The 72,089-nt window shown below is 36.3% G+C and overlaps 1 protein-coding gene across 1 annotated transcript; it reads left to right on the top strand.

Annotated features, from left to right (window-relative positions):
• Positions 1–1,339: 1,339 nt before the first annotated feature.
• Positions 1,340–38,031, top strand: CCDC172 (coiled-coil domain containing 172). The gene is made up of 6 exons (XM_068961187.1): positions 1,340–1,418; positions 1,590–1,675; positions 32,358–32,474; positions 33,715–33,880; positions 37,114–37,215; positions 37,925–38,031. Exons 1-6 carry the CDS (start codon positions 1,340–1,342, stop codon positions 38,029–38,031), a joined length of 657 nt encoding a protein of 218 aa, XP_068817288.1.
• Positions 38,032–72,089: the final 34,058 nt, after the last annotated feature.

Raw genomic sequence — 72,089 nt, forward strand, 5'->3', positions numbered from 1 at the left:
GATATATTTATGGGAAATTATTTTCTACTTCATTACACTTTTTAGTATGTATTTTTTATAATAAAGTTTAAAAATTAAGTTTTTGCATACAAGTCTTGAAAAAAGGTTAACATTTATAACCGATTATGCTATAGCATTATTGAAATTTTAATTAAGTTTATTATACAAATGATGTGACAGAATTTACATTTACCGTTTTTTACTTAATATTAAATACATTTCTTTAAAGTTTAGCCGCTTTGAATTTAACATTTAGACAGAAAGTCAAATGTTTATTATAATCTTAATATTTTGACCTACTGAAACTAAAAATATTTTATTTTTTAATATAAAAATCCCATACCAAAGTCCCAAAGGTGCCTTTCATGTTTAAGCTTTAATTAGCAACCACTTTGGTCTCTGACACATTTCGCAGATATTGAAGTGTTAATATTACCGCAGCTTGATTACAAAAGGCAGTGATTAATTTAAAAGCAGACAAAAAAGATATGCCCTGATTACAAAGGAATGATTAAGGCGAATGTCAGACACTGCACATTTATAGCAGTCTTTCCCATCGTCAAATGATAAGACTTTGCAAAAGTTTATATTTAGAATCACAGGTACTTTGTTCTTTATTATAAGACTGGGTTTGTGCCTTGGAGACAGATCACTCCAACTCCCAGGACGACCTAAAGACTGTTGGGGGCCACGTTGCCAGAACAGAACCAAGCAAAACAACTGAATGACGCGTAGTGGGCCCAAAGAGACACCGTAAGCTCAGTTCCCAGAGAACCCCGCGAGGGGAGGCCTGCCAGGTCTCCAGCCCACCGTATTGTTGCAAGTACGTTATTTTGCTGAGAGATTGCTTTGAGGACTTTCTATTTGAGACTGGGCGTTGGGGGGCGGGGGAATGAGAGGAAAAGCCCGAGCCCAGAAAGGGCTGCTGTTCCAACTGCTCCACAGCTCAGGCCTCGGTGACTCCATTTTTTTTTTCCCCTCACCCCCCACAAGAACGAAAAAGAACCCCTCACAGGGGCCAAGGCCTTGTCTGAGGGGAGCTGCGCTCAGCCAGGGGAACAAGGCAGTTTGAGACAGGTCACAGGAAAAACGAAGGCGCACAGAAGGGAAAAAAAGCAAGTCTGTCCAACTTAACGGAGGCCCGGAGTGTGGTTGAGGCCTCGGAGCCTTGGGCCTCACCTCATCCCGTAGGGGCCCCGTTCTTGCGAGGGGACAGGCCTCTGGAGGCCGAACCAGAAATGACCCTGGAATCAGGCTTCTTTCTGCTTTCCAGGATCCTCAGACTCGGTTATAAAATATTTTAAGGACGAAGACGGGAGCGGCAGGAGCGCGGCCTGAGATGAGTCTGGAGTCTTTGTTCCAGCACATCATATTCTCCGAGCACCAGGCAGAGGAGAGTCGCCGCTTGATGCGGGAAGGTCAGGGACTCTGCTGTTTGAGTTGGGGGCTTGGAGCCGGAGGGAAGGCTGGGGGCAGTGGGCAGAGCAGTGAGGGGTGGGGGAAAGACAGCCGAAAGATGTCTTATCACAGGCCCCATAAGAGGGACTCCAGAGAGATGGACGTGTTTAAGCATTTAATTTTTATTACAGTAAGGTCGGAAATAAACAGATGTCGTGAGAAAATTAAGAAAGCAGCAGAGCAGCTGAATGAAGAGAAAATCCAGTTGGAATCTAAGGTATTGACATGCAGAGCTTGCTTATTATCACTTGAAAAGGTGTTTTTTATTTGACTTTTTGAGGATTTGATACTATTTAACTAGTTGTCCTTCCATGTAGTGGTTATGATAAAGAATCCTCCTGCCAGTGCAGGAGACCCATGAGATGCAGGTTGGATCCCTTGGTGGGGAAGATCCCTTCCAGGAGGAAATGGCAACCTACTCCAGTATTCTTGCCTGGAGAATCCCATGGACAGAGGAGCCCGGTGGTCTACAGTCCATGGGATCACAAAGAGTCAGGCATGTATGAGCATGCACAAAGACACACAGACTCACACACAAACACACACGCACCCACCCACTATCATGAAGCATGCTACTATGTTAGTGAGTGTTGTTCCATGCTGTCTGGTAATATTTAAAGTTCTGAATCCGGAGACACCTTCCACCCTAACATGAATTTGTCCTATAGAAACCAATTTAAGTCATGAAGAATTCATTGTCCGTGTTGTGGAATGGTTAACGTTTCAAAAGAGCATAATGTCATTGGAAAAAGAATGATTCAATTAAGTAGTTGGTGTGGGAAATAAGTTTAGAAGAATAAATAATTTAAGAAGTGTGCTGTGTTGATGAAACAATTGAATGTAACTTTCAAAGGAGTCTCTACCATTTTTTATTATGACTTTCTTTTTTTCACATTTTATTTTAATTGGAAGATAATTGCTTTACAATATTGTATTGGCCTCTGCCATACATTAATATGATTCAGCCACGGGTACAAATATGTCCCCTCCCTCTGGAACCCTCCTTGCATCTTACCGTTTATTTTTCAGTTTTCTGCTAGATTTTGGACATGTCTTTCATCCAGAGGAATCATTTTTTTTCCCACTAGCATTTCAGTCTTTTCTGCAGCATTTGTAAAGTTCTGTTATTTTACACAGAAACAGAGGAATATGATGATATCTTGAAGGTGGATTTTGAAATGTGGATAGAATTTTGGAGAGACAGAGTGAAATATAATAGTAAGAGAAAAGTATTTGGAGCAGGGGGAGAATATGAACAAAAGGGAGGCATAAGCAAGGCATTTGTGGAGAGAAATCTCTCAAAGCAGGGGTTGATGCCTGGGAATAGGAAGAAACCATTGTAGGATTTTGATTAGGGAATGGTGTGATAAGAGTGGGTTTTGGAAGATCTCTCTGAGCTCTGGGAGGAGGGGAACTAAGCCCATCATCCAAATAGGTCACCCATAGCCTTGCTATGAGTGGAGGGTAGACAGCCATACAAAATTATTTATCCAGCTCCTAAAGATAAATTTTGTGAGCAGTGTGCAATGGGAAATCTGTTTGAGGAAGTCTGTTTGCTAAAATAAGTCAAATAGGCTTAACACTGTGAGAAATTTCCAATTCTCTTTTTGGATAAAATAATCATAGATTCTTTCTCCACCTCTCAAGCTTCTTCAGTTATTCCTTTCAATTCTTGTTCAAACACCACCTGAGAGCCCTCCCTTGTACATCTTGGAAAGATTTTTTTTATCATAGCATTTCGGATATCACCTTACCATTAAACAACAGAGCATACTTGTGTTTGTATCCCTCATTCTTTTGTGGGCAATGTGTTGGATTTTTTTTCTTAACCACCTTTTATTCCCACAGCCTGTATTCCATAACACACAGTATTCTTTAGTGTTTTGAATGAATGGGTACTAAAAGGGAGATAATAGGGAGAGTTCAGTTCAGTCGCTCAGTCATGTCTGACTCTTTGCGACCCCATAGACTGCAGCACGCCAGGTTTCCCCATCCATCACCAACTCTCGGAGCTTGCTCAAACTCATGTCCATCGAGTCGGTGGTGCCATCCAACCATCTCATACTCTGTCATCCCTTTCTCCTCCTGCCTTCGATCTTTCCCAGCATCAGGGTCTTTTCCAGTGAGTCAGTTCTTCGTATCAAATGGCCAAAGTATTGAAGTTTCAGCTTCAGCATCAGTCCTTCTAATGAATATTCAGGATGTACTGTCTTTTAAAATATAATTTGGAAATATGGTTCAGTGAGACCTTAGGTCCTGTTTTGCCTGTGAATAGTAGATAAACTAACTGCTAAAAATAATTCTGAAAGCTGATACACAGGCAAAGTTTTAAGAATGTCATGATGAAGCTTAATTTCCTCTTTAAAAAGAATTAAGATACTTTCAGAATTGTTAACTAGAAGCTAATACAGGTAATAGGCAAAACATATGCAATTAAGTAATGCATAGCTAACACTAATTGTGCACTTACTGTATGTTGGGCACTGTTCTAGATGCTTCCCTTGTATTAACTCTTTTAATCCTGCCGGGAATCCTGTGATGAGGCACCATCATTAATTCCCTTTTTGGGGGGAGGAAAAAGAGAGGTTAAATGACTTGTTCATGGTATATAATTTAAAAACAAATGACAATAATGAAAGTAGTAATTGAGTAATGACAGTGTATTTTATTAAAACATTTTTTAAAGCTCATCTTAGACTTTTTTCTTCATGGAATTCACATATAATAGTGTCTGAAGCTTTTGCATCTAGTCTAAGGCAGTATTTTTAAAAGTATAGTAGTGTAAGTTTTTGTGCAAATGTATATTTCCTTTCTTGGCGAAAATATTGACCTGGCAGATAACAAATGTTGAGAAAAAAAGGGTTTATTCTTGAATATCTTTAGAAAATAGTAGATTTACTCTTTGTAATATTTTCTCAGTTAAAAGCCTATTTTGCTGAAAATGGAAATGTAGTTTGTTGATATTTATGCATACATAAAAAGCTGATTCAAATTGTTCTATTTGAGAGAAGAAAGAGCAAATCCCTAGCATTGCTTGGAAACATTTGCTGAAATTACTAATTAATATAGGCTCATGAATGCGCATTGCTTTTTAATCAGCTCATATATGTGGGGAGTAATACAATTACTTTTACTAATACAATTAACATATGTGGTTCACAGTTCATACAGTACTAATTTATAACTGAAATAATTTGATTTATTATATAGTCAACATGGGGGGTGTGTGTGTATAAAGATCTTTAAAGTAGAACCACAATTACAATGTAAATGACTAATGGGAAGAACTGAAGAAGTAATCATAAATTGATTTCTTGTTTCTTTTATTCTCAGAGTTAATTATATGTCTGCCAATAACAATGAAAATATATTTACTTGCATATTTGACTTGGCATTTATTGACCAATTCATCAAGTAGAAGCAGCATAAGGAGAAACTAGAACATAATTTGAATAGGCCAGTGCTTGAGCTATTTGCACAGTGATACATTCAGAAAGTATTTTGGGCATTTATTTTGGAAGTTGCTCGTGGTCAAAAAATGAATTCAGGAAGTATAGTATTTATATTTTTCTGTTCTGTAAAACCCAAGTAGCATGTAATTAGAACTTGAATGATAGCATTTGCCTTTCAGGGCTCAATGAATACTTTAAAATATATGGTTGCAAAAGTCTCAGATTATGTAGTATGAGTACTTTGTGAATTGGAGAACTATGATATGCCTGTTTAGGTTTGGTAATGTGAAAACAGAAAGACAAGAACATGCTGTGGATATGTGTTAATGCTTACCAGTACATATAGCTTCTAATCATCAAGGAAAGGTTTTATAATATTGATGACAGGAAAAATCAAAGTTAGGGACTTGCAGGACATTTGTTGTTTTTTTTAAAGCATCTGAAAGAGTTTTTTTTCTATTAAAAATAGTAATATATGGTTAAAATTGGGACATTTTAATGTTTAGAAACATATTACAAAAAACCTAACATAAATCTATCCTCCCTCAAGAAGAAGTAAATGGAGGAAAATCTGAGGCAGTTTTACTTTTTGCTTCTTCCAGTTTTAACCTATTGCATAAACATAACACTGATGAAATAATATTTCATGAATTTTTAAAGGAAAGTGGTATTGAAAGAAACAAGTAGCTTAAGGTGGCTTCATTTACTTCTTTACTTCAGAATATATGCTTTCATTTTTTTAAATTGATAAAAATTATGAACCTTCCTAGAACAGCAGGCAGAGTCTTAATCTGTTAGGACTGATGCTGAAGCTGAAACTTCAATACTTTGGCCACCTGATGTGAAGAACTGACTCATTGGAAAAAACCCTGATGCTGGGAAAGATTGAAGGCAGAAGAAGAAGGGGATGACAGAGGATGAGATGGTTGGATGGCATCACTGACTCGATGGACATGAGTTTGAGCAAACTCTGGGAGTTGGTAATAGACAAGGAAGCCTGGCATGCTGCAGTCCATGGGATCACAAAAAGTCCAACACAACTGAGTGACTGAACTGAACTCTGTTACCTAATTAGGAAAAGAACAAATCACAAATTATTATTATTTATAATATTGAAGCTGTGTAATTAAGATTTTTCCCCTTTTAAGAAGTTTAATCAAAGAAAAATTTGTCTACTACTTATGTTTCATTTCATTGTTGACGAAAAGTTGCTTAAAACATAGATAAAAGAAAGGCATTTCTTCTTTTCCAATTAACATTTGTTAAATAACAATACGTGTGAATTATTTAATCTTAATTTTGAAAAATAAAGTTCAATTTCTCTTTATCATAATTTAATATATACCTGAAGCTCTGTTAGTCGTGACCAAGACACTTTTGAGGGTTCAGTTGAGTTCAGTCACTCAGTCGTGTATGACTCTTTGCGACCTCAGCATGCCAGGCCTCCGTGTCCATCACCAACTCCCGGAGTTTACCCAAACCCATGTCCGTCGAGTTGGTGATGCCATCCAGCCATCTCATCCTCTGTTGTCCCCTTTTCCTCCTGTCCTCAATCTTTCCCAGCATCAGGGTCTTTCCCGATGAGTCAACTCTTCGCATGAGGTGGCCAAAGTATTGGAGCTTCAGCTTCAGCATCAGTCCTTCCAATGAACACCCAGGACTGATCTCCTTTAGGATGGACTGATTGGATCTCCTTGCAGTCCAAGGGACTCACAAGAGTCTTCTCCAACACCACAGTTCAAAAGCATCAATTCTTCGGTGCTTTTGAGGGTAGTTATACTTAATTGTTTTTAATCTCTGACCTTTCCACGTGGAATTATGAAGTTATCTTGTCTTAAACATGTATAGCTGATTTTTAAAAGTTGTCATAGAAGTTTAGGTGTATTTCCCCTTTTTTATTCGCCTTAGTTGTACAAGTCCATGTCCTCCTTGGAGGAGGGTATGGCAACTCACTCCAGTATTCTTGCCTGGAGAATCCCATGGACAGAGGAGCCTGGTGGGCTACAGTCCATGGGGGTCACTGAATCTGGAGTCTCTTGTATGAAAAATAATTTTTCTTTCACATCCAACGTACCTCATAATTGATGGTTTGATCGATGTCCTCTTCACGCCCCAGTGCTGCTTCCAGGACATGATTTCTCTACTTGCTTATGGTGGTTTATCCTGTATTCTAGACTCCGCCAACTTTCCTCCCTGCTCTTTTCTGTCATTTTACTCACTCACTGGGTAATCTCCCTTGTTCTTTAGAATTTGGCACCTGGCTCTCAGGCTTCCACTCTATCTCAACTCTTGCCAGCATCTTGTATGATGTCATTGTCTATATGTACTATTCAGCTACCTTCCTGACCTGTTGGTTCTTTGGTCTCCACATGTTCAATGCCCTTATTCTCCATTCTACCTCAGCTACCTATTTCCAGAATTACATTCTGGGTGAGTCAATTATTTACTACTATGCCAACACTCAGGAAATTCCAGGAGAGATTTGATCTAATATCTGAGACTGCCACACTGCCTGGAAAACTGCTGCATTTCTCTTTCTCACTCTATGCAGTGACTGTTGTAAACCTTTTACTCTCATGTATTTTGTCCTTCTTCTGAACTACGTAACTGTCATGATAACTTTGCTTTGTGATAAAAAAAAAAGCAACCTATAAAACTTACATAAGCATAATACCATTTAAAAACACACAGAACAAATAACGCATCTTGTAAGGGGTTTATATGTGTATAGTGAAATTATAGTGGCATACATAGGAATGATAATAACACATCAACTTAGTGATTATCTCTGATGAGAGTGGAAGATAAATGTAATCAGAGAAGGATATACAGGGTATTTCAGCTGTATCTATAATGTTTTATTTCTTAAACTGGGGCACATAGCTATGAGATTACTTTAAAAAATAAAGATATATCTTAAAAGTTACAGAGCTGTGGCTTTTAGTCCATTCAAAAGGTTTTGCAACCATCATTATCTGAGCCCAGAATATTTTCATCACTTCAAAAAGAAAACTCTGTACCCACATTAGTCACTCCTTCCCATATTAGTCACTCCTCCATCTCCCTCAAACCGTATGAGCTCTCGGTCACCACTAGTCTACTTTCTGTGTCTGGAGATTTCATGTAAGTGTAATCATACAATAATGGCCTTTTATGGCTGTCTTCTTTCACTTAGTATGTTTTCAGGATGCATTCATGTTATAGCATGTGTCTGTACTTGATTCCTTTTCATGGCTGAATAATATTCCATTGTATGGATACACTTTGTTTATCCATTCATCAGTTGATGGACATTGGGTTATTTCCACATTTTAGCTATTGTGTATAATGGTGCTGTGAACATTTGGGTACAAGTTTTTGTATGAACATTGTATTTCAGTTCTCTTGGGTATTCCACCTAGGAGTAGAATTTCTTGGTCATATGGTTAATTATAGGTTTAACTTATGGAGGAAATACCAAGTTTTCTGTAGTGGCAGTTTTACATTGCCACCAGGAATATATGAAGGTTCTAGTTTTTCTGTATACCGACCATCACTTGCTTTCTTGGGATTTTTGGTTTGTTTGATGGCCATCTTAGGGGCTGGGAGATGGTGGTTCATTGTGGTTTGTATTTCCAGTTTCCTAATGAGATTAATATTGAACATTTTTTTGGGTGCTTATTGGCCATTTTGCAAATCTATTTTCCAGATGGCCTACTTAATTAATGGTCATATAATTGGTTGCAGTTCTTTAATGGGAGAGTCTTGTCTCTGAGAAGTAGTAATCTTTCTGTATATTAATATAACTGAAATGATTTTATTTCTAAATGAAGTAAAATATTATTACATATAACATTTGTTGGACTCCTTTTTCTCAGCTTTGTTTTCATGATCTTAAGAAAATCTGAGTAATATTTCATGGTAATAGCAGTATAGAGCAAACCATATAACAGTATGCCAGATAGCCTTTCTATTTGCAAATGCGTATAAATCACAAAGGTTGCACATTTCCTGGCTTGGATCCATGAAATGGAGAATCTGCTGCATTGCTTCTAATTGTTAAATCTACTAGTGTGCTTCTATTCCTTTTTTAAAAAGAGCTGCTGCTGCTGCCGCCGCTGGTAAGGTCACTTCAGTCACATCCGACTCTGTGCGACCCCATAGACGGCAGCCCACCAGGCTCCCCCATCCCTGGGATTCTCCAGGCAAGAACACTGGAGTGGGTTGCCATTTCCTTCTCCAATGCATGAAAGTGAAAAGGGAAAGGGAAGTCGCCCAGTCGTGTCCAACTCTTGGCGACCCCATGGTCTGCAGCCTACCAAGCTCCTCCGTCCATGGAATTTTTCCAGGCAAGAGTACTGGAGTTGGTTGCCATCATCTTCTCCCATTAAAAAGAGCTACTGTAAATAAATTGTTTACCCTGAAATGTTAGAAGTGTTTTAAACAGGAAAGAAAAGAAATACTTCCTTTCCAGGAACTGAGACAATGATCTTCTAATTAAAGACAGTAAGTTTGTGGCTCAGTGTGTAGAAAGCATGAGATTAATAAGTTTGCTAGCCTCCTAGGAATATACAGCACAAAAGAATACCTTTTAAAAAGTTTACCTTTTGATTTGTGATTTCCTGGAAAATCAATTAGCTATGCTCTTCACTTCTGTTATTCATTCACTCAACAGATATTCATTGAACAACTCTTAAATGATACCAAGAGTAATTGGCAAATAAATTATGTAACAAGCTTCTACCTTAATTAGAGGGTTGACATTAAACAACTTCAACTATAGAAACCTAACTGTAAATTCAAAATTCTTGATGTTCTCACTTTTTAAAAATTCTGTAATTACTTTAAATTTTCTCTAATTCTCTAAAGAAAGCCTTATAATGTTTGTCATGAATTCTTTTCTAAAATGGGGAACTACAATAGTTCACCAGATATTTTAATGTAGCACTGGCATTTTCTAGTAGCTCACCACTAGGGATAATCTGATTTTCTAGGGTGTGTACCTTTGCTGTGGGTTTTAAAATTCTTGACTAAAAGAATGTACCAGCCATTCTTTGACCTCAGGGCCTTTGTACTTGGTGTCTTCTCTGCTTGAAATGCTTCTCTCAGCTATTGGTGTTTTATACACACTTCTTTTAACTCTCTCTCGGTAGGGAGGCCAACCATTCGATGAGAATGTGAGACTTTCAGTTCTCACGGTGGAACAGCCACATATAAATCTTGATGATTGTTTACCTTACCTCTCAGCCTAGTTGGCACTTTAGAGCCGTGGGTCTCAAAGTGTGATCTATGATCCATTGTTGTTCTGTCGCTCAGTTGTGTCCAGCTCTTTGTGACCCCATGGACTATAGTACTCCAGGCTTCTCTGTCTTTCACTATCTCTTGATGTTTGCTCAGACTAATGTCCATTGAGTTAGTGGTGCCATCCAATCATCTCATCCTCTGTTGCCCCCTTCTCCTCCTGCCCTCTTTCTTTCTTAGCAGCAGGGTCTTTTCCAGTGAGTCAGCTCTTCGAATCAGGTGGCCAGAATATTGGAGCTTCAGCTTCAGCATCAGTCCTTCCAAAGAGTATTCAGGGTTGATTTCCTTTAGGATTGACTAGTTTGATCTCTTTGCTGTCCAAGGGACTCTATGCCATACCGCAGTTTGAAAGCATCAATTGTGTGATCTATAGGAAGAGTTTTGTGATGTCAAACTATTTTCCTAATAATATAAAGCTATTATTTGTCATTTGCACTGTTCTGATATGTACATTGATAGTGCAAAGGCAAATATTGGCACCTCAGAACAAATTAAGGCAGTGGCAACAAACTTTTAGTAGTCATTGTATTATTCACTGCCACACGCTTACAGTGAGAAAGCAAACCCCACCAATGCCCTTGATTAAAGTGTAAAAAATATTGTTTTGAAACTAACCATTTTGTGTATGTGTTTTTAATATTGTGTGTGATGAAATGGGAAGTTTACATAAAGTACTTCTATATTCTGAAGTACAGTGATTGTCTCACAGGAGAGTATTTATATGATTGAGTTTCAGTATGAACTAGCTATTCTTTTTCTGGAGCATCCTTTTTACTTGAATAATTGACAGATAAGTGTAGTTATTTAAACTTGAGTATTTGGCAAAATTTTCTCAAAAATGAGTGAAATGACCCTGACATGTCAAGGCAAATATTATTTTTGCCAATGATAATGTTCAACCTTTCACACAAAAATTACAATGTTGAAAGACTCAGATCTGTCACTGTACGTGCAGTTCATGTGTCACTCTGTGTGCACTATATGTGTCACTATTTGTCACTATATGTGCAGTTTCCCAGTACGTATTTTTCTGAGTTTGTAGGTGGTATTAATAAATGTTAGTTTTTAATATTGCATTATGGAGTGTATCAACATTTGGAGGACCTGAATAATTCAGTGAAGGAATATTTTTGAAATGACCAGCGCATAGTTTTAATTTTACATGGATAGAAGATCCACTCAAAGCACAAAATAGACCAATGGTTTTTATTGTAACAGGATGAAAAATTTATTGAAATGGTTTCAGATCCCACATTGCAACTAACCTTTAAGGAACTACCACTCATTAAGTTCCTGAAGAACATGGCATAATTATTCAGTTAGGGTATTAAAATACTCCTCTCACTTCCAGCTCTACATCTGTGTGAGGCTAGATTTTCTTCATATACTTCAACCAAGAATCGTAGTGCAAGAGATTGGATACAGAAGCAGATATAAGAATTCAGCTGTCTTCTGTTAAGCCAGACTTAGAAGAGATTTGCAAAAATGTAAATGCAATGCTTCTTACTTCATTTTGCTTTGGAAAATGTTATTTTTATAAAAATATATTTACTTTAATATACAACAAATTTATTGTCATTATTTCTAAGTGAATTAAATAGTTTCAAAGTTTCTCAGTTTTAATCTTTGATACTGAAAATATTTATAGATACAGCTCACAAATAATTAAATAAAAATCCTCAATAATTTTTTAAGGCTATAAAATCTTAAAGACCAGAAATCATAAGATCGAAAAGTTTGACCCTCCCCTAAGTCCATATATAAAATTACATATAAAATAACATATAAACCATATATAAACCTCATGCCATCTCTCTCTCTTTCCTGGCTTCTGCTTTATTTTTCTTTGTAGCTCTTAATTTCTCTTGATATATTTTTATATTGGTCTATTTATCGTTTATCTTTCCTTGTGCTGCATGTGTGCTAAGTCGCTTCAGTCCTGTCCAACTCTGTGTGACCTTATGAACTGTAGCCTGCCAGGATCCTCTGTCCATGGGATTCTCCAGGCAAAAATATTGGAGTGTGTTGCCGTGCCCTCATCCAGGGGATCATCCTGACCCAGGATTCAGACCTTGAGATTGTTATGTCTCCTGCTTTGGCAGGTGGGTTCTTTACAACTAGCACCACTTGCAAAGCCCTTGTTAATGTAATGCGAAGCCCTTGTGGATGTAAACTCCATACGGAATACATATTCATTTGTTTTGTTTACTACTGTTATTCTTACTTACTCTCTAGAACAGTGCCTGAATTACAGTAAGTGTTACATATTATTGAGTGAATAAATTAATTTTTTTTCTCTTAGAATTCACTGTTTCTCTTTCCTCTTCTATGAATTCTGCTTGTGACATCTGTTGACCTTTTCACATGGTGGTACGTTTTTTTATGAGCCTTAAAATTTTTTATTGTGAACCTATCTTTAGCAGAACTTTCCTTTCTTGGGAGTCCTACCTAGTCTCGATAAAAAAGAGTTACTAAGGAGCAGTTTCAACCCTGCTGCCAGAACCGTGCAGAGTTCATTTGTTCAGGATGAATTTTCATGTAAATTTTTGGGCTCAGTGTTTCTGCCCTGCCTGGCTAAGAGACATTTGAATCTCACATCCATGAACAATTCAAGTGTGGCTTTGGGGGTTCTAGGGTATGATTCTTTTTCTATTCATGGATCAACAGAGGCAGTTCACTTCTCTGCTGCATCTCTAAACCGGTGGTAGAGTTTTCTTACTCCACGTGCATAGCCAGCATAGGCACTTTTTTTTTTGCAAAGAACAAAAGCAGCATTTTAGTTGAAAAGTCTCATAGTGTTGAAGTTGTTATACTTATTCCCTTGCCTTATTTCCAGACTGAGAGGTAGTCTCTGTCAGCAGTTTCCTGTAGGTATTTTTAAAAATTGACATATGGTTAATTTATGATGTTGTTAGTTTCAAGTGTATAGCAAAGTGATTCTATTACATATATATAATACATATATGTATATAACACATGCTATCCATATATGTATCAGTTTGGTTCAGTTGTTTAGTTGTGTCTGACTCTTTGCTACCCCATGAACTGCAGCACACCAGGCTTCCCCTGTCCATCACCAACTCCTGGAATTTGCTCAGACTCATGTCCATCGAGTTGGTAATTCCATCCAGGCATCTCATCCTCTGTCATTGTCCCCTTCTCCTCCTGCATTCAGTTTTTCCCAGCATCAGGGTCTTTTCCACTGAGTCAGTTCTTCACATCAGGTGGCCAAAGCAGTGGAGCTTCAGCACCAGCCCTTCCAATAAATATTCAGGACTGGTCTCCTTTAGGATGGACTGGTTGGACCTCCTTGCAGTTAAAGGGACTCTCAAAAGTCTTCTCCAACACCACAGTTCAAAAACATCAATTCTTCCATGCACAGCTTTCTTTATGGTACAACTCTCATATCCAATGACTACTGGAAAATCCATAGCTTTTACTAGATAGACCTTTGTTGATAAAGTAATCTCTCTGCTTTTTAATATGCTGTCTAGGTTGGTCTAGGGCTTCCCTTATAGCTCCGTCAGTAAAGAATCTGCCTGCAATGCAGGAGACCCGGGTTCACTTCCTGGGTCGGGAAGATCCTGTGGAGAAGGAAATGGCAACCCACTCCAGTATTCTTGCTTGGAGAATCCTGTGGACATAGGAGCCTGGCAGGCTGCAGTCCTTGGGGTCGCAAAAGTTGGACATGACTTAAAGACTAAAGAGAGAGAGGATGGTCATAGCTTTTCTTTGAAGGAGCAAGTGTCTTTTAATTTCATGGTTACAGTCACCATCTGCAGTGATTTTGGAGCCCAAAAAGATAAAGTCTGTCACTGTTTCTGTTGTTTCTCCATCTGTTTGCCTTGAAGTGATGGGACCAGATGCCATGATCTTAGTTTTCTGAATGTTGAGCTTTAAACCAGGTTTTTCATTCTTCTCTTCCACTTTCATCAAGAGGCTCTTTAGTTCCTCTTTGCTTTCTGCCATAAGGGTAGTGTCATCTGCATATCTGAGGTTATTGATATTTCTCCCACCAATCTTGATTCCAGCTTGTGCTTCATTCAGCCTGGCATTTCACATGATGTACTCTGCATATAAGTTAAATAAGCAGGGTGACAGTAGACAGCCTTGACATACTCCTTTCCCAATTTGGAACCAGTCCATTGTTCCATGTCTGGTTCTAACTGTTGCTTCTTGATTGCATATAGATTTCTCAGGAGGCAGGTCAGGTGGTCTGGTATTCCCATCTCTTTCAGAATTGTCCACAGCTTTTGTTGTGATCCACACAGTCGAAGGCTTTGGCATAGTCAATAAAGCAGAAGTAGATGTTTTTCTGGAACTCCTTTGCTTTTTCTGTGATCCAACGGATTTTGGCAATTTGATCTCTGGTTCCTTTGTTTTTTCTAAATCCATCTTGAACATCTGGAAGTTCTCGGTTTACATACTGTTGAAGCCTGGCTTGGAGACTTTTGAACATTACTTTGCTAGTGTGAGATGAGTACAATTGTGTGGTAGTTTGAACATTCTTTGGCATTGCCCTTCTTTGGGATTGGAATGAAAACTGATCTTTTCCAGTCCTATGGCCACTGTTGGGTTTTCAAAATTTGCTGGCATATTCAGTGCAGCACTTTGTAACAGCGTCATCTTTTAGACTTAAAATAGCTCAGCTGGAATTCCATCACCTCCACCTGCTTTGTTTTTAGTGATGCTTCCTAAGGCACACTTGACTTCACACTCTAGGATGTCTGGCTCTAGGTGAGTGATCACACCATTGTGTTTATCTGGGTCATTACGATCTTTTTTGTATAATTCTTCTGTGTATTCTTGCCACCTCTTCTTAATATCCGAGAAGGCAATGGCAACCCACTCCAGTACTCTTGCCTGGAACATCCCATGGACGGAGGAGCCTGGTAGGCTGCAGTCCATGGGGTCGTGAAGAGTTGGACACGAATGAGCAACTTCACTTTCATGCATTGGAGAAGGAAATGGCAACCCACTCCAGTGTTCTTGCCTGGAGAATCCCAGGGATGGGGGAGCTTGGTGGGCTGCCGTCTGTGGGGTCTCACAGAGTCGGACATGACTGAAGCGACTTAGCAGCAGCAGCAGCAGCAGCAGCAGCAGCTTCTTAATATCTTTTGCTTCTGCTAGGTCCATACCATTTCTGTCCTTTATTGAGCCCATCTTTGCATGAAATGTTCCCGCGGTATCTCTAATTTTCTTGAAGAGATCTGTAGTCTTTCCCGTTCTATTGTTTTCCTCTATTTCTTTTCATTGATCACTGAGGAAGGCTTTCTTTTCTCTCCGTGCTATTCTTTGGAACTCTGCATTCAGATGTGTGTATCTTTCCTTTTCTCCTTTGCCTTTAACTTCTCTCCTTTTCTCAGCTATAACATATGTGTGTGTGTGTGTGTGTGTGTGTGTGTGTATTCTATTTCAGATTCTTTTCCATTACTGGTTCTTATAAGATGATGATATTCTCTGTGCTAGACAGTAGGTCATTGTTGTATCTGTTGTATTTATAGTAGTATATATATGATAATCCCAAACTCCTAATTTATCTCTCTGCTCTGTCCTACTCTCCTCTTTAGTAACCATAAGTTTTTTTTCTTTGTCTGTGCTTTTGTTTCATAAATAAGTTCATTTGCATCACAGATTCCACAGATAAGTGTTATCATATGATATTTTTCTCATCTGACATACTTCACTTAATATGATAATCTCTAGGTCTATACATGTTTCTGTAGATGATATTATTTAATTCTTTTTTATGGCTGAGTATTATTCCTATGTATTATATATGTATACCACATGTTCTTTATCCATTCATCTATCATTCTTGACATGCTTCCATGTCTTGGCTATTGCAGATAGTGCTGCTATGAAGATTGAGGTGCATGTATCTTTTCAAACTATAGTTTTCTCCAGGGATATGCCCAGGAATGGGATTGCAGGATCATATGGTAATTCTATTTTTAGTTTTTTAAGGCATCTCCAAACTGTTTTTCATAGTGGCTGTACCAATCTTCCTTTTCACCATCAGTGTAGGAGAGTTCCTTTTTCTCCACAGCCTCTCCAGTATTTATTATCTGTAGACTTTTTAATGAAGGCCACTTTGACTGGTGTGAAGTGATACCTTATTGTAGTTTTAATTTGCATTTCTCAAGTTGGACTGTGAAGAAGGCTGAGTGCCGAAGAATTGATGCTTTTGAACTGTGGTGTTGGAGAAGACTCTTGAGAGTCCCTTGGACTGCAAGGAGATTCAACCAGTCCATTCTGAAGGAGATCAACCCTGAGATTTCTTTGGAAGGAATGATGCTAAAGCTGAAACTCCAGTACTTTGGCCACCTCATGTGAAGAATTGACTCCTTGGAAAAGACTCTGATGCTGGGAGGGATTGTGGGCAGGAGGAGAAGGGGACGACAGAAGATGAGATGGCTGGATGGCATCACGGACTCGATGGACATGAGTCTGAGTGAACTCCGGGAGATGGTGATGGACAGGGAGGCCTGGTGTGCTGCAATTCATGGGGTCACAAAGAGTTGGGCAAGACTGAGCGACTGAGCTGAACTGAATAATTAATGATATTGAGCATCTTTTCATATGCCTCTTCGGCATCTGTATGTCTTCTTTGGAGAAATGTCTGTTTAGGTCTTCTGCCCAATTTTTGATTGTGTTCTCTTCTGATATTACGCTGTATGAGCTCTTTGTGTGTTTTAAAAATTAATCCCTTGTTGGTAGCATCATTTGCAAGTATTTTCACTCAGTCCATTGGTTGTCTTTTGTTTTGTTTATGGTTTCTTTTGCTGTGTAAAACCTTATAACAACCTATTTGTTTGTTTTATTCCAGACTTTATCCAGTTTCATCTCCCTTTGGCTTTGACTTTGAGTCGTATTTGAGCATTTTAAAAATCCTAGCCCCTGTTGCCTGTATCCAGTCTCAAAGATACCCTTTGGACTTGAATTCTAGCGTGATGACTTCTGGCGTGATATTTCTCTCTTGTTTTTTGACTTCCCTATGTTAATGATATTTTAAATTGTTTATATTTTATCCAGCATTTCTCTGTCTTTGAATAGAAAATGAGTTGTTTCTCGCTCTTATTTTTTTGTGGACATATTTTTGTTTGTACTTCGTGAGGACATCAAGTAGTTGATTAGCAAAAAAATTTGTACTTTATAGTAGAATTATTATAGATATATACAGTATTTTCTCTCTGTAATTCTCCAGGCAGTTCTTTTATTCTCTTCTGTTATGGTATTTTTATAGGGTTTACATTGTTATTCTGTGAGAACTGTTCAGACTTATGTTTTGCCAACAGTTAGCACATATAAATTGTTCTTTCCTGCATTCTTGTTTTCTTGAGTTCTTGAAGAATGAACTGTCTTCTTGGAACTAAAGCTGCTGTTTGACAAGTTGATGTGAATATCTCCAACCTGTTTCTAGCATTATTATGGAATACTTGACTGAGGTCTGATCTTCTCTTGCTTGTGTGCCAAGTTTTCTTATTATGAACAGGAAAATGTGTGTTTTAAAGAAGCTGTGACATTTTATAGATCTTCCGTTAAAAGCAGTACATGAAAATTCACTACCCTCAGCATTCCATTGTTTTATATCCTGACAGAACAGGAAGATGTAGTGATAGGTAAGGTAAGGTTCTGCTTCCTAAGTTGTCAAATTGCACAGAAGTCACCTTATTTCAAAGTAGCTCCCCAGGGAGAGTCTTTCCGATTAAGAAGTATCATTACAGACTGTTCCTGGCCTACCACTATTTGTATTTTACTATTCTTTCCCTAGTCAGATTAATGCCTAGCTGAATCAGCAATTCTCTGGAAATGGGAGTTTTATTTGAGGAAAAGGAGAAGAATAATTTTGAAGATGGAGGGTTATTTTGAGACGGTTGTCTATGGACTTTGGAACCCCAGATGGGTTCAGAAAAGGTGAATGAAAATGGTCAAAGGTAAACTGGCTATGCATAGCTGTGCCTGTCATCTCAGTGCTGGTGGGAAGAATTTCTTATAGCCTTTGGTGCTTGTGTGTTCTTATGAATTGTTATAGCCTGAATTAATATTTCAAGATTAGTTGAAAGACTGCCTACCTCAGCTTCTTTGGTTCAAGCTAGTTCCATGGTTATAAATATAGTCCAGTTTTTCTTGGTTAAAATTCTAATCAATTCTTCCCAAGAGCAGACAGAAAAGTGGAAGGAATGGGAGATATGTGACCACCACAATAGAAAAATACTATTACTATTAGTAAAAGGCTATTATTCTAAAATGATCAACTTCTGCTCCTCTCAGTCTTTTTTTTTTTGATATATATATTTTATTGAAGTATGGTACACAGCAAGGTGATTCAGTTATACATATATACACATATTATTTTTGAGATTATTTTCCATTATTGGTTATTACAAGACACTAACTAGAGTTCCTGTGCCATACAGTAAACCTTTGTTGCTTATTGCAAATGTGTCTTTTAAAATTAGAAATCTAGTATTCTATCCTTATAAGTCAAACAAGTGAAATCAAAATGTCATAAATTTTTTAGCTAGGCAAAAATTCTTAAGTTTTCTAAAATACATGTACATACTATTTATGTACATATATACAAAAGCTTTTCTGCTACACTTGATAAAGGCTTGAGAAAGAACACAAAAAAGGAGATGGAAAAATTGGAAAACATAAACTAAATGAAATGGGAGCACTGAATATGAAATGTAAAAAATGAAACAACCTAGATAAAGTAAAAGATCCTCATATAGTCCAGTTGCTTTTAATCATGGCTGCTCATTAGAAACATATCTGGAGCTTTGGAGAAAAAAAGCAATACCAGGGCATTTGCATTTTTCAAAAAATACCAGGATAATTCTGATATGCATCTGGATTTTTAAAACGTGTTATAGGTTTTTCTATTAAATTATATAGATTTGGTGATATAGAATTCTATTATTTTTCTGTTGACCAATCATGATACAATGGCATTAAGTGAGTAATAGTTACATAATTACAGTAGTAAAATATGTTTATCAGTTTTCACAATCAATAGCCAGAGAAAAAATAAAATAATTACAGTTGTAAGCCATAATGGGAACATTAACCTAACAGTATAAAATAATTACATACAATTTATGGGGTCAAGCAAAGTGATGTGGTAAGTGGAAATGCATACATGCACATGTTTTCATCCACCTAGCCAGTCTATGTCTTTTGGTTAGTGCATTTTAATCCATCTACATTTAAGGTAATTGTCAATATGTATGATCCTATTGCCATTGTCTTAATTGTTTTGGGTTTATTTTTTTGTAGGTCTTCCCCTTCTCTAGTGTTTCCTGAGTAGAGATGTTTCTTTAGCATTTGTTGTAAAGCTGGTTTGCGTGCATGCTAAGAGTCGTGTCCAACTCTTTGCTATCCTATGGACCGAAGCCACCAGGTTCCTCTCTCTGTCCATGGGATTCTCCAGTCAGGAATACTGGAGTGGGTTGCCATGCCCTCCTCCAGGGGATCTTCCCAACCCAGGGATTGAACTCACATCTCTTAGGTCTCCTGCATTGGTAGGTGGATTTTTTTTTTTTCTTTTTTAGCCACTAGCACAATCTAGGAAGGCCAAACCTGGTTTGGTGCTGCTGAATTCTCTTGACTTTTGCTTGTCTGGAAAGCCTTTGATTTTTCCATCAAATATGAATGAGAGTCTTGCTGGGTAGAGTATTCTTGGTTGTATGTTCTTTCCTTTCATCACTTTAAATATATCATGCTGTTCCCTTTCGGCTTCCCTTTTAGTTTCTGTTGAAAACCAGCTGATAACCTGACTGGAGTTCCCTTGTGTGTTATTTGTTGCTTTTCCCTTGCTGATTTAAATATTTTATCTTTGTCTTTAGTTTTTGAAAAAGCAAGAGAGTTCCAGAAAAACATCTATTTCTGTTTTATTGACTATGCCAAAGCCTTTGACTGTGTGGATCACACTAAACTGTGGAAAATTCTGAAAGAGATGGGCATACCAGACCACCTGACCTGCCTCTTGAGAAGCCTGTATGCAGGTCAGGAAGCAACAGTGAGAACTGGACATGGAACAACAGACTGGTTCCAAATAGGAAAAGGAGTACGTCAAGGCTGTATATTGTCATCCTGCTTATTTAACTTATCTGCAGAGTAAATCATGAGAAATGCTGAGCTGGAGGAAGCACAAGCTGGAATCAAGATTGCCGGGAGAAATATCAATAACCTCAGATATGTAAATGACACCATCCTTATGGCAGAAAGTGAAGAAAAAATAAAGAGCCTCTTGATGAAAGTGAAAGAGGAGAGTGAAATAGTTGGCTTAAAGCTCAACATTCAGAAAACGGAGATCATGGCATCTGGTCCCATCACTTCATGGCAAATAGATGGGGAAACAGTGTCAGACTTTATTTTTGGGGGCTCCAAAATCACTGCAGATGGTGATTGCAGTTATGAAATTAAAAGATCCTTACTCCTTGGAAGGAAATTTATGACCAACCTAGATAGCATATTAAAAAGCAGAGACATTTACTTTGTCAACAAAGGTCCACCTAGTCAAGGCTATGGTTTTTCCAGTAGTCATGTATGGATGTGAGAGTTGGACTATAAAGAAAGCTGAGCGCCGAAGAATTGATGCTTTTGAACTGTGGTGTTGGAGAAGACTCTTGAGAGTCCGTTGGACAGCAAGGGTATCCAACCAGTCCATCCTAAAGGAGATCAGTCCTGGGTGTTCATTGGAAAGACTGATGTTGAGGCTGAAACTCCAGTACTTTCACCACCTGATGTGAAGAGCTGAGTCGTTTGAAAAGACTCTGATGCTGGGAAAGATTGAGGGGGAGGAGGAGAAGGGAACAACAGAAGATGAGATGGTTGGATGGCATCACTGACTCTATGGACATGGGTTTGGCAGGACTCCAGGAGTTGGTGATGGACAGGGAGGCCTGGTGTGCTGCGGTTCATGGGGTCGCAAAGAGTCAGACATGACTGAGCGACTGAACTGAACCGAACTTAGTTTTTGTCAGTTTGCTACTATGTGTCTTGGGGTGTTCCTCCTCGAGTTTATCCTACCTGGGACTCTCTCTGCTTCCCGAACTTGGCTATTTCCTTTCCCACGTTTGGGAAGTTTTCAGCTATTATTGCTTCAGATATTTTCTCAGGTCCTTTCTCTCTCTGTCCTCTCCTTCTGGGACCCCTATAAAGCAGATGTTGGTACATTTAATGTTGTCCCAGAGGTCTTTTAGGCTGTCTTCAGTTTTTTGTTTTTGTTTTTCATTCTTTTTTCTATATTCTGTTCTGGGGCAGTGATTTCCACCATTCTGCCCTCCAGGTCACTTGTCTGTTCTTCTGCCTCAGTTACTCTGTTATTGATTCCTTCTGGTGTATTTTTCATCTCTGTTTGTTTGTTCTTTAGTTCTTCTAGGTCTTTGGTAAACATTTCTTGCATCTTCTCCATTCTGTTTCCAAGATCCTGGATTATCTTCACTATTACTATTCTGAATTCTTTTTCTGAAAGATTGCTATCTCCAGTTCATTTAGTTGTTTTTCTAGGGTTTTATATTGTCCCTTCATCTGGGACATAACTCTCTGCGTTTTCATCCTGATTAGCTTTCTGTAATGTGGTTTTTGTTTTAGCTGCTGTGGAATTGTGGTTCTTCGTGATTCTTCTGTCTCCCTCTGGTGGATGAGGCTAAGAGGCTTCTGTAAGCTTCTTGATGGGAGGGACAGGGTGGAAAAAACTAGGTCTTGATCTAGTGGGCAGCACGTTGCTCAGTAAAGCTTTAATCTAATTATCTGCTAATGAGTGGGGTTTTGCTCCCTCCATGTTAGTTGTCTGGCCTGAGGTGACCCAGCCTTGGGGTCTGTGGCCTCTCTGGTAGGGTTAATGCTGACCTCCAAGATGGTTTATGCCAAGGGGGACCTTCTAGGACTGCTGCTGCCAGTACCCCTATCCTGTGTTGAGCCGCTGCCAACCCACACTTCTGCAGGAGACCCTCCAACGCTAGCAGGTAATTTTGGTTCAGTCTCCTGTGGGGTCACTGCTCCCTTCCTCTGGTGTTGGTGTGTGTAGGATTTTTTTGTGCACTGCAAGACTGGAGTCTCTGTTTCCCCCAGTCTAGTGGAAGTCCTATAATCAAATCCCACTGGCCTTCATGGTCAGATTCCTTGGGATTTCCCAGTCCCTGTCAGATCCCCAGGCTGGGAAACCTGACATGGGGCTCAGAACCTTCACAACAGTGGGAAAACTTCTTTGGTATTATTGTTCTCCAGTTTGTGGAACACCCACCTGGCAGGTATGGAATTTGATTTTATCATGATTGTTCACGTCCTACCATCTCACTGAGGTTTGTTCTTTGTCTTTAGACATGGGACATCTTTTTTTGGTGTGCTCCAAACCACGTGGTCTGATATTCCCATCTTTTTAAGAATTTTTCACAGTTTGTTGTGATCCATACAAAGGCTTCAGCATAGTCAATGAAGCAGATGTTTCTTTCTTTTTCTGTGACTCAAGGAATGTTGGCAATTTGATCTCTGGTTCCTCTGCCTTTACTAAATCCAGTTTATACATCTGGAAGTTCTCAATTCAGGTACTATTGAAGCCTAGGTTGAAGAATTTTGAGCATTACCTTGATAGCATGTGAAATGAGCACAGTTGTGTGCTGGTTTGAACATTCTTTGGCCTTGCCTTTCTTTGGAATTGGAATGAAAACTGACCTTTCCTAGTCCTGTGGCCACTGCTGAGTTTTCCAAATTTCCTGACATATTGAGTGCAGCACTTAAACAGCATCATCTTTTCAGATTTGAAATAGGTCAGTTGGAATTCCATCACCTCCTCTAGCTTTGTTCGTAACAATGCTTCCTAAGGCCCACTTGATTGTGGACTCCAGAATGTCTGGCTCTAGGTGAGTGATCACACCATCATGGTTTTCTGGGTCATAAAGATCTTTTTTGTACAATTCTTTTGTGTATTCTTGCCACCTCTTCTTAATCTCTTCTGCTTATGTTAGGTCCTTATCATTTCTGTCCTTTATTGTGCCCATCTTTCCATGAAGTATTCCCTTGATATCTCTTATTTTCTTGAAGAGCTTGCTAGTCTTTCTTATTCTATTGTTTTCCTCTTTCTTTTGCATTTTCCACTTAAGATGGCTTTCTTATCTCTCCTTGCTATTCTCTGAAACTCTGCATGCAATTGGGTATATCATCCCCTTTCTTCTTTGCCTTTTTCTCCATTTACTATACTTTGGATATATCAGTAAATGTATATCTAAGTAAACAATTTTTAATGGTAGCATAGTTTCCCATTAAATGGCTATGATATATTTTATGTAACTGATTTTCTATTTATAATGTGATTATTAATATCACTGTGATGATACTTTTATACATACATCCTTGTGCACTTATTTTTTTGGGGGGTAAAGTCCTAGAAATCAAATTGGTAGATACAGTTGATCCTTGAACAACATAGGTTTGAACTGCGTGGATACGCTTACGTGAAGATTTCTTTTAAATAAATCCTGCAGTACTGCATGATCTGATTGATTGAATGTGAGGATTAGAACTGTGGTTATGGAGATCTAACTATGAATTATATGGTAGATTTTTTACCGTACCAAGGATCAGTCCCCCAACCCTTGTGTTGTGGTCAACTGTATTCATAAGGCTTTTGATAATTTCCAAATTGTCCTCAGAAAAGTTCCAGATTGTATTTCTACAATTTCACTATTTGTACAATAGAAATGATTGATTTTCTTTACAAATGTGTCAACAGTGATGGCTTTTATGGTTTTAATTTGAACATTTTAGGTTACTTATATTTTCATTTGTTAGGATTGTTCATAGTTACTTTGTGTATTGCTTAATAATATCCTTTTTTTGTCTTTTTCTCACTGAATTCTAGCTTTTTATATGCAATAGATATGAACTCTTTCTTTGTCATTTGTTGCAAATTTTATTATTTGTAACTTTCTAAAATCAAAATTTAGAATCTTGTGTTACTAGAAATTTTATGCCTTTTGTTTGTTTCTGAAGTTCATTGTTTAAGCAATGTCTTTTTCCAATACTTTTACAAGTCTTTTTCTTACTCATAAATAAAAATGATTGCCTATTTTTCTTCTGGGTAAATGTCACATGTTTCTCATTGACTGGAAACACCATCTTTATGATGTAGTTATATATAAAACACCAGCTTGTGTTTTTGTGTGAAACTGTGTATTTGTGTCTGTTCTAATATATGCTGTATAATTCTGTTAATCTATTTGTTTTGTCACCAGTATCACATTCACTTAAATTAGCTTTATAATACCTTTGATGCTCTGGAAGAACAGTTTCTTTTTTAGAATTTTCCTGATTCTCTTTGTTTGTTTGTTTGTTTTCCAAAATGAATTTGAGATCGTTTTATCAAGATCCAACAAATGTATTGCAGTTTTAATTAAGATTATACTCAGTTTATATGGGGAGATATGTTTACAACTATGAATTTTCACATTCACGAATACAGTGTATCTTTCTATTTATTTATACTTTCTTTTATATTCCTCAGTATAGGCTTTTTCATATAGGTCTCAGATACTTCTTGTTAAGTTTACGTGTAGTTTTATTTATTTTGTTTTTCTGTTATAAATGGGATCTTTTCCTTTTTTTTTCTACTTGTTGGTAAATAGAAAAAAATACTATTACTAGCCTTTTTACTGAACTCTTCATTATTTCTAACAGTGTCTTGGGTTTACTAAGTATACAATAATCATATTTACTCAAAGAAATGAAAAAGAGAGAGAACTCTGTGCCAGGTTTTTGAATCATCATATCTCTTGCTGAACAAACCTACATAGCAGTGGTCTTATCAGGCATCCTTATAATCTCTAGTGAAAAGAGAAGAGATGAGCCAAGACTTGATTGAGATGAAGGAATGAACCATGAGGAATCTGGAGAAAGGGATTTCTAGGCAGAGAATAGCCAGTTCAAAGGCCTTGAGGAGAGAGTATGGCTGGATGTATGGGGAATAACAAGGAGACCAGTGTGGCTAGAGAGGAGTGATTGAAGAAGAGATTGGTAGAAGATAAGATTATAGAGGGAATCAGCTCAGTTCAGTTGCTCAGTCGTGTCTGACTCTTTGCAACCCCATGAATTGCAGCATGCCAGGCCTCTCTGTCCATCACCAACTCCTGGAGTTCACCCAAACTCATGTCCATTGAGTCAGCGATGCCATCCAGCCATCTCATCCTCTGTCATCTCCTTCTCCTCCTGCCCCCAATCCCTCCCAGCATCAGAGTCTTTTCCAATGAGTCAACTCTTCGCATGAGGTGGCCAAAGTATTGGAGTTTCAGCTTTAGCGTCAGTCCTTCCAAAGAATACCTAGGACTGATCTCCTTTAGAATGGAATGGTTGGATCTCCGTGCAGTCCAAGGTCAAAAGCATCAATTCTTTGGTGCTCAGCTTTCTTCACAGTCCAACTTTCACATCCATACATGACCACTGGAAAAACCATAGCCTTGGCTAAATGGACCTTTGTTGGCAAAATAGTGTCTCTGCTTTTGAATATGCTATCTAGGTTGGTCATAACTTTCCTTCCAAAGAGTAAGCGTCTTTTAATTTCATAACTGCAATCACCATCTGCGGTGATTTTGGAGCCCCCCAAAATAAAGTCTGACACTGTTTCTACTGTTTCCCCATCTATTTCCCATGAAGTGATGGGACCAGATGCCATGATCTTCGTTTTCTGAATGTTGAGCTTTAAGCCAACTATTTCACTCTCCTCTTTCACCTTCATCAAAGGCTTTTTAGTTTCTCTTCACTTTCTGCCATAAGGGTGGTGTCATCTGCATATCTGAGGTTATTGATATTTCTCTTGGCACTCTTGATTCCAGCTTGTGCTTCATCCAGCCCAACGTTTCTCATGATGTACTCTGCATAGAAGTTAAATAAGCAGGGTGACAATATACTTGACATACTCCTTTTCTGTTTCCAAAATCAGATTGATTATATTCTTTGCAGCCAAAGATGGAGAAACTCTATACAGTCAGCAAAAATAAGACCAGGAGCTGACTGTGGCTCAGATCATGAACTCCTTATTGCCAAATTCAGACTTAAATTGAAGTAGGGAAAACCACTAGACCATTCAGGTATAACCTAAATCAAATCCCTTATGATTATACAGTGGAAGTGAGAAATAGATTTAAGGGATTAGATCTGATAGATAGAGTGCCTGATGAACTATGGACAGAGGTTCGTGACATTGTACAGGAGATGGGGATCAAGACCATCCCCATGGAAAAGAAATGCAAAAAAGCAAAATGGCTGTCTGGAGAGGCCTTACAAATAGCTGTGAAAAGAAGAGAGGCAAAAAGCAAAGGAGAAAAGGAAAGATATAAGCATCTGAATGCAGAGTTGCAAAGAATAGCAAGAAGAGATAAGAAAGCCTTCCTCAGCGATCAGTGCAAAGAAATAGAGGAAAACGACAGAATGGGAAAGACAAGATCTCTTCAAGAAAATTAGAGATACAAAGGGAACATTTCATGCAAAGATGGGCTTGATAAAGGACAGAAATGGTATGGACCTAACAGAAGCAGAAGATAATAAGAAGAGGTGGCCAGAATACAGAGAAGAACTGTACAAAAAAGATCTTCATGACCAAGATAATCACGATGGTGTGATCACTCACCTAGAGCTAGACATCCTGGAATGTGAAGTCAAGTGGGCCTTAGAAGGCATCCCTGTGAACAAAGCTAGTGGAGGTGATGGCATTCCAGTTGAGCTATTTCAAATAGATGCAATAAGGGAGTGCATCATGTAAAGCCTTATGAGCAATTGTAAGGACTAATATTTACTAACACTGAACCTTCTTTGCTTACCTATATTAGGATTACTGTGTCATAGTGAGTTATTCTTTAAGCATTCCCTCTGTGGTTAAGAATTGTATTTATAAAAAAAATGTGCTGTGTACTCAGTCGCTTCAGTTGTGTCTAACTCTGCAACCCCATGGACTGTAGCCTACCAGGTTCCTTTGTCCATGGGATTCTCTAGATAAAAATACTGGAATTGGTTGCCGTTTCCTTCTCCTATTAAAAAAACAATAGATCTACTTTTTAAGTTAATATCTGCAACTGATAGAGTATTCATTGATGTACTCTAGTGTGTAAATAGTTAAGTAACTTTTTTCATAGTCAGTACAAACACATTCTTACCCCAGTTACCATCATTATGAATGTGGAAGCTTCTACCTAACTTTCATGATGTTTTCTAATGTAATGTCTATTTTACTATTGGGCAGAGCATTTAATCAGCAAAATATCAGATCCTAAAAGTTGAAATTATTTTAAGCAACAGCATCCACAGCAAAGTGTAGATTATATTTTGTGCTTTGTTTCAGTTCAGTTCAGTTCAGTCACTCAGTCGTGTCCAACTCTTTGCGACCCCAGGGACGGCAGCATGCCAGGCCTCCCTGTCCATCACCAACTTCCAGAGTTTTCTCAAACTCCTGTCCATTGAGTCAGTGATGCCATCCAACCATTTCATCCTCTGTCGTCCCCTTCTCCTCCTACCTTCAATCTTTCCCAGCATCAGAGTCTTTTCAAATGACTCAGCTCTTTGCATCAGGTGGCCAAAGTACTGGAGTTTCAGCTTCAACATCAGTCCTTCCAATGAATACCCAGGACTGATCTCCTTTAGGATGGACTGGTTGGATACCCTTGCTGTCCAACGGACTCGCAAGAGTCTTCTCCAACACCACAGTTCAAAAGCATCAATTCTTTGGTGCTCAGCTTTTCTTTTCAGAGTCCAACTCTCACATCCATACATGACTACTGGAAAAACCATAGCCTTGACTAAATGGACCTTTGTTGGCAAAGTGATGTCTCTGCTTTTGAATATGCTATCTAGGTTGGTCATAATTTTTCTTCCAAGGAGTAAGCATCTTCTAATTTCATGGCTGCAGTCACCATCTGTAGTGATTCTGGAGCCCAAAAAAATAGTCTCTCATTGTTTCCTCATCTATTTGCCATGAAATGATGGGACCAGATGCCATGATCTTCGTTTTCTGAATGTTGAGCTTTAAGTCAACTTTTTCACTCTCCTCTTTCACTTTCATCAAGAGGCTCGTTAGTTCTTCTTCACTTTCTGCCATAAGGGTGGTGTTATCTGCATATCTGAGGTTATTGATATTTCTCCCAGCAATCTTGATTCCAGCTTGTGCTTCCTCCAGCTCAGCATTTCTCTTGATGTACTCTACATATAAGTTAAATAAGCAGGGTGACAATATACAGCCTTGACATACTCCTTTTCCTATTTGGAACCAGTCTGTTGTTCCATGTCCAGTTCTCACTGTTGCTTTGTGACCTACATACAGATTTCTCAAGAGACAGGTCAGGTGGTCTGGTATTCCCATCTCTTTCAGAATTTTCCAGTTTGTTGTGATCCACACAGTCAAAGGCTTTGGCATAGTCAATAAAGCAGAAGTAGATGTTTTTCTGGAACTCTCTTGCTTTTTCCATGATCCCATGGATGTTGGCAATTTGATCTCTGGTTCCTCTGCCTTTTCTAAGACCAGCTTGAACATCTGAAAGTTCATGGTTCACGTATTGTTGAAGCCTGACTTGGAGAATTTTGAGCATTACTCAAAATTCTTTATTTACTGGAACCAAAACACTAATTTCACATCCTTGGTCATTCTCAATTTTCAACTTATTTTGGTGGAAAAATACCTGAGGGTGTCCAAGTGGCAAGAGTAGTGAAGAGTCCCAAATAATGCCTATGCTGAAAACTGACCTAGCTGACCAGATAAGTCAACTCATTGGGAAAGCTACAAGCTGTATTGACAGCTCAAATATCCCAGGAGAAATAAGACAGGGGAAGAAACAAGCAAAATCTTTATTGCTGAAAAAGAGTGTTGGCATTGTTAGAAATTAAAATTTTTCAAAACAGCAATATTTTCTGACAAAGCTTGGCTGTTTGATTCTAGAATATAATTTTACAGCTACACACAGATATTTTCATTTCATTTGTAGTCAGAGAAAGGAACAAGATGAGAAAGAGAAATTTGAACCTTCCACCCCTTTGTTTTTATTGTTTGTAGCCCCTTGAGATCCCTGGGTAATGTAGCAGATATAGCCAGTAGTTTCTTTTTGTAAGTAACTCTTTTTGTTTGTTTGTTTCTTTGCTTTTATCATGGATGTCCAGGCTACTATGAGTGTAAGATAGTGCCTCAATTCAAACCTGACCCAGAGATAAGTTCAAAATATTTTTTTAAATTACAGTTTTGCATCTCTTTTAGTATCTTTCCAATTCTGATTTCTACCCATACTTTTGGAACAAAAGATAGATGAGAGAAATCTCTAATGATGATTTATTCTGTGAAATGACCTCACCTTGTGACCCTATCAGTATCTTCAGGGTTATATTTGGAATATTATATAGAGGTAGATATGGTTTTAAAAAGTCAGAATGTGAAAAATAATTTAAGAAATGAGTTTTGATAACAGGAAGAACAAAGGGAACAGTGAGAAACAATTCCACAAATAGGTGGTCTTGAAAAGCTTTTTTAGTAGTAAAATTAATAACTTATACTTGGTAGATGGAACTGGATGGATCCTAAAGCATTTGACCCCTTAGTTACAATAAAATATAAGGCCTGATAACATTAGACCCCATGTAGTTCCCACAGCCATAACTCACTGCCGCCCTCAGCTTGTGAGTCAGCATATCTTAGGCATCTGTTCTTTCTTAACTTTCCTAACTTGAGCTTCTCCAAAGTCCTGCTTCTTTCTTCTATTGCTCTCTTTTCCCTACTTGCCAATTCTATTATGCATTAAATGTTTTCATCACAGATCCTAAGTAAATTTAAAAATTAATGTTACTATAATCTTTCTGTAGTAATTGATTCTCTGGGACTTTTTAGGTCTTGATTAAAAGAGGAAAATGTATGAGAAGATAGAGTGTAAAACAGAAAGTAAGAATGAAGAGTACACCAATAATGAGTTAAAGGAAAGAAGTAAAAAGACCTCAAAGTGGATAATTTACATAGAATTTTCGGGAAGAGAAAATTTTCAGCTATACCTTTCTTACAGATCTTTTAAATAGTTGTCTAATTTTCATTTGGTGTATTTAGATTTCATTTTTTTCAGGTTATGGTAAAACATTCCAATTAAATGACAGTATGTCTAATATCTTTCTTTAATTATTATTTTCCCTTTTAAGAAAGAAGACATGAGTTCAGTGATAATTTTAGGTCTTAGTGATAGCTGTAATAGCACACCTTAATTTCTGAGCCCTTAACATAAGGCTTTTCTGAATCTGAGTAATAAATTTGTTTGTCTTACTTTAAACTTCCGTAGTTTAATAAATAATATTTTCTCCATTTTTGGTTTTCATTGCAGATTTGACTACAGATAGTGGTAGAAGCAGAATCAGAATTTAGGAATTTTGATTCTGAAAGGCATATTACATAAAATACCTAATTGGATTAACCCAAGATTAATCCAGCCTGATGTTTGGTCTCAAAGCATTTTTGTTAGCATTGATGGTTCTTGTTCATAACTGCAACTCTGAGAGTTAAGACTGCAAGCAACCTTTTCTCAATGAGTTCTGATAGACCTAGTATTTGGTAATTTTTCTGTCTCTTATCCTGTATACTTTCAACTTATACTGTTGTCAGAGACTGAAGTCCTGTTTTAGTTCCAAAAGTATCTTTATGTTACTGTGAAATAGTTCTAGTATTTCCAGAATAGGACAATGGTTTAGAAGCAGTAAAGTCAGAAGAACTGAATTTTAGTCCTGGGTTTCCCCCTAATTAATTATATAACTTTTGTTAAGGTATTAACGTCTTTGGAACTCATTTTACTCTCATTTATATAATATATATTAAATAGCTTAGAAGTATTTTCTTATTTGAAATAAATGTCATAGAATTCATGATCATAGCTTTGCTCACCATTGTTACCAGTTTGTATATGATTTTATAGATCAAGACATATGTTTTCTAATTTCTGTCTTCTCAGACAGTAAAATACTGTCCCATTCACCCCTCCCCCAATTTTGAAAGTATTTTCTGAATCCCTTTGGTCATGTAAGTTGCACCTTTCTAATCTTTCTTTATTGATGATAGAGTTGATGAAATCAGCACTAAGTGCTGAAGGTATGGGCAGATGTGCTATGATATTATATAAATGTAAGATCATATTTTCTGTTTTATTTCAGCTGCTTTTTTTAATGCCAGTATTTGTAGGGCTTTTTAGCCATATCATTTCAAAATGTCTGTTAGACCAGCCCTTTGGGTCTGGACCAGACTATTCCTAAGCTCTTTACTATTCAATATCTTCTGGGACAGAGATTTCACAACCTGTCTCTCACCTTGAAGAAGCTCTTATAGCTAACATAAATCTTGCTTTTTGCAATTTAAGTTCAGATTTATTTCCTTTTTCTTTTCTCTTTGCAAATGGGAACAGACCCAAACTTGAAGTGATGCTTTCTTATGAGGGCCAGTACTGAATGTAGTAGAAGGATTGTTTCCAGTCTGGCATCATTTTTAGCTTTTACATATTAAAGCTTCCTGACTTTCATTTCAATATTCATGGTCTCAAGAGATGCTATTCTTTATAGCCCAAATGAAATAACAGTTACATATCTAATATTAATGTTTATTATATCTTTTGCTAGTTAGAACCAAATGAGGTACTAAAATAAAAAATGATTTCTCAAAACCCATTTGAGAACTTTAACAGATTTGTGTTTTATTGGGTATAACTATAGTCATGGGAGTGGATTTTTGCCTGTGGTTTGTAGATTTGATCTCATTATTTTATTAGTCATATTGTATACATGATTTCTCCATCATATTTTCTAGTAATAAGACTAAAAACTTGTTCTTTAAAACAAGCCGTCTTGAAGCAAATTTCAATGTGTGTCATCAAAAAGCTTTAGTACCTAAGCTACCAAATGTACTAGATATCAGGAAAAAGCAAATGCATTCTCTGCCCTTCATGTGCCTATAGTTTTATTAGAGGGAGAGATTATAAAAATCATAAAGCACTTATAAAATAATTTAAGATAGAGCATGTAAAGTAAGATGTTTAATGTGAATTTTATTTTTCATTTTAAAGGTTGATATAAAATTTTTTATACTATACAGATCTATTCTATTAACTAAGATACCCTGAAATGTCTAATTGTTTCATTCTGATTCATTTTTTTTTTTTTTTGGCTCTAAAGGTTCAGCAGTTTTCTGAAAAAGCCTTCCTCTTACAGCTTTTGAAAACGCATGAAAGTGCCTTAGAAAGACAGTGCAATGAAATTACAAACCAAAGGAATATGCTTCTCCAAACCTTTGTACGTCTCCAGCAACTTGGAAAAGTTTATTTTACTAATTGTATCAAAAATTTGTGTAAAAATATGCTTTAGAAAATATGTTTAGAAAAATCATCCATACACATATTGGCAGGTAGTCCTCTTGAGATATGGAAAATTATTAAGTGCTATTTTAAACCAATTGGTAGAGTAATACAGTTTGAAAGAATTAAATTGTCAGGATGCACTATAGAAATTATTTGCTATTGTAATAAGCATAAAAGAAACATTGAAACTGAGTTGAATTGCTCAGGCTTCAGGATCTTGGTTTTAATGCTTTTGAAAGGCACAGAGATTCAGACTTCTGGCAAATTAATGGATGTGGGTGCAAAGATAAATTTTGTTTATTTTTAAAATCATAAATCACAGCAAACAGACTCAGTAGCTTTAAATGACAAGAACATCTTAGGAATATAATCTATAACTAATTGACTTTTTGAAAAAATACATTTTAAACTGTTAAAAATATATATCCAGAGTCAGAATCAACCACCAAATGGTTACGAATGGCATGGCAAGTTTCCAGCTGTAGCTCTTAATTAGTTATGTTTCTTGGAAAAAAATTGGAAAACACAGTAATGTTTAGGTTCTACCACTGTCACAAAGTTTAGGTTCTAGCATTGTTTAAAGTTTCTGGAAATTCTTATTTCTTTCTACTTCATGTTGACATTTTATGAAGTTTAAACTGTTATTTAGAACTGTATTTGAAATGACCATTTAATTTTACCTTGTCTACATTTTAAAAGATTTTCTTGGAATTTACACTCAAAGGACAGTAATTCCTTTGAGTGTAGATCTGCATTTTCAACTTTGGTCATTTAATTCTTTTACCATCCAGTTGCAATGTAATCCCTTTGAGTAAAGATTTTCAACTTTGATCATTTAGTTATTTTACCACCAATTTTGCAATGACAAAATGGCATATATGCCTGTAAGTTTAATACACAAACAGACACATGCATAATGATGGGTGGTAAAATTTCTACCTCAATAATTCTCCTAAAATATTAAGGATAAATCTTTCACATGAAAATAGTTGGTTGTTATCATGTAATGACCTCAGTTTTTAAATTAATATTGCTGGAGGAATATAACATTTTAGTACCAGGAATATAATTTTCTGTGTTATTCTCAGTATTTCCAAATGATTAAATTTTAATCATTAAAGAAGAATATTGTTGCAATTAACACCTATATTTGGTCCTTTGTTTCCATTTTTCAGGAGGCTACAAAAAGAAGAGTTACAGAGGAGGAAGAAAAGTTTATTAAGGAAATTACAGACTTCAATAATGAATATGAATTAACAAAGAAACGAGAGCTTTTGATGAAAGAAAATGTCGAGATTCAAATATCTGACTTAGAAAACCAGGCAAACATTCTTAAAATGGGTATGAGAACATAGTACCACCTCATTTATCTGGCATTAATGAAGATAACTTATTTTGACTTAATGAATTTTCCAGAAACTTTACATTTTTATAAGTAAATTGGGTTATTGCATTGCTATTCTTTTACTTTTATCTTAATTGTATGTCTCTTTTACTGTGAACTGTCTCAAGCTCTTTAGAAGTAGGTGTGATATGATCATTGGTCTTTTATTCAATAACCAAATTCTGTTTACTATCTGTTATATATTAGGCACCCTTCTAGGTCCTGGAGGCATAAAACTAAAATGTAAGGGGATGAAATATATAGGCAGATATTTATAGTACATTGTGATAGAAACTATATAGGTGATATTGTTGCTGTGATCTTTATTCTACCATCAATACAGTTTAGGAAACACTGTTAAACAATGAGGTAGGGAGAATTCCATTTCAGAAACATTAGTATGCAGGTAATTGCAGTCTGTAATAAGATCCTGAACTAAAGAAATTATCAAAGAGAGGCTAGTGGTGAAGAATCCATCTGTCAATACAAGAGACAGGGGTTTGATCGCTGGCCAGGGAAAATCCCGTATGCAGTAGAGCAGCTAAGCCCTTGTTCTGCAGCTTTTGAGCCCATGTGCCTCATCTACTGAAGCCCACATGACCTAGAGCTTGTTCTGTGCAGAAAGAGAAGCCACCACAATGAGAAACCTGCCCACAGCAACTAAGAGTAGCACCCACTCACTGTAACTAGAGAAAACCCTGCACAAAATGAAGACTCAGTACAGCCATAAATAAATAAAATTATTAAAAAAATAGAAGTTACCAAAGAGAGGAGAAGACAAAGAGATTTTTAGGAAGAATGACAGATATTTCACTGACTAAACAGATATAAAGATAGTCAAGCATGAACCACAGTTTTCACACTTCAGAGATTGGGTAGAATGTGGTACCAAGAGGAAGAGCAGAGATGGAGGTGAACTATAGCCTTTTCTGGACAAAAAATTAAGTTTTGTTTCAATGTTTTTAGTTAGAGGTGTCTATGGGATAAACAGGTAGAAGTGCCCAAGTAGCAGGTTGAAATTGGTTGTGAAACTGATACAAAAGATCAAGCTAGAACATTAGGTGTGGGATTTCAGAGAAGTTGCTAACATAATTCAAAGGGAACATGTAGAGGGAACATAGAGGGGTAGCAAAGACCAAAGGCAGAAAATGGAAAAGCATAGCATTTAAGGAAAGGAAGAGAATAATGAGACAGAGATGTCGAAGAGGGCAAGAGAACCAGCAGAGAGTAATATGTGATTTGGGACAAGATGTTTTAAGTTTTATTTGCTTCAGTTTCTTCATCTATGAAGATGGAGGATAATGATAATGACCTTAACAAGATTGTTGTAAGTACTCATGAAATAATATTTAATTACATAGAATGCTACCTGGATCATAATTAAACCCTTAAAATATAAGGATTATACTTTTTAATTAGCTTAATTTCATAGATGAAGGAAATGAGGCTCTCAGAGATAAGTTGCTTTGGGTAGAGAGTGTAGGACAGAGGTTCTTCAGGCATACATATAAGCATACATCTTATAGGCATACATCTGGGACGTTCATATATATATATATATATATATATATAAAATGATCAGGAAGGAGCGCAATACAAAAACTAGAACTAGAATAAATGTATTAAAAACTATTTTTAGATATTAAGGACAAGAGACTGTCCAAGGCTATGATTCCTAAGAGAAGGAAAACACATGAGGCATGATTACCTAAGCTTTTACCTGGTTACAGTTTTTTGACAGCAGGAGTGAGAGAGGGAACTTAAACAAAACATAGTGGCCTGATTGAGTCGAGGATACAAAGACTGGAGTTCAGGGAGGCTGAGTTAGTTGAAATTTTCAGGACAACGTACTGAGAGGAAAGAACTGCACAGACAAAACCTCCAGAAATCTACATAGAGGTTGCTTTGAGTCTTTGGCTATATATTTTTCTTTGCATACATAGGGGAAAGTCCTCTAGACTGAATAAAGAAAAACTGCTGGGGAATCATAAGGTCAACAATTCTGTGAGCTCACACAGGACTGGGAGACATTCATGTTCCATCCTTTAAGAATAGAAAGAGCTCATTAAAACAGAAGAATCCTGCCTTAATAGTAGGATTCAATTAGCCTTCGACCTCAGGCTACTCTGGATACACTCTAAATCTTAAAAGCATGGTTTGAACCTAATTATGTTACCTAACTGCATGCTAAATAGCAGGTATCAACATGCTTGAGGGGAAGAGAGCAAAATTCAAACATCAACACAATAGTAAACAAAATGTCTGGTATCCAACCAAAAATCACTGTATCTGTGAAAAAGAAATTGTATCTCATACCAAAAAGGAAATTAGGTCAATAGAAACATCTCCTGAAATCACAGAGATAATGAAATTCACAGAGAAAGACTTTTAAAATTAATAATTGTAAAAATATTCAGGACCATGAGTATAATAGAGATAAATAAAAGATATAAAATAATAAAAAATTCAGAAAATCATTTGGCAAGATCCAACACCCTTTCATGATAAACACAGTCAATAACGTAGACATAAAAGGGACCATTCTCAACCTGATGAAGAGTATCTTTGAAAAACCATGGTGAATCTTATTTATGATGAAAGAATGAGAATTTCTCATCTAAAATCAGGAAAAGATGAAGATATTCATCCACTCCTAGTATTTGTATCCAGCATTTTACTAGAGATTTTAGCCTGGGCAATCAGGCAAGAAAAAGAAATACGAGACATCTAGATTGGAAATGAAGTAGTAAAACTATCTCTATTTGAACATAGCATGATTTTGTGTATAGAAATCCTAAGGAATCCATAGGAGAACTATTTGAGCTAATAAACAAGTTCAGCAAGGTGGCAGGTTATTAGATCAATATATACAAGCCAAATGGACAATTTGAAAATTAACATTCAGTTTGCAATCAAAAAAGAGTAAAACACATTTAACAAAAGTTTAAGACTTGTATACAAAAACCACAAAAAACATTGTTGAAAGAAATTAAAGGAGACCTAAATAAATGGAAAGTCATCCCAAGCTGATGGATTGAAATATCGAATATTGTTAAGCAGTACTCCCGAAAGTATATTGACCCTACATTGCCTACATTTTTACTACACAAGAAAAAGTTAATCATTCTTGACAGACATTAGGCAAAGCCAAAAATAGTTAAAATGTGTTTTTTTGCATATTTATTTCTAGAAATGAAGTCAATGGAACATGATAGTGACCTGTTAAATGAACTTCAGAGACAAAAGAGTGAATTAATACAAGAATTATTTACTTTGCAGAGAAAGCTTAAAGGTATTACATATATGAGTCTTTGCTGATGAATATAGTTATATATCTATCATTTGTTATTCAGTTGCTAAGTTGTTGTGTCCGACTCTTTGTGACCCCATGGACTGTGGCACACTAGGCCCTCCTACCCTTCACTGTCTCCTGGAGTCTGCTCAATTCATGTTCTTTGAGCCAGTGATGCTATCTATCTATCTCATCCTCTGCTGCCCCCTGCTGCTTTTGCCTTCAGTCTTTCCTAGCATCAAGGTCTTTTCCAGTGAGTCAGTTCATATCAGGTGGCCAAAGTACTGAAGTTTCATCTTCAGCATCAGTCATTCCAGTGAATATTCAGGGTTGATTTCATTTAGGATTGACTGGTTTGATCTTGCAGTCCAAGGGGCTCACAAGAGTCTTCTCTATTATAGGTTAATATTATTCTTTCAAAATGTATTTACTCATTGAGATATAGGTGATATAAAAAGGGGATTTTTTTGATGTGAAAAAGGAATAGGTTAAGCACTAAATTGATGTGTTGAATCTGGTATTTTTAATTTCATAAATTTTAAGATCTTTTTTTGTGCCTTTAAAATGGTACATTAAAGTAGAAAAATAATCATTAGTACATGTATTTTACACAAAACACCGAAATTTAGAGCATTGTTCTTATGAATGAAGAAAGATAACCTTTATATTTAATTTTTTAAAGAGTATAAGAATTGTCTTAATTGTTTAGGTTTTGAAGATAAAAAAAATGGAGCCATTTGTACTACTAAATATCTAGAGGCAGAAAAAATAAAAATCAATGAAAAACCTCAAAATGATGCTGAATGCTTAAGGTAAGAATTGCCTATTATACTTTGATATAAATCTGATAATTTTTTAAGTTGTCAAGTAGATTTCAACATAAAGCCAAATGCATAATTATTTCAAGATCATTCTGAAATATGTTAATAAGCAAATGCGTTACTGGTTAAAAACACATAAGTTTTAAATTGTATCAGGTTGATAATACTGAAATCAGTCTTACCTTTTCCTATTCCTCAAGAACTCTTGAGTTATTCACATCCTAAAAGATAAAATGTAGAATCATTTCCACAACTCTTTTTTCTATTATTCCTAAGTTTTTGGAGTGAAATGACTGAAATTATCTTTTTTGGTCCTTCTAGATTTCAGGGGGGAAAAAATTACAGTCTACTTTACTTAAAATCTGTGCTTCTGGTTTTGTGCCTAAAGATTTGAAAATATATTTTCTTTATGGAATATTTAGATGTTTTCTGTGTATTTGGATAATGAAAGAATGGCTGAAGTCTGAAATGACATAGTTATATACCAAAGGAGTACATCTCCCCCAGTTTATTAATTTCATTGTTATTTCTTAATAATTCAGTGTTAACATTTGCTGGCTTAATTTTAAAGAGCTTCCTACACTTTCTAGGTTTCATGTAAGAAACAGAAACCTCATTACTGAATCTATGAAGAGGCAAATGAAGCTTTCTTTCACATAAATCATATAGGAAATATGTCCACTAGAGCTGAACAAATGCTTCATATTAGGAGTGTATTGCCTTAGGCCATAATTTTAGTAGATTGTGAGAAAATATTTGCAGTTTAATTTTATGTTAAGTTTTATAAGCATGAAATATCAATCTCTTGGGTGATATGTTTGATACAGAATGAGTTTCTATAATGACAGTCTGCTCATTGATTTTTTTTACACTTTTAAAAATGGTCATGCCCACTGGTATCATTATAGTTCATAGTGAAAGGCTTCCAGTATGAACTCCAGTTTTGTGGGTTTATCCCTCAGTCATAAAAGTTTTCCCTGGTTTAAAATTAAACACTCAAAGTCTGTTAAGAGGGCCTTCTCTTTCAGAGATGGTGACAGGAAATTTGGATAGAAAGAAACACCAGTTAATATGCCTAGTCCATTCTTTGCATTTTAGCAGTTACTGAATGAAATGCCAGTATTTATCAGTTCCCACTTTAAATTCTTTAAAATGTGTAGCTTAGTTTCCCTTCTGGTATGTTCCATAAAAATGATTTCAAGTATGAAGAGCAGAGTCAAAGTACTAAGTATAGAGATTTTGAAAAAGAGCGCCATCAGTCTTATAAATAGCAAAATAACAAGGAGCTAATAATGGTAGCCAAGAAATGATATGACATTTATTGAATATCATTAAGACCAATATTAAGTAGATTTTACCCCTAAATTTTAGAATAGAATCTTTTTCATTTCTGTGTTCAAATGTATACTGAATTCTACAGTAGTGACCTTCATCTTAAATTTTCTGATTTAACTACTATTGGTATAGATACTGTTTTTGTAACAGGGTTTCTCAGACTTGGCACTATTGAGATTTGGGGCCAGGATATTCTGTTGTGGGAGAGCTGTCCCATGCAGTGTAAGATGTTTATTAGCATTCCTGGTCTCTACCAACTAGATGCCAGTAGCACTACTCACCCCCAGTTGTTATAAACCAAAAATGTCTCCAGATATTACCGAATGTCCCCTGGGCAGAGACAGGTGGGCACAGTTGTCCCCAGTTCAGAATCAGTCTTCTTTTTAAGGTTTTTATCATTGTACTTCTACTTTTATTAAACTTTAAGCAGTAAGAAAGCAATTGCAAAAAATTAATACTTCATTTCTATGAGCTTATTGTTTCTGCTTTTTAGAATTAGAAAAATTTTGATACCTATTTTATTGTCTACATTATTGAAATTCTTTTATAATGATTATAAAGTTCAAGTTTTTTAAAGTTAATCTGCCATGTTCAGGTTGTTTGTTGGACTTAATGCCATTCATTAATGAAGAGAACCAGAACTTTATATTCACAATATTTTAATGATCTCTGCTTTAGTCAATCTTTCACTATTTATAAATTATATTCATTTATTTAAAAGATTCTGTTGTGAAGAGTATGGGATCATTAATTAACACATGTTAACGCAACTAACTTACAGAATATTGCTATGCTTAACACCTAAACTAGAGGTTGGATTAATTTCTAAGAAGCATTCCTGAGAACTTTATAACTGATCAAGCTAGTGTTTTTCACATAGTCTGGGGAGGACAGAAGTGATAAACCTCAGGGTCTCAAGAGGCAGTAGCATAGAGATTAAGGTTACAAACCCTTTGAATCCCAGCTTTGCTATTTACTAGGTTGGTGACCCCAGACAAGCAATTTGACATGTCTGTGACTCATTCTCTAAATCTATCAAATGAAGTTAATAATGGTAACCACCTCACAAGATTATAATAAAAATTAAATGACTTAATATGTGTGTGTGTGTGTATATATATATATATATATATAAAGCCCTTAAAGCAGTGCTTAGTATACAGTAAATACTCTAAATTATTATACATAATTATAATTGTATAATTACTTATGATTTCATTTGTACTTATTATCCATATGGATTTCATGCCTTTCAAGCTTCTTTCTCATTTTTTTTCTGTCTTTTTAATGAAGAGACTTCCTAAAAGTTAGTTATTGATTGGATTTTTATTTTGTACTCTCCATGGCTTGTCCCATCTGGTCTAAAGTTTTAGTTATCATCTATAGATAATTTTTAAATCCCTGTCACTAATCCCTCCTTCCTAAGATCCAGGTGAATTCTCAACAATTTAATTATTCTTATTTTGTTCAGTTGCTAAGTCATGTCTGACTCTTTGCAAACCCATGGACTGTAGCACGCCAGGCTCCTCTGTCCTCCACTGTCTCTCAGAGTTTGCTCAAATTCGTTTCCATTAAGTTGGTGATGCCTTCCAACCATCTCATCCTGTGTTACCCTCTTCCCCTCCTGCCCTCCATCTTTCCCATCATCAGGGTCTTTTACATTGAGTCGACTCTTCACATCAAGTGGCCAAAGTATTGGAGCTTCCGCTTCAACAACAGTTCTTCCAATCAATATTCAGGGTTGATTTCCTGTAGGATTGACTGGCTTGATCTCCTTGCAGTCCAAGAGACTCTCAAGAGTCTTCTCCAATACCACAATTCAAAAGCAACAATTCTTTGGTGCTCAGCCTTCTTTATGGACCAACTTTCACATCCGTGCATGACTACTAGAAAAACCATAGCTTTGACTGTATGGACCTTTGTCAGCAAAGTGATGTCTCTGCTTCTTAATCCTGTGTCTAGGTTTGTCATAGCTTTCCTTCCAAGGAATAAGTGTCTTTTAATTTCATGGCTGCAGTTACTGTCCACAGTAATTTTGGAGCCCAAGAAAATAAAGTCTGTCACTCCTTCTACTTTTTTCCCTTCTATTTGCCACGACATGATGGAATTGGATTCCATGATCTTAGATTTTTGATGGAGTTTTAAGCCAGCTTTTTCACTCTTCTCTTTGACCTCTTTCAATAATGTAATATAATCAAAGAAAAACAAAAGTATAACTTATGTTATCTCCCTGCATCTGTCACATACTCTATTCTACTAGCTCATCAGAATACTATTTGTGCATTTCCAAATATCCCAGAAGACTTCACACCTCTGTATCTTTCTTTTTCTTTTCCATTAGCTAAAATCTGATTTAGTCCTCAAGGCATAGCTCACATGGCATTTTTCCTGGGAATGGCTCAAACCCAAAATGTGAAATCAAGAAGGACCCTGTGGGGCACCTGGGCACAGAAGTCTTTTTGTCTCCCTTTTGTTATAGGCTTCCCTGGTATCTCAGATGTTAAAGCGTCTGCCTGCAATGCGGGAGACCCGTGTTCGATTCCTGGGTCGGGAAGTTCCCCTGGAGAAGGAAATGGCAATCCACTCCAGCACTCTTGCCTGGAAAATCCCATGGTTGGAGGAGCCTGATAGGCTACAGTCCGTGGGGTTGCAAAGAGTCGGACACGACTGAGCTACTTCATTTTCACTTTCCTTTCACTTTCTTATAGGCAAGGCTCCAACCTCCATGGCCTTCCCTGAGTTCCAAATGACAGGTTTGAACAGTTGCCAATCAAGAGAGGAGTAGCCAAGAAACCACCTGAGGCAAGATTAAAGGGACTAGAGAAGCTCCTAAATGAGAGTAAAAGAGTGCAAGCCCTGCATATACCCTAATTTTGTCAGCAAGCCTACCCTTGAACTCCTGCCATAAAACTCCTCATCAAACCCGCCCAGACTGGGATACATAGTTTTCAAGAGCAGGAGTCTGCTGCGTCCCCCTTTACTTGGCAAAACAATAAATTTATTCTTTTCTACTTTACCCCAAACTCTTGTCTTCATGATTCGATTTGGCACTGGTGCAGAGAGGCTGAGCTTTTGGCATGAAATGTAGCAGGTGTGTTTGATGTGTTCACAAATCATTTCCACCCTATCCCAGCCCATCACCATGTTTTGTTGCTTTTGCCTCCAAAACATTTCTTGAATCCTTCCACTTTTCTCTCCACAGCTATCATCCGATTTCTAGCCACTCGTCTCTCTTCCCTGGATCCCAGTAGCAATCTCTCTTCTGCTTTTCCCTCATCCACTCTTGCTACCATTGCATTGTAAATTGAGTTGCATAATTTCCCTTATTAAAATCATCTGTGCTTTCATAATGAACATAATACAACCTAAAGCTCATGCCTTGTCACCATACGGTATATGACCACCTCCCAGATATTTTTCCCAACTATGGTTACCAACAGAGGTCCATCTATTCAAAGCTATGGTTTTTTCAGTAGTCATGTGTGGATGTGAGAGCTGGACTATAAAGAAAGCTGAGCGCTGAAGAATTGATGCTTTTGAACTGTGGTGTTGAAGAAGACTCTTGAGAGTCCCTTGGACTGCAAGAAGATCCAACCAGTCAATCCTAAAGGAAATCCTAAAGTCCTGAATGTTCATTGGAAGGACTGGTGGTAAAGCTGAAACTCCCATACTTTGGCCACCTGATGCAAAGAACCAACTCATTGGAAAAGATTAAAGGCAGGAGGAGAAGGGGATGACAGAGGATGAGATGGTTGGATGGCATCACCAATGCGCTGAACATGAGTTTGAGTAGGCTCAGGGAGTTGGTGATGGACAGGGAAGCCTGGCATGCTGCAGTCCATGGAGTCACAAAGAGTTGGACATGACTGAGTGACTGAACTGACTGACTGATGGTTCCCTGCTCACTCTGCTCCCTCAAGCAATCCAGGCTTTCTTCCACCTAAGATCTTTATCTATACCTTTCTTTCTCCTCAGGTCATCAGATTGCCCCTTGCTTTATGTCTTCTACCTGATGGGACATACCTTATCCTTTAGAGCTCCATGGAACTATTTCCTCAAGGAAGGGTGATCATTTTATAACCTGTTATTTTTCCTAATAACACACTGTATTTTTTTCCTTTCTAACACAGAATCCATTTTGTAATTACACATTTATGTGCTTTACTTTATTCATGTTTGTCTCATCACTCATCATATGCTCAATAAGGGGAAAGATCTTACCTACTTTGTTTACTATTGTATGCTGAGTGTAGCCAGTCAGTCGTGTCCGACTCTTTGCGACCCCACGGACTGTAGCCAACCAGGCTCCTCTGTCCATGGGATTCTCCAGGCAAGAATACTGGAGTGAGTTGCCATTTCCTTCTCCAGGGGAATACCTACTCTAGGCCAAGCTCTGTACAAAGTATCAGTCTCTCCCACTGAACTGGGAACTCCCTCTACTTCTTGTTCGTTTTTCTGTCAGTCTGCATCTAACATAGTCAAGGGCACATAGTGTTTAAAAAATGTTTGTTCCAGTGAGTACATCTACATTTTAAAAAACTTTTACTACAAAGAAGATAGAAGTTCCTCATGTATTTCAATATTCTTTGCAAACACATGGTATATATTAACCACTGGGATAGCCACATGGAATTCTTCTTCCCGCTCCTGATTGTTTTCTTCTATGTAGAAAAAACTTTACTGGTTTAGCTCTCCTAGCCGTTCCCCCAGAACTCCTTCTTTCTTATTCTAAGGTAGAGAGGAGTGATTCAGTCTGATTGTTGAGTTTGGAAGGATAAACTGAAGACCAGCTCCTTTCTTTGCCTTATCTCTTTGGAGTCTGGCCTGCCTCACAGTGTGTGTTCTACTCTGCTCCTCTATCCCTTGAGTTTTATAGTGGTAGGACTTCATGGGAGAGAGCTTTTGGCATCTGCCTTTAATGGTGTGAGTTAGGTTAGTCTAATTCTGGATTCAGTATTAGTAGTAAACCCTTTGCGTGTAGATACAAGCCACATTCTCTAGTGTGTGCTGTATTAGTAGCAAACATGACATCTTGGCTTCCCTTCTGCTTTCCTCATTTCTCAGATGCACAGAATTCAGGTAGCAAAGAATAGACCCCTTCAAACTTCCAACACCTATTATTTGTTATTGTTAATCACCACCAGGATAACCAAAATACAGTTCTTCATCATGAGCTTTTATTTACTCCAAATAGTAACATACCAGACGACTTGAAACATTTCTGGCTTTTTCGTACCCACAATACTTAGAATGGTTTTACATTTTTATAATCAATGTTTGTACTGGTTTAATGCAACAGGAAGTTTGTTTCAGAAATGAAGCTGTAGAGTCAACAGCCTGGATTTTCTTTCATAGCATTTGAAGATAGTGTGGTTTTGTGAAGAGCATATTTGCAATGGAAACTGCACAAAAGTTAATATATACCTGCTACTGAGATACTCTAAATGCATTTATATGAAGTAATAAATCAATGCTGTTGCCTCTTCAATGAAAAAGTCATCCAGTTAAGTTAGTCATAGAGGTCACATTGATGGTCCTTAGATTTATAGGAAAGTATAAGCACATGATGATGTTAGAATACTTCTAACCTCTCTGAAAGATACACAGATAAATATGTATATTTACATATGTATATATTTTTTATTTTACCAAATATGAATAGATAGTTTTAAATTATGAGAGTAGACTATGTTGATTAAATTAAAAAATTTAGACATTACGAAAATGTAAAACATCAGTCTCCTCTCTCATGTCTTGTTAAAAGTTTGACACGTATCCTGTCAGAGTTTATAGTCTGTGTGTGTGTGTGTGTGTGTGTGTGCACATGTGCATTTAACATTGGTCTGTAGTTTGCTTTATTACTTAGAAAACAGATATTTCTCATTAATACATACTGATCAACTTGATTCTTTTTAATGCTAATGTAAAAGATGCCATATTTTGTAAGCTTCCTCCCATTGATGGATGGGAGGAAGTTCTTAAATATTCATAATTAGAAGCATTTTTATGAATGTATCCTTAAATACTTGTGGAAGTGTTTCTGTAACATCATTTAGCAGAGTAATAAGAATTGTTGTCTATATTGAGGAAATAATACACATTTACATTGCAGTACTCTTGATTATCAACAGTAATAAACTCCAAGTAGACAGGTGTAACAAAATCTCAGTTCTAAAGTTTCTAGAAAATACGAGTCAAAAATTAGATATCTGTAGCCAACCCCTATCATCTCTTTAGTTTTTAATATTTATAAAATATAAAAATCCTCATTTAATTCCAGGATCATTCTTAGCTATGTATTTTGTTGAATATTTCTGTTGACTCTGCATTTTTCTGGTAAAACTTCATCATTTATTCACTAACAGAAGTGCCTTTACAGCATTGATTATGTAGCCTTCAAGCTAATAGAAATCCCCTGTTTCGTGAATTTCTGGCACACACTGTAGTTATTAAAACTTTGAGTAAATACAAAGGAAATTTTTATGGTAGAAGTCAGTTGATTATTTTAAATGTTATATTCTGATATAAATGTGCCTGTTTGTAAATGTCCTAAACTTTGAAATAATTTTTCTTATTATATGAGCCATATATAATATCATTTCCAAAGTTCATATGTCCCTTTGATATCATAGTGCACATTTTTTTTTTTCACTTTCACATGTTTACCTTTAGAAACAACCCCTTTTGGTTGTGGGATGGGGAAGGTGATAGAAAATACCTGGTGAAAGGAGATGCCTAATCCACCTAAACCAGGATTTGAAGTAATGGAGATGCTGGTAGCACTCCTCTCTCTCTCTTTTACTTCCTTCTCAGTAGATCTCATCAGTTCGGCTTACCCATCTGTGAAGGTTCCTATCTGTCTGCTGATGGCCTGGACTGAAGGAATGCATAATTAGAAAACTGAAATTCTACTTTCCTAGAATGAACTTTGAAACCCATGCTCATAAATAAATTGTGTATGAAAGAGCATGACATATATATCTTTAAAATGGAGTGTTTTGTGTTTAAATGGCACTTAAATAATTTTTTTATGAATTACTATAGAGAAATGATATTAAGAATGTCACACCGTAAAAAAACTAGTGGAAAGTAGTAAGGATTGCTTATTAAACCTCTGGTGTGATTAAGTTAACCAAATAGGATAAGATTCATAGACTTAACATGTTAGGTCTAAAATTCCATGTGTCAGAAATGGCATCAACATGGAATGATAATCTGGGAGAAATTTGTAGTACTTATGATGAACAAAGGGTAACAGTTTATTAAAAATTAACAGATAAAAAGTCAGCAAGAAAACACTAAAAATCAGTAGTTTTTAATTTATGTATTTATCCAACAAGCATGTATTAAACACTTGCTTTTACCATACACTTTGCAAGTTATAGGGATACCAAAGTGAATAAGACAAGGTAATTCAGTTATACATCTTATTATTTAAGTGCAGATTAAAACTACTGAATATCAATTTTTTAATCAAATTTTGAAAGATATACTTAGATGACCATACTGAAAATTGGCCACAGTGTGGTACAGAGATAATTTACTCATTGCTGTGGCAGTATACATTGGTCGTATTTGCAATGCAATTTGATGTATATTGCTTGTATTTGGAATGCAGTTTGATGTATACAAGTTATTGTAAGCATCTTTAAAATATTTATGCCATTAAAGCAGTAATTTCACTTAGCTGTATCCCAAGGGAAATAATCCAAAGCACAGAGGAAGCTTTATGAACAAAGGTGTTCATAGAAATTTATTTATGGTAGAAAAAAATAAGAACTTAAATGCTGTACTATAAATGAATGATTAAGTTAACTGTGTTATAGCCACTTAAACTACTATATATTTATCTTAAATGGTATTAATTGGCAAATGTAATTAACTGGGGGAAATATATATGACAGTATAAGGCAAAAGAAAGAACTAGAAGGCAAGATTACATAATCAATATCATACGGAAGCAAAAGACCTGGGATGAAACATACCTACATTTTAATCTCATTGAATTTGTGTACTAGGACTTTGGGTGAAAATTGTCCTTCTTTCTAATTCAATAGTACTTGTTTATATTTCTATAACTAAAAACAGTGTTCTTTTAGTTAAGGCTTCTCCATGGCACTTAGAGGTAACTGATAAAAAATGGAATGGTGCAAGAAATTATAAAAATACATAGAACATACATTTTGCTAAACCAGCAATGTTGGCCCATCCTCATCAATATCTGATGATTTAGAGAAAGAAGACAGTAACCAATGCAAACTGCCCTTAGTTGCTGTGCAGTAGGGGAAGGAAGCTCTTCTTGACTCCTATAGGCAATCAGTCTATGCACTGAAGCATGAGATCTGCTTACCATTATATAGCTCCAGCCTAGCTGCAAATACATAAATATTCATACCGTTAGCATCCAGTCTCCTTTAAAGCTAGCAACAGTAATCTTTCCTTCAAGTGAGATCTAAATTCTACAACTTGGTTATATGCTGAATTGTGAAATGCTTCCTGTAATTCATCTTAAATGCCATCCTTAATTTCAGTAGTCTCTCCTCCTTCTTGTTAGCTAACTAAAATGGAAACCAATCACCACCCAATTCTGATGGGCATGAGAGCTCTTACCAAACCATTTGAACTGAAAGGTGAAAAAGGGCAAGTATTGATGGCACAGTGGGAAGAACAATCCCTACCATTGTATGTATTTATAAAGATATATATATTAAAATGAACATTGTATAGCAGCATATATGGTATATTGTTCCTCTCCATTTAATTTTACACTTACTTTTAAAAAATATTTACTGCAAGGGATTTTATGCTTGTGTAGACATCTAATGCTCCAAATCATTAACTTTTTCTCTTTCCAACTTGAGCATTCCTTCAGAATTTTTATTCACTATTAAATTCCTACAAGTTCAGAACACAGTGAACTTCATATATATTAGGTATTGTTTCTCAATCCGTTCTTATAACTATTATGTTTTTCTCCCTAGCTAGGTGTTAGTTCTCAAGTACAATAATACAGTGAGGACCTGTGAACTAGGCTAAAACATTACCAGTATCTTGCTATGGGGTCCTCCGTTAACCCACACTCCCTTCTTTACCTCAGATGTAATTGCTGTCCTAGAGTGTTTCATTTGTGTGTGTGTGTGTGTGTGTGTGTGTGTGTGTGTGTGGTATGACTTACTTAATTCATTCCTTGCTTATATATAATTTTCTTTGTTATTTTATGATTTACTAACTTTATGTCATGTATTCATATATGTAGTCAACCTGTCATTTATATGCCTGCCAAAACAAAATATTGGCTATTTTTGCTTATTTTTGAGTTATGTAAAAAGGGTATCATTCTGTCCGGGACTTGCTTTTTATTCACTTGTTTCTAAAATTCATCCACGTTGTTGAGTATAGATATGTGAATATGCTTTTTCTCTTTTTAATGCACATTTGAGTTTTCAGTTTTTGTTGTTGCAAACAGTGCTGTTTTGATCATCCTGGTGCACACTGCAAGAGTTTCTGTAGGATATATGCCTGATGGAATTGCTGAGTATAAGGCATGTAAATGTTGAACTTCACAAGGTAGCAACAAGCTTTCTATCAAAGTGATTAAACCAGTTTATACTTCCATTGGCACATTACCAAATTCCCCAGTGATCTATATTCTCTTAAATGCTGTATTTTCAGACTTCTTATGCATTAAAAATCTCTTTCCCAGCTTATGAAGTTTTTCGTTTGTTTTTGGTGTTCTTCATACTATTGTGCTTGGGTACATTTCTTACTTTTATGGTGGCTGAAATTATCAGTCATTTCTTTTTGTGGCTGTCATTTTTGTGTCTTGTTTAAGAACTCTTTCCCTACCTTAGATCAGAAGGTTATTCTCCAGTATTTTCTTTAATAATTTTTAAGGTTTGTGGTTCACATTTAGGTCTTTAGTTTATTTGGAACTAATTTTTGCTTACATTCTACAGTAAGATGTAGCTTCATTTTTCTCCACATGATAACCAGTTGTCTGAGCAGCATTTATTGAGTAGTTTCTCCTTTCTCTAGTGATCTGCAAAACCATGTCTTTTATTTAAAAATAATAATCAGAATAACATTTGTGAATCTATTTTAAGATTCTGTTTTCTATTCTGCTAAATTGGTCAACATTCATTTCTTTCACAACTGTCTAAATTATTGTTAAATGCATGCTATTAACTTTTAACTACTTAATTACTGTTACTTTATAATGAATCTTAATCTAATGCAGAACACTTCCCTTAATCCTTCTTTGTCTGTATCAAGAATATCTTGGCTGTGCTTGACCCTTTGCTTTTTTATGTACATTTCCGAATCAGCTTAAATCCATGAAAATCTTTTATGATTCCACTCATCCTACAGTCTCTTTTGAGAGATTTTAATCTTTCTTAAGCTGAGATTTCTCATCTGGAAACAGAATATACTGATTTTTTGGTCTTAATTTTTTTAATAAAAATCTTTTGTGAGTTTTATTTTTAGATACCTTGTAGTTTTAAATGTAAATTTTTAAATGACATCAGTATTCTCTTTATTGCTGGCGCATGGAAATATAACAGACTTTTGTATGTTGATTTTTTGGCCACTATCTTTGTTAAACTCTATTTTTTTAAGTTTTATTATAGAAGATTTAGAGCACAAACAAAAGTAAAAAAGTAAGATATAGTGAATCCTAGGTACTTACCACTTAACTTTCAGTTCAGTTCAGTTGCTCAGTCATGTCTGAATTTTTGTGACCCCATGAACTGCAGCACGCCAGGCCTCCCTGTCCAACACCAACTCCAGAGTATACTCAAACTCATGTCCATTGAGTTGGTGATGCCGTTCAACCATCTCATCCTCTGTAGTTGTCCCTTTCTCCTCCTGCCTTCAGTCTTTCCCAGCATCAGGGTCTTTTCAAATGAGTCAGTTCTTTGCATCAGGTGGCCAAAATATTGGACTTTCAGCTTTAACATCAATCCTTCCAATGAACACCGAGGACTGATCTCCTTTGGGATGGACTGGTTGGATTTCCTTGCGTCCAAGGGACTCTCAAAAGTCTTCTCCAACACCACACTTCAAAAGCATCAATTCTTCAGCGCTCAGCTTTCTTTATGGTCCAGCTCTCTCATCCATACATGACTACTGGAAAAATCATAGCCTTGACGGACCTTTGTTGGCAAAGTAATGTCTCTGCTTTTTAATATGCTGGCTAGGTTGGTCATAGCTTTTCTTCGAAGGAGCAAGATTTTTTTAATTTCGTGGCTGCAGTCACCATCTGCAGTGATTTTGGAGCCCCCAAAGATAAAGTCTGTCACTATTTCCCCATCTACTTGCCATGAAGTGATGGGACCAGATGCCATGATCTTAGTTTTCTGAATGTTGAGCTTTAAGCCAACTTTTTCACTCTCCTCTTTCACTTTCATCAAGAGGCTCTTTAGTTGTTCACTTTCTGCCATAAGGGTGGTGTCATCTGCATATTTGAGGTTATTGATATTTCTCCCAGCAACCTTGATTCCAGCTTATGCTTCATCCATCCCAGCATTTCTCATGATGTACTCATGTAAGTTAAATAAGCAGGGTGACAATATACAGCCTTGACATACTCCTTTCCCGATTTGGAACCAGTCAGTTGTTCCATGTCCAGTTCTAACTGTTGCTTTTTGACCTGGATACATATTTCTCAGGAGGCAGGTCAGGTGGTCTTAACAGGTGGTCACTTTAAGAGTTATCAATTTATGGCCAGTATTGTTTAATCTATGTCTCTTCTCGTTTTTCTCTTGTATTACTTGAAACATATCAAACATATTATTATCTTATTGTGTCTCTGTAAAAAAGTACTTTAAAAAATATAACTAAAATCCATTATTACACATAAGGTAATTGACAACAAATAGCGATTCATCAAATATTGTCAATGTTCAAATTTCCAATTATTTATAAATGTCATTATTTTATTTGTGTGAATTAAGTTCCAAATAAGGTCCACACATGACAAGCAGCTGATATTTTAAATCTCTTTTAATCTAAAAGCTTCCTCTACTTAAAAAAATTTTTTTGACATATAATTGATTAGTAATGTTGTGCATCACTAATGCACAACATTAACCATTCATATGTCTTCTTTGGAAAAAAAAGTCTGTTCAAATCCTCTGCCCATTTTTTAATCAAGTTGTTTAAGAGTATAAGCCATTGTAGAATGTCTCTCAAATTAGACTCATTTGTTCCTTAGAGATTAGATTCAGGTTAAATAATTTGGGACAAGAATAATATATAAGTAAGATTGTATCCTCAGAACATTGCGTCAGAAGGCATATAATGCCAATTTTGTTTCATTTTCAGTTATGTTAGGTTTGATCGCTAAGGTAAGATTGTGTCTGCCAGATTACTCCAATGAGAAAATAGTCTTTTCCATGGATATTTACTAAATGATATAGGGGATGACTCAGACTCTGTGCATAGTCTTTTTCCCAGTAACTTTTCATGCAGTCATTTTAGCGTCCACTAATGATGGTTCCCGGAGTCAGTTATTACATAGGTGGTTGGAAAGTGGCAACTTTCTAATAATGGAATTCCTGTTCATTTGTTAGTTAGTAAAATTCTGGGGGAAAAAAGAAGTTCCTCTTCCTGTTACCCCATTCTTTTAATTTCTCCTTTTTAAGATTTTCTGTGGACTCATGAATTTCTTTTTATGTCATGTTATAAATACATGATTGTCATTGTTTTTGATGCTCAGATCGTCCCAGATTTGTATATAGGCAGCCCCTTGAACTAAATTTCTGTGTCTTTTGACATGTTTCCATTAGTTTTTGGTCGATCTCCTTCCTTCTTGTGCAACAAACTATAGGCTCACCTTGAATATTACCTACCTCAGCCCTGGGATAAATTATTTCAAGGAGTCCTGGTATCTTTTGTTGGTACTGGTTTTAAAAACTAAGATTAGCATGCTAGAAATGCTCATTACTACTGGGTGTTGCTTCCGAGTACTTTAAATGGACAGAAATAAAATACCATTTTTTTAAAATCATAAATTTTTATACTGATTTCTTCCATTCAAATCCAAAATGACAGTTTTTTTTCTCCATCCATTTTCTATGTACATCTTCCTTTTCTTAGTGAAAACTCCGATTTGTAACAATATCAATGTAATTATCCATTTCTTATAACTGTCTAAAATCATTTTAGAATAACTAGCTGTGTACCCTCACTGACAACAAAAGTAGTAAAATTTAAGATTCCTTTGTAATTCTTACTGCCTTACAACATATCTCACTGAAGGTATATAGACTACTATTTTTGAAAATTACTTGAGTTCTTTTTAATTTTTATCTGTGATTATTAGTTTGAAAAACAGATTTATTTTGTTCTGTTTGTGTTTAATTCAGCTGTCATTTTGTGTTAAACTTTATGGTTCTTTTTCTCAACTTTATTTAATTTTATTTGTCAAGTATATAAATAATCATCATGGTTCAAAAATATATAAAAAAAGATACACGCAGATGAGTTTCATTTTATTCTTTATTTATTCCACCCCATTTTCACTCACTGCTATAGGTGATCAACTTTGTTAGTTTCTGGTTCATCTTTCTGTGTTTCTTTTTATCTTCATTTTTTATACTATATAATACTCCATTATATGGATGTGCTATAGTTTATTCAACCCATCTCTTAAGAATGGACACAGGTTGTTTACAATATTTGGTGATTACAAATAATAATGCAGTAATAACTTTGTGCATATATTGTTTTGTACTTACAGGGTGTATTACTGGTGGTGAATGGTGAAGTCAAAGGAAAAATTTAAATGTAGTTCTGTTAGATACTACCAAATTCTTCTCCTTTGAAGTTTAACCATTTTAAATTACCCTATCAATGTTTGAGGACACCTGTTTACCCAAAGCTCATGAAAAATATGTGTCATCAAGTTTTTGGAGTTTTACCAATCTGATAGATCAGACATGATATTCCTGTGTAGTAAATTTTCAAGTATTTATTGTGAGTAATACTGAGCACTTTTCATATGTTTAGGGATGATTTTTATACTTTTTCTGTGAACTCACTTTTTATGACTTCCCCATTTTTTAATCAGCCTTTTGGTCTTTTTTCCCCTTGATTATAAATTCCTTTACATATTAGAGAGATTAGACTTTTATTAGTGATACATGTGGCAAGTATTTTCTTCAAGATTGTCATTCATCTTTCTACTCTACTCATGTGTTTTGCTGTGCAGTTTTTAAAATTAAATTGAATACTCTTATATTTCATTTATATTTTGAACCATAGTGAGAAAGTTCTTGAACACTATCAACTTATAAAGGAATTTCCCTATTCTTTCACTTTCACTTTGTCCTTACATAGTTTTATTATTTTTGCACTTAAATCTTTGATCCAGTTAGAGTGTATTTTGATATGTGCTGTGAGATAAAGAGGCGGTTTTAGCTTTGACAGTCCATTTATTGTCATATAGCAGATAGCTCTCTAGTTATTCTAACACAGCTTATTAAAAAGTCCATCTTCTTTTCTTTTTACAGTGATTTTAGGTGGCTCTTTTAGCATATCCTAAATGTCCATTTGTTTCTTAAGCTATTTCTATCTTCTGTGTCCCACTGCTCTATTTATATGTCAGTACTGTACTTTTTTAATTATGAAGGATTAATGGTATGATCTAGTATCTCATAGAGCTAGTTATCCTTCTTTGTTTTCTCTTTTTTTTTTGAACTTTATTGAAAAAAAAATTCAAGACTTTTTCTAGACTGTTCTCCTCTCTTAATATGTGAACTTTAGAATCAATGCACCCAGCACCAGGGGAAAAAGTATTAGTATTTTTTCTTAGGATCAAGTAAAATTTTATTTAACTGGGGATAGTAACCATTTTTCTGATGTCCTACTCATGAAAAACCCTGAAGGAGAAAATGGCAACCCACTCCAGGATTCTTATCTGAAAAAAATCCCATGGACAGAGGAGCCTGGTGGGCTACAGTCCAAAGGGTTACAAAGTCAGACGCAACTGAGCAACTAAGCAACTAAACAAACCATCCCTAAGAAATTCAAGTTAGTTATTTGACAAGTTAGTTGGTGACAGTGAAGGCTACTTATTTTTGTTTGCTAATTTTATATCTTGTCACCCTACTGAATTGTTTTATTATTTGAGTTGGTTTTATCACTGATTCTTGGGTTTTCAAAGTATGTTTTTAAATCATACCTGAAAATTAGGTAGCTTTATTTCTTCTTTCATCTTTCAAATTCTTATTCCTTTAATTAATTTTGCTAGACTAATTTTAATGGCTAGAATTATAGAAAATTAAAATCTCTTTCCAAATTCTTTAATGTTAACTTAAAATTGTGATGATAGAAGCTACATATCTGCCACTATTCATTTAATAAAGAATTATTACAAAATGTATTGCTGAACTAATTACTTATGTGAATTTTTCCTTTAAAACAGACTTAAAAAAGAATTAGAACTTTATAAGGAAGACGACATGCAGAGTGTTTATGATGCTCTCCAAACAGAAATAGAATTTTTGGAGTTGGTAAGCCATCACTGATTGTTTGACTTTTGTTTAGCATTTTTTAACCTACTGATAAGAATGTTTTTACTGGAATAAATTTCATTAAATTAATATTCTGCCCTTCACATGGCTTTGCACTAGATACAAAAAACAAAACAGCAGCAAGCAAAACTAAAGTAAAAATATGAACCTGTGAAATGTTTTCAGTCTTGGAGAATTGATGCTGCATAAGGCAAGTTATATTTAAAGAGACTATAAATTTAAAAAAATTTAAACCTGACCTCACAACATCCCCTTGACTGAAACAGTTATTAGAGGATTAATGCACTGAAGAAGTTTAACTATCATAATGCTTAAAAGCTTTTTGTTTTTGTTAAGAATAAATTATATTTCTATTATATTTGACCCTAAAACTTTCTTATTACAGATTTTTTTGATTTCAAGAATGTTGGATTCAATTATTGGAAACCTATTTTCAGATTGTGTGGGAACGCTTCGAATTGCTTTTAACCTCTTTGGTTGTTTATAAAATGAACAAGTATTTGTCATGCTCTATTTTAATAGAGGGCATATATAGCTAGCTTTAAAGCATGTTAAAATATAGTTTTAATTTAGTACACTTTGTTTTCTTTCATATTTATTTTCCAAAAACATTTTCTTGTTCAAAATTTTCAAATAGATTGTGTTAGGAGTTATATTTTATAGGATTTATATCTTTATTAAAACTTACAGTAGTAAAATTTAGAAATGCCCAGTTTTAAATTTACATGAATTTTACGTAATTCTTTTGTTGAGAATTTCATTTGTCTCATGAAAAATTGTATGTTTTTGTTTCAGACATTGGCACAGAAAGATCATCAGGAAACAAATAACTTGTAAAGAATTGATCAACTACCTAAGATTTGGTCAAAGCATCTTAGTATTAGATCTTTGTGGTAGATACATGAATGATACCCATTACAACAGATTCTTGTGGAAAACTTGAGGTTAAAAATATTTAGAGTTGTTTGATATCTAGAATTGATATATTAGAACTCTAAAATATAAGTTTGGGTCTTGTTACCTACTGAAACTTACAGGTTTTTATGTGGTTTGATTGTGTTTCTAAAAGAATTAAAAAGGAGAAACAGATACTGTGTTCTCAGATTTTTTATTCACCCTGACCCTTAAGCTCATTTGTGCTTTCTGATGTTATTCATCCTTTGTTTGCAGCTTACCTTGGATCAAATCAAACACGTATAGGTGGAAAAACTCAGATTATAGACCCAGTTTTTGTCAGTACCATTTGCACCAGCGAAGATGTTTACTTTGATTTTAATCCTTTGTAATCACAAGGTGATGTCTTTTGACAGAGGCCTTCTGAGGCCTTTGATCTTGAGTAGCCAGCTTTCTCCACTTTTCTCTAAATATATCTGTAGATTTGAGTCTGGGGCACCTGCAGCCACTTTCCAGCACTTTGTCCTGCCAGTTTTATTCCCAGTGCTAGTGTTGGTTAGAATGAAATAAGTCGTCTACTTGGGGAGGTACATAGTCTTCTTTTGGCCGTCAGGATTCACTTTTGCTGGTGTCCTAAAATATTGAAACTGAAAACAGGGTACCTATGTTTGGATCAACCTTGGTACTGTCACTAAATTTACAACATCAGATATCTTTCTGCTGTTGGAAGTCCTAACTAGGAAGAAAGGTATGTTTTCATCAGTTTCTTTAAAATTTTTAAATTATTAAAAAAAAAACTTTGGCGTATAGTTGATTTACAACATTGTGTTAGTTTCAGGTGCACAATAAAGTGACTCAGTTAAACATATACACATATTCATTATATCGGATTCTTTTCTTGTATAGGCTGTCACAGAATACTGAGTAGCATTCCATGTGCTATACAGTAGGTCCTTGATGGTTATCTCTTTTTTATATAGTAGTGTGTGTTTGTTAATCCCAAGCTCCTGATTTATCCCTTCCCTCCATGTTTCCCATTATGTAACCATAGTTTGTTTTTGATATTTGTATGTATTTTCATGTATAACTCAACTATATATTTGTGGTGGGAAGAAAGAAGGAAGCAAGAATAAACAAAGAGGAAGAAATAAAAGGGTATTTATTACATTCTCTGTATTTACCTAGTTGGAACTATCAGAATTAGAAGTCATATGTCATAAGTACAAATTACAAATATTATGTAGGCTTCTACAGTTCTGCCTGTGTTTATCATTCACTGTATCGATCTACATACAGGAATGTAATCATGGCACAAAAAAGAAAGTATATTGAAACTGTTCAACAAGGCCCTAAATTGTGGTCGGTGGGGAGGGGAACAAAATCTATTTAAAGATATATCTCAAAGTACTGAATGCAAATGTTTTGTGATTGTAGTTGAATTAGTTTGATATCAAATATGAGATGTTTACAAATGTCTTAGATATATTGTTATTAAGGTAGTCTTGTTTCAAATCAAGCTTATTTGGGCATAACTTTTTATATAGGTTACTTTATATCCTTATTTTTTTTAAGTAGCAAAGTTAAAACTCTCCTCTGAGATGTGTAGCAGTTGCCATCTGTTTAAGTAATTTGCATATTAGAAGTTATTTTTATTTTGATTCTTTAAATATTTAATAGTAAATTACTTTTACTTAAGGAAAAAAAGTAATGGTACCAGGGAATTGAAGTCTATTTTATATGCAGATATAGAGTGGGAAGTGGTTACTGGGATTAGTCATAACTTCAGTTCTGTCTTATTTTAGTCCATTTATCTAACCACATTCTAAGTTCTGAGTCTTGTGAATATTTATTATTAAATGTGTATCATATCATTAATATGCAGGGTAAGTTTACATGTAAAGCCTTTTTTGCAGTGATTTTTGTTCGTTATTGATTTTGTAGCTAAAATATTAATGTGAAGTAGAGATCTGCCTGTTATTTATATAACTTACACAGAATGTCATATATGCAGAATAAACTTACTGATGTAAAAATCTTTTCATGAATGTGTATATAGACTATCTAGATTGAATATTCAGTAATGGAGTCAGAATTCACATGAACTGAATTTGAGAAAAATGGAAGGCTCAGAACATATTTTCATTATTTCAGAATGTTTAAAATGAATATTTTAAGATTTAAACTAATTTTCAAGCAGTCAAATAATTGTTTTAAGATTGCATGATAGACTACACTGCTCAATACCAACCAGAATAACTGGGACTGTTAGAATCAGGTAGTCAAAGGAAGAAGTTCACTGAAAAAAGGAAATACAACAATCAGTAGAAATTGCAGTGTACAAAACTACAATATATTAGATGGCTGTTCTTAATTTTTTTTTAAGAATTAGTAATTCATTAAACTCTTAAGTAGGAAAAAGTAACTGAAATTACCTAAGTAAAAATATGTCTCAGACTGACTTTAATTACTCTAGAAGATGACATTGGCTATCCAAAAAGGCAGTTTTCAAATGAATGCTCATTCATTAAATGAATTCACTAAATTTTCCCTATACTTAGTTATAACTAAAGCCTAACTAACCCAGAGTAACTGCTACAGCGCTAAGGTTCCTGACTTGCTACCATAGTTCTTTCCTATAACGGAAGTTATTTTAGAAGCAACTTACTAATTCTCAGCCCTCCACTTGCTATAATACTAGGATGTATAGATAGTTTCGGAGAAGGCAATGGCACCCCACTCCAATACTCTTGCCTGGAAAATCCCATGGACGGAGGAGCCTGGTAGGCTGCAGTCCATGGGGTCGCTAAGAGTCAGACATGACTGAGCGACTTTAATTTCACTTTTCACTTTCACACACTGGAGAAGGAAATGGCAACCCACTCCAGAGTTCTTGCCTGGAGAATCCCAGGGACAGGGGAGCCTGGTGGGCTGACGTCTGTGGGGTCACACAGAGTCGGACACGACTGAAGCGACTTAGCAGCAGCAGCAGCATAGATAGTTTGCTGCATGTTTTTGCTGCTGATTAATGGAGCTATTTGGCTAGGGGAAAAACAGCAACAAAATTACAGGATGTAGAGCATAACCACTGGACTAAAAATTCCTTTCTCTATTCCCTGGCCTAATTATTGAAATGGGAGGAAAAAGCAAAGAAAGGGAAAAGCTTTAAGGCCTGTACAGTCAGAAAGATTTCTAAACTACTCATCGTTTTATCAATAGTTTTCTTCTGTAAAACAAAACTTGAGGATTGTCTGCCTATCCTTTTTCTTTTAAAACTTGATAAATCATGATGAGATTCTTAAAAGTCTAAGATAAGGGTGAAGTCATTGTATCATAGTGAATTGGAATCTAGAAATGACTCTAAAACAGAGTCAATTGAGATTTGATAATTTATTATAGAGTAGATATTATGCTGAGAAAAGTCTATTGAGTCTTTTACCAGAAGGGCAGTCAGTAATTCAGCTGGCTAACTGCAGCTGGACAGACAGCATGCACTGGACAGGCCCTATTCTAATCTCTGATGAGGACAAAGTCCCTTTCTATCTTGTACCAATCAATCATACATAACTGTGTCACATTATTATGAATAAGTCATTTATTTGCAGTCCAGAAAACAGTAGCAGTTCAGTGACATGATTAGAAATAAATTTGATATGCTTTTAAATCCTGGCTGTAGAAGGCTAAGGTGTTCTGTCATTCAAATATTTATTTATAGTATAAAATTTGCTACTTAAAGTTGTTAAGTATACTAAAAAATATTTTAATGTATCTGAAGCAGATATATTTTAATTCAACTTTTATGTTTCTTCCTGACTTCTCTCCTTTGTCATCCTGAAAAACTTAGATGAAGCAAATATACTTGCCTTTCAGAGTCTTGTTCAGAGCATTTTCTGCCAAGGGAATTTTTTCTAAGACATGAACTAAAAATGAAAAATATTTTCTGTCAAAAGCCTAAAGCAGGGATTAGGTCTTGGAGTTTTGTGGCCCTTTTATCTTAAGACACCAGACTTTTTTTTGTTTTTAATGAAAGAACGGGAAGAATGAAGTTATCTTTGAAAACGTTGGAGGTAGGAATGCCTTCTAAAGTTGCATTTATGCATAAAGTTGCATTTATGCAATTATGCTTTCTAAAGGGCTTCCCTTGTGGCTTAGCTGGTAAAGAATCTGCCTGCAGTGTGGGAGACCTGGGTTTGATCCCTTGGTTGGGAAGATCCCCTGGAGAAGGGAAAGGCTACCCACTCCAGGATTCTGGCCTGGAGAATTCCATGAACTATACAGTCCATGGGGTCCCAAAGAGTCGGACACAACTGAGCAACTTTCAGTTTCACATGCTTTCTAAACATTGTGTTTCAAATTTAACTAAACTTCTGCTTGGTCTGGTAATGATTAAATCATCCTACCAGAGAAGAACCTTTATTTTTGTCACACAAGTGTATGTTCCTCGGTTCTTTGTCTGGTCACAACAAAGATTTGGAGTGATGGACATTAAAGCCCCCTCGCGTGTCACAGCTCTTGGGTCTTGGACAGACCGTGTTATAGCTCTCAGGTCTCGAATGGACCATGTGATAGCTCTTAGACAAATCAGTGTAACAGCTCAGTGTTACAGCTCTATTTTATTTAGAATATAGCAGGAAAACCCATCTTCGAGGCGTGAGGGCACGAGGATCTAAAGACGCCAGGAGGAGAGTGCCCCAGCACGTGGTGGGGAGAGAGAGAGAGCTAGCTTTGGCTCCTCTTTTTATATGTTTATCTCTCCCTGGGCCTGTCCTGTGTAAATTGGGCCAGCCAGGAGTGTTGTTTGTTTTACCTGAGGTCTTCCGGACCTTCTTTCATTCTATTTTCGTGGGCTTTTCCCTTCTTTGTCTTTTAGCCACCACCATTTTGGACTCCTTTTCCCTATTCTACCTACCTAACATTTTCTTACTAACTTTACTGACATTTGACAAAGGAATGATACTGAGACAGCATCAACTAATATATGAATGAAATAATACAATAACTCTGTCTCTGAGGGAAAATTCGGATATCATTGGTTCATTGTTAGAATGAACTAAGGGTCACATTCATTAAACATCAGGAAAATTTTGCAGGGTAATGCTGGTTGTAAAAGCATATTTACTTTGATTGGAAAGAAAGAAAGTATAATGAGGAAATCCATGGTAAAACACTGTCCTAGCTGCTTCTATGGAAAGTATCAAGAGCAAAGCTGACAGTACCGAATGCTTATTTAAACAGCTGCTTTTGATATATAGCAAATTCATCTTAAAAAGACCTTTGTGAAATTGACAGCAGCAGAATTCAAATGTCTGGGAAAATAAAGAGTAAGTAAAAATGTGAAATTAATAACAGTGACTGATACTAGTAGTTGTGGGAAATGAGGCCCATAGAGTGGGAGAAAAATGATTTTCCTTTTCTCTTGCAACCAGAAAAGCTGTACTGTTCTGTTAATTCTAAGTTAATTGTTGTCATACTGGTAATAAATTGTCATTCTAATTAGTTGGTAAATAAAATCTTGTTAAAATAAAATCCTCTTAATCTACATTTGATAGACGCAAATACAATTACTAATGAATATTTCTGGGTAGGGCTTTGTGATTGCTGAAAGTGTTTGTAAATTCAAACCACCAAAGTACGTGATGTTGATGGCTTTTGTCGCATTTAGACAAAGAAACTCCTGGTTGGAAATGGGTGACATGAATGCAATCATAGCAATCAGTGTAATGTCAGCTTTAAAATATGGTGCCAATTAAAATCTGTAAAATAAAGGTTATATTTATAAAAATATTTTTATCCAGTAAAAGCAAAGCTTTTTATTGAGATTCTAGTTGGAGGTCTAACATATATTGCAGTTTTTGCAGGAAAAGCTGAGATTTTGATTAATGTCTGATTCATGTGAGATTGGAGAAGGCAATGGGTCTCTTTATTTACTGTTTAATTGCTTAGACTTCAACAGTCTTAAAAATACATTGTTTTTGAAAATGTGCTTATAATAAAATCTTAACACCACAGGTAAATATTAGAAGATAACAGAAATTTGAGGATCATTTAAATCACCCTTTTGCTTCCAGAAAACATTGACTAATCAGAATCAGTTAATGTGAATCTTTAATTAACCAAGAATATCATTTAGACTCCATGAGAAGTACAAAACAGACTCAAATCAAGTATTATTGAAAATTCACCTTCTGGGTATCTCTTGAAATTAATACCTATTCATCCCACTTTTTTACATTTTCTGCAGACTTTTTTCAGTGCTACCCTGTAGTTATTGATAATTTAAGGTGATAACCTGAGGGATGGCATCTTCTTAAACTCATATATAACGAGTTGTATTCCTTTCTTCAGTACCTGCTAAGGCAAGAATATGGACTAATGGAGAACTTCCAGAAAGATCCGCATGTAAAAGAATCTCTGTTTAACCTAAAATTAGCACTCTTCATATTTCTTTCTTTTTCCCTTTCTATTGTTCTTCTGTCCATTCTTTCATCCATTCGTCCTGGCTCCCAGCTACCTCTTAGAACTCAGGTCATACCCTCTCCTCCTTGCACATTCCTCTCCAGCCACACTGCCTGTTCTTTCTGTTCTTTCTGCTCCCCAAAGAGGCCTGACTCACTCTGGCCTTGGGTTCATTTCGAAGCTGTGTTCCCTCTGCCCGGGATGTTCCTCCTCCTGGTCTTTGTATGGCCATCTGTTCTGTAGTCCAGATGTCAGCTGAAATGTCACCTCCTGGGAGAAACCTTCCTTTAAATAGTCAGTCTAAAGTAGTCATACGATCACATCACACCGTCTAGTTTAATTCTCTTCATACTATTGAGATTTCTGAAATCGTTCTTGTCTGTTTTTGCTTATAAAACCACAAGTTCCATGAGCAGGGGTATTATGTGTCTTATGCACCACTTTTTTCTCAGAGCCTAGAGCAGTGTCAGCATATGGGAAGTGTTCAATAAAGGTGTGTTGAAGTATGGCTTGAATAAACTTGTTCATTAAACCCATATTTATTAATTGAGGATTTCTTGGTTATCCAGTTCTTAAACTGGGTTCATTTATTGTTTATTTTCTTTCTTAGTTGAATTACCATATCCAAAATGGCAACCCACTCCAGTACTCTTGCCCAGAAAATTCCATGGATGGAAGAGCCTGGTGAGCTACAGTCCGTGGGGTCGCAAAGAGTTGGACACGACTGGGTGACTTCACTTTCTTTCTTTCTTTCTAATTTTCTTACTGTTTCTGAGCCTCTGTTTACTTAGTTGAAATGGTAGTAATAATGTTTCCTAATTTCAGAACCTATCTATATAGAACAACCAATAAAAGCATGGAAGAGAAAGTGGAAGAAAGTAATGATCCCATATGCCATCATGAGAAATGTTTGTGAGTCTCTCCGTGGTCACTTACAGCCTTCTATTTTCAAGCTGTTGATTGGCAGGTAATGATTATGAGTGCTTACTTTCTATCAGCTGCTAGAATAGGAAGTGAAAATTGTAAGTTGCTTGCAAGCTACGAATGTGCGTTAAAGCAGCTTAAAAGCATTATTTCTCCACGGTAATAGAAAATTTTCAAATGTGTTTGCTTCCAGCTATGATTTATTTGTTCTTTCTGGCCTGAAATACAAAATTTAAACAATTCTGTTTTTAATTCAGCATCCCATTTAGAAAAAATGTATGAGTGCCACCTGCTGGATTTCTCTGGTACAGCCTTGAATAAGATCATGTCATGAAATTGGAGGAAGTTTGGAAATAGCAAATGCTTGCAAAAGAGTGATGCTTCTTCCTTCCCTCCCTCCTTCCCTCCCTACTTTCCTTGTCTTCTTTCTTCCTTCTTTCTGTCTCCATTTGTGTAGATATAAATTTAAAATTTCTCTCTATATACATTTTCCAGTTGTTCCATATATAATTTTCAATACTATGTATTTGATACTTATTTTCAAATTAGTTTCACATGTACCCTTGAGAAACTATAAAGTTTAAGAAACATAAAAGTGAAATTTCAGTAGCATTACCGTACTGTTTTTACTTTTGCTAAACTGAAAAGAGCCTTATTGGTTTAATCAGTACATTTTATTTTTGAATTTAAAAATATAAGTAAAAGCCTTTCACCCTGAGAGCACATGAAAAGTTGATGTTAAGTTGTTGATTATTGAAATAACTTCTCTGTGTGTTTAATCTTGATTATATAGTATTTTTCTTTAGTCTTCAAAGATTCATCGTGAATTATTGGTCCATCAAATAAAGTGAAGGCATTCTATTTAGGATCTTTGGTAATTGACTTGTCAATCAGCTTTATCACCAGAGATGTGTTTCCTTTAAAGCCTTACTTTCAAATTCCTATCTCCTTGTCATTTAACATATAGGGAATTCATGATATCAGAATTTTTGTTGTTTCATGAGTTAAGTGATTGAGTATCTCCTAGTGCGGTGTTGTTGATGAAGGAAATTGGTCGAAATGTCTATTGACTCCAACAATATCTCAATAGTTGAATATTTGACAATACTTCATGTGTCAAATCCATCAGTAAATTCTGTTTGTACCTTCAAAACAGAGACAGAGTCTGGAACTTCTCCTCTCCATACCAGGACCACTGCTGTGGTGCAGGCTCCCTGGTACTTCCTGTCTTTTCTGCTTTGTCTCTTAACACTTATCTGATATATTTTACTTTTTTATGAACTCTGTCATATTCACTGCCTGTCATTTAGACTAGTATGTAGGCGATTTTTGTTTCTTGTTTGCTGCTGTCTCCCCAGTGCATTAAGCAGTACCTGACACATAGTATGTACTCATATACCTTATTTTGTATACAAATGGATTTGCTTTATTTTCTTCTTTCTCAAAGTATTTTTAAAAAGTATGTTAGTAAGGACATATTCTTGGTGCTTTTTTCAATTAAGATGTCCAAATAAGTATAACCTCCTTATTATTCACATACACTCAGTACAACCAATTCCCATCTGTCATTCACGGTAGCACCTTGATAGTGTTTAAAGGGAAATAGGGAATAGTCCCTGGTAGGGGAGCATTTTTAAAGGAATGGAGGAAGCATCTTGAAAGAACATCTGATGACAGACTGATGTAGTTAAAAATCTAAAGTGTACGTACAGACCAGTGGAAGTTCTTCTCAGGAAAGGATGTTTTGGTTAACTCCATCCTGCATTGGAGAAGGCAGTGGCAACCCACTCCAGTGTTCTTGCCTGGAGAATCCCAGGGATGGAGGAGCCTGGTAGGCTGCCATCTATGGGGTCACACAGAGTCGGACGCGACTGAAGCGACTTAGCAGCAGCAGCAGCATCCTGCAAGTATGGAAAGAAGCAGACTTGGCCGAACTGAATGAGTATTATGCAGTGACGATGTTGTGTTAAACAGGCTACATGTAATTGTTTAATTCAGTTCTATTTTCTGTTTTTATAAAACTTCATTGCTGCTGCTGCTGCTAAGTCGCTTCAGTCATGTCTGACTCTGTGACCCCATAGATGGCAGCCCACCAGGCTCCCCCATCCCTGGGATTCTCCAGGCAAGAACACTGGAGTGGGCTGCCATTTCTTTCTCCATGCATGAAGGTGAATAGTGAAAGTGAAGTCACTCAGTCATGTCCAATTACTAGCAACCCCATGGACTGAAGCCTACCAGGCTCCTCCATCCATGGGATTTTCCAGGCACGAGTACTGGAGTGGATTGCCATTGCCTTCTCCGAAAACTTCATTAATTAGGTTTAACTGGAAATATAATTGGGCTTCCTTGAGAGCTCAGTTGGTAAAGAATCTGCCTGCAGTGCAAGAGACTTCCTGGGTCAGGGAGATCCCCTGGAGAAGGGATAGGCTACCCACTCCAGTATGGAGTATGTAATTATTTAAATGTAAATTATTTACATTACAGTATGGAAATGTAATTATTTAAAATAGAAATAGAGTCAGTTTTTGTTAACAAAAAAGTGATGATTTTATTTTTACTTTGCACGCTCAGTTAAATGAGATTCTGTTAGCTTGCTTCAGAGAGTAAGACAATGAGTTTACATATATTGACTGGTCAATCCTATTAGTTTCCTGTTGACCCTATACACATTACCACAGGTTTAGTGGCTTAAGACAGCAACTGTTAAATCTTACAGTTCTACAGATTAAATGTGAGTCTTTGGACTAAATGAAAAGGGTTGTCAGGGCTGCGCTTTGGCAGGAAGCTCAGCTGATCAGCAGACTTAATTCCTTTTGCAACCTGAGTTCCTCATTGCCCTGTAACTGAACATATTCATAGGTTTCGGTGTGGACATCTTTGGAGGGGGCATTAATGTACAGACCAATAAAATATTTGTCTTTTCCAGATGGGTTAAGCTGTCTTCTAAATTGAGCAACACATTTTGTGTTAGTTTTCCTAACAAGTCCTTTTAAATGGAGTGAACAACTCAGTATTTTAGTTAATAACATTTTACTTTGTATGACTGTATGACATATCTCTTGGCCTGACATAACATAAAATGTAGCTGAGTAATTTTTTTCCCCTTCCCAGGAAACAGAATCCTGTGGTCTTGTAACAAAGACATTTATTTCATGGGCAGTTGTAAGCACATTTTTTTCCTTTCCATCTCCTCCTCCTCCTCCTAATTGTTAACATCTCTGCATTTCCTTTTAGAGCTTCTCCCAAACAAGCTTAAAAAATATTTTTTTCTTTTATTTTTCACCTCTCCTGTTGCCCACACTCTTTTATCTGTCTACTGGATTGCTTCCGCTCTAGGGTAGTAAGTGAAGCTGTGTTCCTTTATTTTTTAGATTTTAAAACTTGATTACTCTCTAGCTGAATCTCCCTTTTCTGATTAAATTCTTCATTTAGAAGTCTCCCTAGAGAACATAAAATTTCAGAATGACCTATATAAACTAAAGCAAGAATATCCACTCTGAGAATATCTGTTGGGAAAACCACCTTGTTGGTTCAAATGCTTAGACTCTGTTTTTATTAAAAAAAAAAAAACAAAACCAGAAGATAGTGCAAAGTAATGTTAACAAGCTCTGTGTCTCTCTGAAGGCTTTTCTGTCCTGTTGAGTCTTTTGGCAGAAATCCATCTCATAACATACCATTTATATTTATAATAATCATAAATGAACTGGTTCTTATATATTACTTATAGAGCTATTAAATTATAAGTCTTCAATTTAATGATATTTTGCTCTGTTGGGTGCTGTATGGGTCCCATACCTACACAAAATAAGATGTGGTCCAAATCTGTAAAAAACTTGAATTCAAATGTGCTGTGTTACGTTACAAAATCAGCTTGGTTTATTACAAAAACAAAATTTATTTTATGTTCAAAATAAATGTTTTTATTTGCTTTTAACTCATGTTGTATCAAAATGGTTATGTTGGGGCTTTAGAATAAGATAAACCTACAGTTCTATTCTGCTCTGCCCTTCCTGTATGGCCTTCAACTGGTTTCTTACCTCTTCTAGATATCAGTTTCCTAATTGGTATTAAAAGATTAAAATACATAATGCCCATCTTAGCAGACTGTGTAAATGAGACAGAGTACATAATGGAACCACCATAATTCTGACATTGGATATTTGTTCAGTGAATTATAATTTTAATTGTTGTTGGGCAGAAGATAGTATGAAAAAGATAAGAATATCTTAGCATGGTATTAATGATTTTATTGTTGCTCTTTATATGCAAAGATAAACTATCTTGTTCACATTCTTTGGTTTCTTGCTTTGAGTCACCAGTATTTCATATATGTAGCTTTTATTACAGACCTGTGGCACCCTGGCTTTGGGAGAGTTGCAGTCTAAAGCTGTGAAACAGATTTTTCCCTATATAAACATAGTTGATTTCTTTTGCCAAGTCTGAAATGAATAAAACTGACCAGCCTAGTGTAACTTTTGAGGATGGTTCAATTTGCTTTGAGTACGTCCTGTTTGTTTTATATTCCGAGATACAATCAGAGTCTGGGAACACGGTTCCCATGTTCACTCTTCTAAATTCCAAATGAAGTTAGCAGACTGAACACAAACCTTTACCTCTGTTTCTCTCCCAAACTCCACTGATAAGATAGTAAAATGATTTTCTTTCAAAGTCCTAATGGATAAAGAGAAGATGATGTAGAGAGTTGATAGCAATATGATTTTGGAAGTTGGGAAATAGATGGATGAATGGGAAATGACTCATAAAATTTGATCAAGAAGAGCCCAAAGTGGCAAAAAGATGAAAACCACCTTGACTTGCCCCAAAAGAATCCTCAGAACACTTGAAAATTGGCAGTGCTATGTACTTCTGGAAATGTAAGTGAAAGTGGGACTGAAAACAAAGGGATTGATTGAATATATGCCTAAGAGACACTGAGAAGCTCAGTCCTATTTCCCATTCCAATTAGGGAACATCCCTTACTCTGGCAGAATATTTAAGCCTTATTTTCTGGAGACCATAAAACAGAGGATCTCTGGACAGAGCGCTGTAGGCGCTGTTGAGGACAGTATAGTTATTGGAAACAGAGGGATTTTTAAACCTTACATTCTGAAGATTGTAATCCCAATATTTTAACTGAGGTCTTGTTTTGGGCAATCCAGGCCAGCCAGTATTCTCAAAGTATGTTCCTAGGACCTGCAACATTAGTATTATCTAGGAACTTGTTAGAAATGCAAATTCTAGGTCCCTATCCCAGACCTATGAATCAGAATCTCTATAGGCAGGGCCCAGTGTTTTAACAAATCCTCACAGCTGATTCTGGGCTTCCTAGGTGGCACAGTGGTAAAGGATGTGCTATTCTGTGCTTAGTCGGTCAGTTGTGTCCAACTCTTTGTGACCACGTGGACTGCAACCCTCCAGGCTCCTCTGTCCATGGGGATTCTCCAGGCAAGAATATTGGAGTGGGTTGCCATTTCCTCCTCCAGGAGATCTTCCCATCCCAGGGATCAAATCTGCATCTCCCGAGTCTCCTGCATTGGCAGGTGGATTCTTAACCATTGGGTTTCCCTGGTGGCTCAGATAATAAAGAATCCACCTGCATTGCAGGAGATCTGGGTTCGATCCCTGGGTTGGGAAGATCCCCTGGTGGAAGGCATGGCAACCCACTCCAGTATTCTTGCCTGAATAATCCCCGGACAGAGGAGCCTGGCGGGCTGTAGTCCCTGGGATCACAAAGAGTTGGATGTGACTGAGCACACACAAGCACTAGCTGATTCTGATGCACACTCACATTAGAACCATACTGCTCTAAGCAAAAGATTGAAATATTTTAATCTGCGGAATTTTACGAGCTCAGAAGGAAAGACTTAAGGAAAGAAATTTTTCAATGAAGCAGTTCAGCCAGATAATCCCAGAGTTAAACTCATGGTTGACAAGTACCACCTATGCATCTAGAGCTTCAATTAAGCTTTTACAGTTTCATTCTCGAATAGAGACAGTCCATATTCACACAACATGCCTTTCACATAAAGAGGACCTGTCCAAACAATTAGAGAAGAAAGTAAATTGCATTGATATTCTCAGAGAGATGAGAAAATATCTGCCATTACAGGATATAAATAAATGAAATTTAAAATGTGTTAGCAGATGTTTTCAAAAAGTAATGAAAGAGTTAAAAGACCTAAAGAAAGTTTAGGAAATCTTTCAGAAAGTACTGCAAAAAGACAAGAAAAAATGGGAAATATTAGAGAAGTTCATTTTGCTCGACATCTGAATAACAGAAGTTTAGAAGGGGCAGAAAAAAACAGAAGAGAACGTTTTCAAGAATTAAAGGATATGAGTTTTTAGATTGAAAGACTCTTAAAGGCCCAGTGGAATCAATGCAAAACCTGCTCCAAGTGACATCATTACAAAATTTCAGAATATAAAGTGAAAAATGAGTCATCTCTTAGGGATCAAGAGTCAGAATGCTTTGGACTTCTCAACAGCAATACTTAGAGAACAGTCCAACAATTGATTTAACAATTCGCAAGGGAGGTGATGAGAGTGTCACAGATAGGGGGAAGGTAAATTCCAGAATCATAACTGTGCACCACCCTGGAGCAGTCAATCCAGATGACAGCAGCCTCCAGAGACATGTTTCCCAGAAGAGTAAATTGCTGAAATACCTGATATGTTGGCACTATTGAGAGAAATTTTAGATAATTGGGATAGAATTTTTGGTATAAATCAGTGATAAGTACGTAGAAAACAAGGCAAATTAAAAAGGCATAGAAATACCAGTAGCTCCAGAGAAAACAAAAAGTTGTGCGAGGAAGGAAAAATAATACTAATCATAATACTAGAGAGCTCAGCTGTGAATATTTTCATAACCATATTAGTGTAAACACTGAATATTGATCTAACTAAAAGTGTAACACGATGTTGGAAGGATAGGAGTGGTGTGAAATGTGGTTTTGATGGTGGCAGGTGTTCTGTGGGAAAGAAGACTGAATTCATATCTTCCATAGTGGGAAACAGTCAATAATGTCAAAACCGAAAAAATAAGTAGCAGCATGAGCATGTCATGAGTGACATGAAGGCACATCCAAAATTCAACAGACAAAAGGTCTGAATTCATTGTTTGCAAGAAGTGGTAATAGGATTAAAAGGGGAGCAGGGAAGGAGGTATTGATAGTCTCCATTAATACAAATAATCTGTGTAGAACTATATCTTGGAAAGTTTATTGACCACAAATCTAGACATGACATGTGATGCAGATCTTTATTTAAATATAAATAAATCATAAATCTAGTTGTGTGCTGATAAACTAGCCCTTGGGAGGGAGCTGGTTTGGGGGAGATCTGACTTCTAATGTGTTGTAAAGACTTCTGCCATGGGTGATTTTGACCTAACAATAGTTTTAACAGCTGGCTTGCAAAGTTCTTAAAATTTTAGCAATCAGCTCTTGCAAGGCAGTGTAAATCAACCTACAAAGACTTCAATAAATGTACATGTGTTTTCTGAGTAAGAAAATCCTCTCTGACATGCATAAAAAGCTGTGTTGCCATGCAAAACATCATTCTATATTTTTCTTCGCTTTTTTTTCCTTTAAATTTTAGTCAATTTTTGAAATGTAAACGTAAAGTAAAGTAAGTGAAGTCGCTCAGTTGTGTCCAGCTCTTAGCAACCCCATGGACTGTAGCCCACCAGGCTCCTCAGTCCATGGAATTTTCTAGGCAAGCGTACTGGAGTGGGTTGCCATTTCCTTCTCCAGGGGATCTTCCCGACCCAGGGATTGAACCAGGGTCTCCGGCATTGCGGGCAGACGCTTTACCATCTGAGCCACCAGGGAATCAACCTGAAATGTAATTCACATACAATAAAATGCACAGATTTTTAAGTGGACAGTTTGATGAGTTTTGACTCATCAAAGGTGGTTACTCTGTGTAACCACCACCAAAACTGAGGGATAAAACAATTTCATCACTCCTGAGAGTTTCCCATGTCTCCTTGCAGTCAATTCTTATGCCCACCCCTCAGGTAACCACTGTTTTTCGTGTTTTTTAAAAATATTTATTTATTTGGCTGCACTGGGTCTTAGTTGTGGCGTGTAGATCTAGTTCCCTAACTAGGGATTGAACCCAGGCCTCCTGCATTGGGAGTGTGGAGTCGTAGCCACTGGACCACCAAGAAGTCTCCAAACCACTGTTTCGATTACTATTATTATTTTTTTACTATAGATTAGTTTTCCTGTACTTGAACTTTATATAATGAATTATACAGTGTAATGGCAACCCACTCCAGTACTCTTGCCTGGAAAATCCCATGGACGGAGGAGCCTGGTAGGCAGCAACCCATGGGGTCGCTAAGTCGGACACGACTGAGTGACTTCACTTTCACTTTTAGCTTTCATGTATTGGAGAAGGAAATGGCAACCCACTCCAGTGTTCTTGCCTGGAGAGTCCCAGGGATGGGGGAGCCTGGTGGGCTGCCATATGTGGGGTCACACAGAGTCGGACATGACTGAAGCGACTTAGCAGCAGCAGCATGCACTTAAATCTAGCTTCATACAGTGTCTATTAGATTCACCTGTGTTGTTGCATAAACCAACATTTCAATCATTCAGTTTACCAAGTATTTCATTATATGTATACACCTCAGTGTTTATGATTTTGTGCTGGATACTGTGGGTGATAAACACTGTGATGAATTTTGATTATGACATCCTCCTTTAAAGAGTGTTTCATTTTTATCCCAGCATTTGTTAGATTGCTCGGGAAATCTTTGGATCCTGTTAGTCTTGTTTTTAGTGTTTGGGCAGCTCTGTTTTCATTATGAACTTAGTTTTAGGGTGGGGCCCTCGCTCTAGGGTGTGCCCTCTATACTGTGTGGCTTTCCTGAAGTCTTAACCCCACCCCTACTTCTTACCCT

The sequence above is a fragment of the Capricornis sumatraensis genome, chromosome 23, assembly GCF_032405125.1.
Source record: "Capricornis sumatraensis isolate serow.1 chromosome 23, serow.2, whole genome shotgun sequence".
In the NCBI taxonomy this organism is placed as follows: domain Eukaryota; kingdom Metazoa; phylum Chordata; class Mammalia; order Artiodactyla; family Bovidae; genus Capricornis; species Capricornis sumatraensis.

What these genes read in the sequence shown, in the direction of transcription:
- CCDC172 (XM_068961187.1), top strand. Translation starts at nt 1,340, where the DNA reads ATGAGTCTGGAGTCTTTGTTCCAGCACATCATATTCTCCGAGCACCAG. An exon ending in AAATCCAGTTGGAATCTAAG is followed by an intron (nt 1,676 to 32,357) that starts GTATTGACATGC and finishes TTGGCTCTAAAG; the next exon opens with GTTCAGCAGTTTTCTGAAAA. An exon ending in TTTGCAGAGAAAGCTTAAAG is followed by an intron (nt 37,216 to 37,924) that starts GTATTACATATA and finishes TTAATTGTTTAG; the next exon opens with GTTTTGAAGATAAAAAAAAT.